The sequence below is a fragment of the Morus notabilis genome, unplaced genomic scaffold (genome assembly GCF_000414095.1).
Source record: "Morus notabilis unplaced genomic scaffold, ASM41409v2 Scaffold152, whole genome shotgun sequence".
Classification (NCBI taxonomy): domain Eukaryota; kingdom Viridiplantae; phylum Streptophyta; class Magnoliopsida; order Rosales; family Moraceae; genus Morus; species Morus notabilis.
The window spans coordinates 223,787-295,875 of NW_010367598.1; the positions used below are offsets into that span (position 1 = coordinate 223,787).

General features: G+C 32.9%; 1 protein-coding gene and 2 long non-coding RNA genes across 4 annotated transcripts in view; all 3 read right to left on the reverse strand.

Annotated features, from left to right (window-relative positions):
* LOC21394040 (KIN17-like protein) overlaps positions 1–598 on the reverse strand; it is a 1,605-nt gene extending 1,007 nt beyond the window's left edge. For both annotated transcript variants that reach the window (XM_024175266.1, XM_024175267.1), the window contains exon 1: positions 1–598. This exon is cut by the window's left edge. In XM_024175266.1, coding sequence (XP_024031034.1) covers positions 1–431 — 431 coding nt within the window. In that variant the 5' untranslated portion in view covers positions 432–598.
* Positions 599–19,432: 18,834 nt separating this feature from the next.
* Positions 19,433–21,464, reverse strand: LOC112094439. Its single transcript, XR_002903529.1, has 5 exons — positions 21,330–21,464; positions 21,164–21,246; positions 20,460–20,553; positions 20,279–20,335; positions 19,433–19,485 (listed from the first exon to the last, which is right to left on the reverse strand). It is a non-coding gene; the product is annotated as an uncharacterized LOC112094439 (long non-coding RNA).
* A 10,245-nt stretch (positions 21,465–31,709) lies between these two features.
* Positions 31,710–32,283, reverse strand: LOC112094437. The gene is made up of 3 exons (XR_002903526.1): positions 32,069–32,283; positions 31,896–31,974; positions 31,710–31,776 (listed from the first exon to the last, which is right to left on the reverse strand). It is a non-coding gene; the product is annotated as an uncharacterized LOC112094437 (long non-coding RNA).
* Positions 32,284–72,089: the final 39,806 nt, after the last annotated feature.

A 72,089-nucleotide genomic window follows, 5' to 3' on the forward strand; every position in this document is an offset into this window, starting at 1 on the left:
CGGTCGATGTAGGTGATAAACCAACCCTTGGGGGTCTCCTCGACCTTGCACTTGCCGGTGCGGCCGAGGTACTTGACGAACTCGGTGAGGGTGGCCCACTGGGTGGAGTTCATGTGGACGTGGTGGCGGTCGTTGATGAACTCGTTGTAGACGACGGTGGCGGCGACGCGGCTAAACCGGTGGCTACGCTTCATGAGTTCTAGAAAGTTCTGCTCGAACTCCTCCGAGTAGCCGTCGATGATCCGGTTCGGGTTCTGGCCGAAGACCTCCATCTGGCGCTGGTGGCTCTCGCTCATGCAGTGGCACTTGAAGCCATTCTCGTCGCGGCACTGCTTCTGGCACATCTGGCAGTACCACCGGAGCTTCTGGAGACCCTTGGCCTTGATCCGGTTCGCGATTGCTTTCGGGGTTAGGAAGTCGTTCTTCCCCATTGGAGGATTCGGCTATGGAGTTGTGGAAGATGGGGAATTTGATCGCAGAGAGGGGGGGAAATCAAAAACCCTAATTCGAAATTGCTCTAAAAGAAAGGGGAAAACGCGGAAGAAGAAGAATTTTGGACAGAATTGTCGTTTGTAGCCGAATTCCTGAAACGGCAAAGAATGAGGAATTTGAGCACGTTTCGGGTTGCGTCTAGGAATTCAGGAAATAGAGTCGTCGATAAGTAGAGATTTTGTCGTTTACACCACCAAACTTGTCGTTGACATGAGTAATTATATTGGTTTGCCGTTTAAAAAAGAAAAATCTAAAAAGCATCCCCTTAATTTTAGCTGAATACCATATTTTCCCCGTAGTCTTTTATAATACAAAATCTATTTCTTATGTATTTAACCTGTCCCAAATTTTTCCCCTGAAGAAAAAATTATCCCCAAATTTTTCAAAAGCGTTAAAAAACTAACGCTTAACCCAGCTAAAGTTTTGAAAAGTAAAAAATGTCCTCGATAATTGATATTTATATACTATTTTAACTAATATTGAAAAATTCAACTTTCTTATTTGAAGTTAGATTGATTGGCTAGACGACCTCTCTAAGACACTAAGGTCTGCACTTTTCACAATTTGAATCACAATTCATATTTTTTGTTACAGTATTTTTAATAGTCAAAAGGGTAGGGTTCGGTGACAATAACGACGAGCTTTGAGAGAATGGATAGTAACAAGTTGAGATATGACATGAAAAAGAAATTGTGTGTGTAAACAATAGTGGCCCTTAACTTGACGCGATGAAGGATCATTTTGACAAGTCCAAATCCTATCGGTTATGTGTGTATGGCGATGACGCAAAATGTAGCGTGTGGATGAAAAATATAGAGATAAACGTGGTATTTAATTAAGACCTAATGTGTAATTTTGGATGTTTTCTAGGGAAAAAAATACTTAAGTGTGTGACTGTGTTTATAAGAAACAGTTTCATTCCTCTACACTTTCTTTTTTGAGATAGGGGTTTGTGGTCGATGTGATATTTGCACATAGGTCTGTAACATAACCCATAATGACATTCCTATCCTTTGCTAACCACCCATAACCACCTACACAAAAAGAGTAAAATAATAATATTATCTCAATAACCATAAAATAGACAGATTAATAATATTGATAAATAAAAGACAAATTCTAAACATAGAGTATAAAAGTCATCATTTTGTATAAATACTTCTTTTATCTTTTAGGAGGTTTGAGCCGTTTGAGATCTAAAAACAAAAAAAAACCATATGAAACGAAATAATTAATAAGCAATTTGGGCGGTTTGAGCTGAAGACTAAAAAATTTTTCAATAATTTACAAAAATTATAAAAACGTTAATTCATAAAAATAAAAAAGTTTATAATATAATTCAAAGTATCATAAATGTCTAATAGTTCACTGTTCAAAGTTTTAATATAAACTAATAAAAATGTGGTAGGGTGTATTTTATAATTGTAGAACCTCTGTTATGATTAATAAAAATTAAAATAAAAAATTATACATGTGCATTTTTGGGCGGATTACTAGGCAGTTTTAGCAGTTTAAGGAGTCCAAACCATTAATTCAAACCGTCCAAAAAAATTAGACTAAAAACCTACAAAACCATCCAATAATCTAAATATAATTAATATTTAATTCGGTTTGATTTGAATTAAGTGGTTTGGGTGGTTTAGCATATTTATGAATACAGACGCTCATTCTTCTTAGCATATTAGGGAATTTGTTATTCCTTTTTGGTTATTTCCGTTATGCTGTAATAAGACAAAGGTTGGAATATTCTGGAGGAAGTTTCTTATGTAACAAACTCTGAGAGCTCCTAGAGCTCCTAGAGATCCTGTATATGTATACCTCTCTGTACCATCAGAATTTAATGAGAACGATTTTCTTCATTTCCTCTGTTTACCATTTGTAATATGGTATTAGAGCTTTTCCCTTTTGCTGCTCTATCTTCCTCTGATATTTTCTAGCAATGGCTCGTGGTGGTCAGAACAATAATAATAATAATAATCGTTTCCAACCTCTCACTCCTCCTTCTTCCTCCACTACTACTTTTCCATCAAATGATTCTTCTTTTCACATGGACAATATTCATAGTCCCTTCTTTCTACACAGCGGAGACCACCCTAGTTTGACTCTCGTTTCTCACGTTCTTACTGGCCCATATTACAATACCTGGAGCCGTTCCATGCTCATGGCTTTTAATGCCAAAAATAAACTTGGCTTTGTCAACGGCAGTCTCCCGCAACCACCGACGACTGATCTTACTACAAATATTTGGTCTCGCTGCAATAGCATGGTCACTTCTTGGATTCCCAATGTCGTGTCGAAAGAAATTGTAGACAGTCTTCTATACCTTGACAGCGCTCAAGGTGTTTGGTCTGATCTTCATGATCGGTTCCACCATAGTAATGCTCCATGGATTTTTCAGATTAAGCAACAGTTAAATGGCCTTACTCAAGGATCCCTCGATGTCAATACCTATTATACTTGGCTGAAGATCTTTTGGGATGAACTCAAAAATTTTCAGCCGATTCCAATCTGTCAGTGTGGTGGTATGAAAGCTTGGATGGATTATCAGCAACAAGAGTACGTGATGCAATTTCTGATGGGTTTGAACGAGTCCTATGCTGGGATGCATGGTCAGATCTTAATGATTGATCCTCTGCCTTCTGTTTCAAAGGTGTTCAACCTCGTTGTGCAAGAAGAACGGCAACGAACCTTCGGATTTGGATCCCCTTCTCCTAGTGATTCTCTAGCATTTAGCACTCCCTCCTCATCGCTTATTCTTCTAACACCAGCCACTGCTCGTTCTCTCTGGGAAAGCCGAAGCGAGATCACCCTATCTGCTCGCATTGTGGGATTACAGGGCATACGGTGGACCGCTGCTATAAGCTACACAGTTACCCCCCAGGTTACAAGCCCAAACCCAAGGTTTCACAACCTCAACAGGCCCATAATCCATCAGCCCAACATTCTCTTCAATCCACACCACAGGCACACGTCGATTCCTCCAAACGATAACAGTTCTCTCCCACAACTGCAACGACCATGGCATCACCATCTGGATCTCTCTCCACCACCCAAGTCTAACAACTTATCGCCTTCCTCAGCTCACAACTCCACACTCAAGCTCACGACACACCTAAAATTTTAACAACTCTGGGACCCTCACATCTATGGTAACCCTCCTTTTGCCCTTTCTCTTTTTCACCCATTTATTCCTCGAGATGTCTGGATAATAGACACCGGTGCTACCCACCATGTTTGTTGCAATCTCTCTATTTTCTCTCATTCAACAATCACCAAGTATACCACTATAACCCTGCCCAATGAAAATACTGTTGCTATAAATCGAGTTGGTGCTGTGAAATTGTCTGATTCTCTGGTTTTGCATAATGTCTTATTTGTCCCCATGTTCTTTCAATCTGCTCAGTGTCAGCGCTCTTACTTCAAGCCATCATTGTTGTGTTAATTTTATTTCCACTTCGTGTCTCATTCAGGACCTGACTCAGGGCTCGACGATTGGGAAGGGTAGGCGTCAAGGCAATCTTTATTTTCTTGATCTAGGGGTTCCTATTTGTAATTATGCTTGTTCATGTTATGTTTTGTCCAAAGACGATGTATGGCATTACCGGCTTGGCCACCCATCTCTTGTAAAACTTCAAATTTTACATAATGAATTACAAATCCCTAGTTCATTATCACATTTATCTTCACATTGTCAAATCTGTCACATGGCAAAGCAAAAACGTCTTCCCTTTGTTTCCTCTAATAACTTGTCTGCTAAACCATTTGACCTAATCCATATAGATATTTGGGGAGCTTTTCACGTTTCAACTATTGCTGGACACAAATTTTTCCTTACTATTGTAGATGATTGCACTCGTGCTACCTAGATTTATCTTTTGCATGCCAAATCCGATGTTCTTACCATTTTTCTGGATTTTTACAACTTTATTTTCACTCAATATAACACCACCATTAAGTTCGTACGATCCGACAATGCCCCGGAGCTAGCATTCACTAATTTCTTTCGTTCTAAGGGAATTCTTTCTTATCACTCCTGTGTGGATACGCCTGAACAAAACTCTGTCGTTGAACGAAAGCATCAACACATTCTCAATGTGGCTTGCGCCCTTCTTTTTTAATCTTGTGTTCCTCTTTGTTATTGAAATGACTATGTCTTGACTGCAATATACTTAATTAATCGAACTTTGTCTCCTCTTCTCTCCAATAAGACACCATTTGAACTTTTGAATAATAAGAAACCAACATATAATCACCTTCTCACTTTTGGTTGTCTATGCTATGGTTCAACCTCTCCCCATCATCGTTCCAAATTTTCCCCTCGTGCTCGAGCTTCTGTGTTCCCTGGCTACCCCTTCGGTTATAAAGGGTACAAATTCCTTGACTTAGAAGGCAACAAAGTCTACATCTCTCGTCACGTGATGTTTCATGAGTCCATTTTTCCCTTTGCAAACTGTCGGCCAGACTCTTCTCTTCATGATCTTCTTATTAACCGTGTTCTCCCTACACCCATTTCAGCCCCCTCTGATATGCCCTCTTCTCTTGCTTCATCGACTCCTCATACACCTCTTATTTCTCCTTTTCTAGTTTCCCCTTCTCGGCCCCAACCGATCACTAAACCTCCTTCATACATGTCCGATTATCATTGCTACCTAGCAGCACATCCTTCTTCAAGTTATGACATTGTTCCTTCTCCTTTGACCCCTTACCCGATTTCAGATTTTCTTAGTTACCACAAGTTGTCACCACCTTTTAGGGAATTTGTTTAGGTTATTTCCTCCTACACTGAACCTCGAACCTTCTCCCAAGCTGTTACTTCTCTGATATGGCATGATGCGATGAATGTTGAGTTCCAGACTTTGGTAAGTAACAAAACTTGGCCTATTGTTTCTCTTCCTTCTGGAAAACACCCAGTGGACTGTAAATGGGTGTACAAGACCAAGTTTTGACCAGATGGCACGGTTGAATGATATAAAGCTCGTCTTGTGGCCAAAGGCTACATGCAACAAGAAGGTATAGACCTCCTTGATACTTTTTCCCCTATGGCCAAGCTTGTTACTGTTAAGTTGTTGCTTTCTCTTGCTGCTATTTTCGGTTGGTCACTCAACCAGCTTGATGTCACTAATGCATTCTGCCATGGCGATCTCACTAAAGAAGTCTACATGACTCTTCCTCCTGGCTACTCTTATGGAAATGGGGAGTCCTTGCCTTCTAATGTTGTTTGCAGGCTTCACAAATCTATTTATGGTCTCAAATAAGCGTCTCGGCAATGGTTTCACAAGTTTTCCAAAGTGTTAATTTCATAAGGATTTACACAATTGAGTTTTGATCACTCTCTATTCACACAATCTAGTGGTACTTCCTTTTTGGCACTCTTGGTATACGTCAATGATATAATTATTGCCAGCAATGATCAAATAGCTGTGGACTCTTTGAAAGTGGCTTTGAATAAACAATTCAAGATGAAAGACTTAGGTTCTTTCAAGTACTTCTTGGGTTTAGAAGTTGCTAGATCAACTTATGGGATCTCCATTTTTCAGAGAAAATATGCTTTGGAGTTGCTGGCTGATACTGGGTATTTGGGATGCAAGCCAGCCTCTGTCCCTATATAACCCAATTTGAAGCTTTCTTAGTCTGATGGTGACTTGCTCGATGACCCTACAAGCTACCATAGATTGGTTAATAAGCTCATCTATCTAACCATTACTCGACCTGACCTCAGTTACTCTGTGAACCGTTTGAGTCAATATTTGGCAGCACCTCGTACTACTCATCTTCAGGTAGCCATGTGTATTTTATAGTATGTCAAGAAAACACCAGGTCAAGGCCTTTTCTTCTCTTTAACATCAGCACTTCAACTCAAAGCCTTCTCAGATGCAGATTGGGGTACATGTCCAGATACCTGACGTTCTCTCACTACGTTTTGCATTTTCCTTGGTTCCTTACTTATTTCTTGGAAATCCAAGAAACAATCTGTTGTCTCACGTTCTTCAGGGGAAGCAGAATACCGGTCTATGGCCTACACTACTTGTGAAATTATTTGGCTGCTTGGTTTGCATAGGAACTTGCACGTCACTCATCAAGGTCCAGCTCTTCTTTACTGTGATAATCAAGCTGCTCTCCACATTGTTGCCAATCCGGTCTATCACGAGCGCACCAAGCATATTGAGCTCGACTGTCATTTTATGCGAGAAAGAATTCAAGCTGGAGCTTTAAAGACTATGCACGTTTCAACTCAAAATCAACTTGTTGATCTCCTTACTAAAGCACTTCATCCAACCCGTTTTCGGCTTCTTTTAGGCAAGATGAGAATCCATAATCTGTATTCTCTATCTTGAGGGAGAGTCTTAGCATATTAAAGAATTTGTTATTTTTTGTTATTCCTTTTTGGTTATTTCTATTATGTTGTAATAAGACAAAAATTAGAATATTCTGGAGAAAATTTATTATGTAACAAACTCTAAGAGCTCCTAAAGCTCCTATATATGTAAACCTCTCTGTACCATCAGAATTTAATGAGAACGATTTTCTTCATTTCGTCTGTTTACCATTTGTAATAATTCTGATGCTACCTTTATTTTTTAAGAAGTGTCACCTTAATTCTCTCAAACAAAAACATATTATAACAAGTCAAATTTTCAATACTTAATTACAAGATTGCCACCCTCTCTCTTCAAGACTTCAACCCGCGTTCATAATTTTCTTTCTTTAATTTTAACTTATAAAGTTATTGTCTAACTATATTTTTACAGACGATTAAGTTTATGAATATTGGATTTTTTTTAAAAAAATCCCTGATGACCCAATCCCTTATTCGTAATGGAATGAATCGTGAATTTTTATGGTTCTCGTTTTCCAGTTTTTTAGTAAAGTCTGCTTTAGCAATTTGATTTTTTATAAAATGGAGTTTTGCATTTCAACTTTTCTTATCTGGAGTTATTTCAAAAATGATATGTGAAAATATTTTAATTGGATTTTCAATTGGTGAGTTTTTTAGTTTAAAAATAATAGTTTGATTTTCGTAAAAAAAAAAAAAAAAAAAGTTGTTGAATATACAAACAAAAGTTTTTATTTGTAAATCTTAAATCTTAAACATCATCACCAAGAGAGAATCAGTTTCGTTAAGCGTTTCACTTTTTTTTTTTTCTTTTGCATTTTTCATCATGTTTCGGGTATTGCTTTATATATGCTTTGTGTATCTTTTTTTGACACATATGCTTATTATTTTTGGGTGATTCTACAATGGGGTGGTCTTTATTTGATTTTAATTTACGTAGGTTTGTTTAATCTGAGCCGTTCAATATAAAATAAATGGTAGGATTTGATTAGTTCATAAATTGTTTACTTTACAATTTACATTTGATTATATACTATTTATATTATACAAGACTTGATAAGTTTTTTTTTTTTTTTTTTTAAACTTATTTTATCAAACTTTTAGAGTTGCTTACAAAAGAAAAAGAAATGAGTTTTCTCATAAGACTTTCTTCTCACTTTCCTAACCGCATGAGTCTTACTTTTTTTTTTCTTGTCTTATATTAGCATCAGGCAACTCAATAGTACTTTCATCGAACGACCCATCGGTTGTTCTTAAGAATATCTCAGTCGTTCATAAAGGTTTTACTGATTAAATTAACTAAATTCAATTATATTCGACTTTTAGATGTGATGTTGTAATCTCGTTGCGATGAGTATGATTTACGTTATAGAGTAATATTGTAAAGAGTATCATAAAACCTAACGTGAGTCAATATACTCAGTGGTACTCAATCAATTAAAAACTTTTACAATCTCAACTCGTGCCTCTAAGGATTTTGAAAAAAAAAACAAAAAAAACAAAAAAACAAAAACAAAACAAAAAAACCCTCGTGATGCTTCAAAGTCATCTAATTTGTTGCATTTGGCTTTAGTGCATTAAATTAATGTGAAAAGTCAATATTTTCATAAAACAACCAGTCAGTTGTTTCTATAAATATCTCGGTCGTTTCTTTTATTTATCAGTTGCTCATGTCATTCTTACTAAATAAATTAACCAAACTCAATCCTACTCCAGCCTTATGATATTAAGTAATTGTCTCGTGATGTGTACAATGGATGTTATATAGTAAATTTGTAATAAGTACCATAACAACCTACCATGAGGCAATAAGTTGAGTGGTACTTAATTAACTAAGAATTTTTGCAATCACAACTCTTGCCATTAAGGATTTCGAAAAAAAAAAAAAAAAAAAAAAAAAAAAAAAAAAAAAAAAAAAAACCTCAAAATCCAAGATCATATATTGTACTCCAAAATTATCTAATTTGTAGCATTTCGCTTTAGTGATACTAATCTAATGTGAATGTTAATATTTTTAAGGAATGGCCCATCGGTTATTTCCACAAATATCTCGGTCGTTCCTTCTATTTTTCAGTTGTTCGTGGCATTCTTACTGATTAAATTTACTAAACCCAATCATATTTCAACCTTTAGATGTGATATTGAGTAGTCATGAGGGATGGATATGATGGACATTATAGAGTAGTGTTGTAAGAATTTTGAAAAGAAAAAAAAAAAACTCGTGACCCTAAGGTCAAAGATCATATATTACGCTCCCAAGTCATCTAATTTGTTGCATTTGGTTTTAGTGATATTAAATTAATGCGAAAGATCAATATACCAATATTAAATTAATGCGAAAGGTCAATATTTTTAAGAAACAATCACTCGGCTACTCCTATAAATATTTCGATCGTTTCTCTTATTTATCGATTGTTTATGTCATTCTTACTAAATAAATTAACCAAACTCAATCTTATTCCAACCTTTAGATGTGACATTAATTGTGTAATCATGTCATGATCTGTACAATAAATGTTACATAACAGGTTTGTAATAAGTATCATAACAACCTACCGTGAGGCATTAACTTGAGTTGTACTTAATTAATTTGAAATTTTTGCAATCATAACCCTTGCATTAATGGATTTTGAAAAAATAAATAAATAAAAGAACTCGTGACTTCAAAATAGAAGGTCATATACTGCGCTCCAAAATCATCTAATTTGTTGCATTTGGCTTTTGTCATATTAAATTAATGCGAAACGTTAATATTTTCAAGGAACAACCCATCGGTTGTTCCTACATATATCTTGGTCATTACTTCTATTTCTGGGGACTCATACCATTCTTGAGGCTTAAATTAACTAAACTCAATCACATTCAGCCTTTAGATGTGATATTACGTAATCGTGTCAGGATGAGTAGGATGGACATTAGTGTTAAAAGGTAATAATAAGAAACTTGTGACCCTAAAACCAAAGATCATATATTGGCTTATGTTTTATTTTAAACAGGATTAATTTTAAAAATTTCTCCCGAATTATGATCCTTGTAATACTTTAGCTTCCGAATTTTAAATAATTACATTTATTCTCTCCGAACTTTATTCCGTTAACAAGTTTTATCATTCTGTTACAATGAGTGATGAAATTGTCACGTATCACTTATTTAATGAGAATTGAAAGCATAATTACGCTTATACCCTCCTAATAAGATAATTCCTCGTTTTTATTGAAAAAATTCACCATTTTCATTCCCATTTTGCCTTTTTTTTTTCTCACCTAGTTCATCCATAGCAAGTTCTACCATATCTACCTCCTCCTCCTCCTCCTCCACCTCCACCTCCTCCTCTTCTAGGCTAGAACGATTTCAACGCATACTTGAACGAGAATCTCAAAAATGGCGTCGTCTTCTTCGTCGTCGTTGTCGTTGCCGTTGATTTCCCCACTATGAGGCCTCCTCAGGCCACCCAGATCAACGGCGTTATTGCATGAATCCTTATTTTTAGATACAAACTATCCATTTCTTCTTGTAATACTCCTGTTTTTGAAATTTCTCTGTTTTGTTTGGAATTTCTTTGTTCCTTACTATTTACGAAGTGAAGATGGAAGATTGTAATTGTATCAGTGTTAGACAAGCCTAACACAACCAAAAGGCAAAAATGAGAGAGAGAGAGAGAGAGAAAGGGAGAGAGAGCTAATTATTATGCAGAGCAAGAAAAAAAAAGCTTGATTTTTCCTCAAAATTTTCTTTTTGGGGGATAGTTTTAACCTTTAAACAACCAAAAAAATCGACAAAATGGGCTTTTTTTAATGCATTTGAATTTTTTTAATTACTTTTTTAATAATCTAGGGTTGTTACAGGTTAATTTACAATAACACCCTCCTCAAATAGGTCATGTACTAGATATTTGGTGATTTTCGTCACTCATTGTAACAGAAGAATAAAACTCGTTAACGGAACAAAGTTTGGGGGGAACGGACGTTACTTTTTAAAATTTAGAATGTAAAGTGTTAAAAGAATCATAATTCGGGGAGAATTTTTAAAATTAATCCTTTTAAAAATCATACTAATGTAAATTTTTTGGTATGTTTTGACGCCGGTAGGTAGGGGAAAGTACTTTGACTAAGAGTATATGAAAATATAGACAAGTTAGAGATTTATACCCTCTTTTCACTTCACTATTATTTCTCATAAGTAAATAAAGAAAGTTATTGTATATTTAGTTTTAAAAGATGTATTTACATAAATGTTTGCATAGATTTAGAATCCGATGGGTAGGGGTGTACAATAATTACGATTATAAGCAAATAGCAAACCGGATATTTAAACCCTATTGTAACTTCTCCTGTAATTTTAGATCAAAATAAGCAAAAAAGGTTAATTCACTTTAAAAATAATTCTAATTTAAATTTTTGAATTTGTTTTGACCTTGGGGGTTGGAAGGACTACTTTCATTAAGAGTATATGAAAAATATCAACAAACTTGAGATTCATACTCTCTTTTTCACTTCACTAGAGTTTCTAATAACTAAATAAAGAAATTTAGTGTATACTTAGTTTAAAAAATGAATTTATATAAATGTTTAAATAGATTTGGAATCCGATGTGGGGTGTACAATAATTATGATTATATGAAAATAACAACAAACTGGATGTTTATACCATATTTTAACTTTTTATGTGTTTCTTGGAGCCAAATAAGCCAAAAAAAAAAAAAAAAAAAGGATTGTTTGACTAAAAAAATACCAATATAAAATTTTAAGTATCTATATGTTTCCACGGTGGGGGATGAGGAGGAGTTTTCTGATTAAGAGTATATTAAAATATTATCAAATTCGATACTCTTTTTTTTTAGTTTTTGAAACGTTTTCGAGTGTAAAAGTGTGCTAGTGTTGATTGTATATAACAAAAATTTTCATAAAATTTTAGAATACTTTATAAATTATTTAATTTATACAATAGTAAATTAATACCTAACGAATGATTAGGCGGATAATTTGAATTAACAGTAAAAATGTGGGTGGCATACTCCGGCATTCACTTGATTAATTGCAGCCACTTATTAGGATACGTGGAATGATATTATAACCTTTTTCCTCACTAATTACCATTCTAACACCTCATGCTTACCTTTGTTTATATTCCCACAACACCACCTACTAAAATTTACCATGACATGTCATGAAGCACACCTCATGCTATGTGGAATAATCGTTTGTAGTGCAGGGGTGGAGGTGTCAAACGTGCTGTGTTGGGCGGGCACGACATGTCTAACACCAGGCCCATGACGAAATAGTAAATTACAAACTTAAGTACTTGCAGAAAATTCTGTTATTTCTAAGTTAGAAAAATATTCTTGCATTAAATCATCCGTGTATTTTTGCTTTCATCTTCTGGCATCTTCCCAGTCTTTAACGCACATTAGCCCCTCCAAGATATCTGGATGCATTATGCTTCTCTTCTCATCAAGAATTCGGTTGCTTGCGCTAAATGCTTGCTCCGATGCTACCGTTGACACTGGAGTTGTCAGAATATCACGAGCTATTACGGACAGTGTTGAAAAATGATCAGTCTTGCTCTTCCACCACTGTAAGATGTCTAGTTTGTCGTCATCGATTACAAAATTTACTTCAAAACATTTTACTAGTTCGGTAGACGCTTGTGTTGATGACGATCATGCCGTTTTCTCTTTCCTCTTCAAGAAACTCCATGACGATCCTTTAGGCCCCGAACTGCTAGTTGACGTTGAAGTTCTCTGTTCTTTTTTACATGTGTCGTATTTTGCTTCATACAAACTAAATACATTTTCTAACATTCTCTTAACGTTAGTAATAGTTAGTTGCATATCTATTCCTAAATTTTCTGCTGTAGCAATCATCAATGAGTCAGTCTCATCTACTCCGCACCTAGGATCGAAAATGGTTGCCAATGCATATAACATAGGACAACCTGACCAATAACTTTTAAATTTATTTTTCATTAACTTAACTATATCTCTAAAAAGTTATGTATCCCTATAAATAGAAAATATTTCAGAAATATTAAATAGTTGATGTAAAGATAAATGTGTAGTAGGATAATAAACTCCAGAAAGTAATTCAGTAGCATTGTAAAAAACTTCTAGAAATTTAAAAAAATACTCACCAATCTGTCAATATGTACCGAAAATTAAAAGTTGATCGTTCTTACTGTTTACATACATCGTGATAAGCTGTGAATACAGGAGTGTTGCCTTCAACATTAAATAGGTGAAATTCCACCTATGAGTCACATCAGTTGAAAACTTTCTTGGGCGCATCTGACTGTTCCTGCAATATTGTTTGAATTTTTAGAGTCGAGCTCCAGAACTAGATATGAATGATAAATATTCTCTAATTTGTTAGATTAGATTAAATATGTTCAATTCCTGCCTGAACTACTAAATTAATAATGTGACATGCACACCATTGATGAAAAATTTCTCCCCCAAACGTTGGTTTCAAACTACGTTTAAACATGTTAATTGCAGCCGTGTTAGCTGACGTATTATCAAAAGTAATAGTTAAAACCTTATTTTCTATCCCATAAAACCCAAAAATTTTCATTATTGTACAAAAAATAGATGATGCGTTATGAGGATATGGACATAAACGAAAACCAATTATTCTTTTTTGTAAAACTCATTCGTCATCAACATAATGCGCCGTGATACATAAATATTCAGTTTTATTGCACCCCTCTCATAGATCAGAAGTGCAAGAGACAATAGCATTCAAAGTCCTAAAATTATCAACAAGAGATTGTCTCATTGCATAAAACACTTTCATGCAATCAGAACGAGTTGTGTTTCTACTTACCCGTTTAAATTGTGGACAGAAGACCATCTGGATGACTTCTTTGAACGACGCATCATCTGCAAAAGAAAAAGGCAATTCGGCACTAGCTAGAAAGTTAGCTAGTGCCTCATGAGCACGTTGTGCATCGTATGTAAAATTTTGTAACCCCTGTGATGTGAGTGATAGTGTTTGTTGGTGGGAGTTCACACTTCCACCTTGGTGCAAGAGTAGACATACTTTCCAATGTCTATATAGATGACCAGTACCCCCACCCTTTTTATTAGAAAAGTATTTTTTTACAATATTTACATACCACACTAATTTCCATTTCACCTGTTTTTAGATTTGGTCAGGGCTCCTCGGTGAAATGATGCCATGCCGGAGAAGTTCGCGGTCTTTTTCCTCTACTGCGTTCTCCAACTTCCTCGTTGTGCACTGAAGCATTATCTACCGGAGCATTTTTTGGTTCAGTGGGGGTGGGGTTGGGAGGCATCATTTCATCCACGAAAAATGCCTCATCTCCAAGCTCAGGAAGAGCAGTGAAATCAGGGAAGTTTGATGCGGCCATTTTCTAAAAACTGATTGAACTTGAACTTTTTAAATGAAAGAGCAAGAAAATGAGTGATCGCGAGAAAAAGCCTTAGAATCAAAATAAAAAAGACAAGATGAGAGATAGAATGAGAGTGAATTATTGTGTGGGATTTAGGGTGGAATTAAGGGGTATTTATAGGGAATTTTTGGGCCCATTTCAGATTTTTACCGTTGGGCCCGAACGGTCGGCCCATGACGGGCCTAACGGGAGGCCCGTTAGGAGATGACCGTTGGGCCGGTGAAGGGCCCAACAGTAGCATTTAGAACGGGCCGTTTCGTGGGCCTGGGCCGGGCCGAACAAGGGCTGAATCCGGGCTTGGACCGAATTAGGCTTGGGCCGGGCTGCGGGTCTTCATGGGCTAGGGTCAGGCTTGGGCCGCGGGCTGAGAAGCCGAGGCTCAGCCCTAGCCCATTACACGTGCCAGGCCGACACGACCCGTAACAGTAGCGTACCGGGCCGTGCTGAATCCGGCACTATTTTAAACTGGGCCGGGCTGTCCCTGGATGGCCCGGCCCATTTGACATCTCTATGCAGGGGGGTCCTCCTTGGTCTTGCGGCTGCCAAGGCTTTATAAAGCCTTCCTCATTCACACGTCAGCAAAGCAAATAAAAAGCCTTTAGGATTCTGATTGTGCATGCAGAGAAGCAATATGATGGCTTTGAGCGCGTGTTGGAGCGCATGAGAGAAGCCTAAAGCATGGAATTAATCTGATCCGGAATTCCTTTTAATTTTTGAATTACTTTTAATCCCAATTAGTCTCCTTAATTGCCTTTTCACCTAATTAAAACACAACTGAGGATTAATAAAATAATTAGACGAAAAACTAAATAAAATCAACTAAAATAAAATAAAATAAAACAACAAAAAACTAAACTAAAAATAAATAAAACAAATGAATTCCTTAAGAATAAAATAAATTTAAATGTAAATAAAAAGAAAAATAACTCTATTTTATAGAGTTATCACACATTGTTTGGGGAGTTTGGTTATAAACAAGCTATGGCAGATCACTTTTTTTTTTACCAAGAGAAATGGTGATGATGTTACTTTGCTTATTGTTTATGTTGATCACATGATTGTTACAGCCAATAGTCCTGAAAAAATAAAAAAGCTCGAGTTATCTAACCATAGAATTTGAAATGAATGACGGTACTCTAAAATATTTTTGGGCATTGAGTTTTCTCGGCCCAAACAATGACTTTTTCTTTCACAACGAAAGTACACATTAGATCTCTTCGCTAAAATTGGTAACTTTGCCTGTGAACCTGTGAGTACTCCTATTGAAGTAAATCACGACCTATCAATCTATCTTGATAAGATTCCCACGAATAAGAAAAGGTATTAAAGACTAGAATATTGTGCTCTTCATCATGTAACCACAGAACTTACTTGGCTAACAATCCTCTTATAAGAGCTTGGATTTGGTCCTAAGTCTATGGTACTCTTTTGTGATAACACGACGGCTAGTGAGATGACAAACGATACAGTACAACAAGATTAGAACTAAGCATATTGAGCTCACATGAACTACATCAAGGACAACTAGATTCTGGCCAAATAAAGAGTCCCTACATCAAGTGTAGATCAGTTGGCAGACATAATGACCCATGATGTTGCTAGTGGTCCATTTTATGGTTCATTATCCAAGTTAGGCATGTGTGATATTTATACACCAACTTGAGGGAGAGAATACGCGTATAAAGTCAGCAAATATTCTGTATGATAATGTTTCCTTTATTAGTTAGGATTAGTTGTCTGATTTATTCTGTTTGATTGTAATTGATTGTACGTATTATATGGTTGATCATCCTAAAATAGGCACAAATATCTTATATTTATACCCTTAAGATATATGAAATAATGTATTCAGCCAAATTATCAATTTTACCACCTCTTGCCATCTTGTGATAATGAATATGATGTTTGTCTCTCTATAACACCTCATTTTAAAAAGTATAAATATAAACAAAAACTAAATAAATAAAGATTTAAAAATCAACAAGTAAACAATAGATAAACATTAAAACAGATAGGTCAAATGTACACATACTAAACAAAAATAACTATTGTGTGAGTAACGAACACTGAAAAATATAAGACTACAACCTCAATGCTAGTCAAATTTCAATTAACAAATAGGTTAAGTAAAATGGTCAAATGCAAATGGTAATATAAATAAAAATGTTGTTCACTAATTTACAGGCTAAATAAAATTAGTACATGCTGAACAAAAAAAAAAAAAAAAGACACCGCGTAAGTAGAAAAAAAAAACAGAGGAATATAACCTCCTTGCTAATCATATTTTAATTGACAAATAAATTTTGTACAACTAAAGTGATTTTCAATGATTTACTTGTATAGAGTACAAAAGTTAAATAAAAGAAAAAGAATCATACGGGAATGCATCTACAATAAGAAGAAAAAAAGGAATAATACAAAGTCATCAAATTCAATTCATCAATTTCAGTCAACAAGATCAACAGTTTACATGCAGTAAAGTGAAAAGCACAAGAATCTCCACTCAAAAAACTGTACGACAAAGAACATTTTCTAATCAGTAGACAAAATTTAATGACTAATTCAGTGACCATGAATACTAATAAAGGGATACTAAATTATATGAAACCAGTAAGCAAACTATAATCCAATGGGTATTTGAACCCTAAAATACCAGTTCTTAAAAGGCATTTGAAGAAAATAAATATTTTTAATTGACGATAACATTTAGAATAAATGTTTAAAATAAAGAAGAAATTAGAGATCATTTTTTAGCATTAGCTCCTCTTGCCATCGTCGGAAAATAGAACATAAACAAAAAAATAATAATAAAAAACTTAGTAAGATTTAAATATCAAGAAGTAAACAAGTATATATCCTAAACCAAAGTAATTGTTGAGTTTATTGATAAGATGCATATCGTGACTGCTACTTTGACTGAGGATGCACTTTGACAGGGCACATCCTCAGAACCACAACCTAGTGAAAAAAGCCACAAATACTTGGTAAAAGACGAAATTCCTCAAAAATTCCACTAACATTTATCGGAAATGATACAAAAAGAAAAGAGGATATGAATCCTCAATTTAAGCAACTCTAAGGTGAAGAATTCCCAAACTATCTCAATCCTACAAAAGCAAGCCTATGCTCATTGATGAAAACATATTTACGTTAGCGTATTTATTTTCCCCTAACAATAAAAAAGAACTGTATTGAATTTTAAAAATTACTCTCTCAATCACTTCATTAGTTTTCAACAGCCAAAAGAGAGAAAAAATATCTTTCTTTTTTTTTTTCAGAATAATACAACAAAAACACTTTAGTCCAAAAGTATCGATGGAATAAGTGCTTAACGTGACGTTCTCTCATGATAAATACCGTTATTATTTTCGTCCGTCCAGTAAAAAAGTAACTTTTGAGAAGTAGCTAAAATTATGGTTATTTTTAACAACAGCTCTTAGAGATATATGAATATTTCACTTAAACATATTTACTTTTTGACATATAGCTAACCCAATATTTTTGAAAAATCACTTTTGACTAAGCTTCCGATTTCCAAATGGTACATAAAGTGTTTTAAGAGAATGACGTGAAAGTGTTTTAAAAGGGATAAGGTAGGAAAAAAAAACAAGTAAGTTTTGAGATAAACAAAAGGGAAAAAGAAAAAAACAAATCAGAGAATAATCAATTTCTTTTATTTTAGATCTATATTTTCTTCTCTTTCTCATAACTTCTTTTTATTCAAAACTAAGTACTTTTTTAAACCATTTTATCCTTCTAAAAATAGTTACTTTATTAACAAAAGAGTCAAAGGTTATATACTTCAAAATGTCAAGAAAGCTAGACCTTTAAAAATTAATGTGAAGAGTCAAAGTGAAACTAGTGAAAACTCAAGAAAGCTAGACCTTTAAAAATTAATGTGAAGAGGCAAAGTGAAACTAGTGAACATTCTTGGGTGGAGAAGTGAGTTTATGCATGTAATATAGTATACTTTTAAAAATTGACGGTGTTTGTCAAGCGAGATATGTCGTCACAACTTAAAAAAAAAACATTAACTATTGAAAATGACAAGCTTTTACTAGGGTAATAACTCAAAAATGATAATTTATTCTCCAAGCGACAATGAATCCTATAAACAAAAGAACCGACATTAAATTTAAGACTATCATATATAAGACATCAAAATAAAAGGAAAATATCATAAATGATAACATATCCCAACACAAATTTTTCCAAACAACAATGCATCTCAAAAACAAAACAAAAAACAAAAACAACAGTGACGAAAACAAAAATATGTAGCTTAGTTGCCTTTTTTTTTTTTTTGACGAAAACGAAAATATGTAGCTTCGTTTGCAATTTTTTTGTTTTAATGAGTTCTTTGAAGTCTACGCCTTTTTCTCAAACTCTCGGTTTTTTTTATTGTCATATTATTACATGTCGCAATATTTCCCTCTCGTATTCCCTCTTCATTTAAGAAAGAACATGAACGAAAAAGAAAGCCTAGTTACTAACCAATTAAAATGAAGATGTCATAAAATGTGAATACATAAACTAAATAAGAATAATAGTCGACTAGGAACCTCTTACTAGTTACACTTCAATTTACAAATAAATTCAGTACAATATCCCAATATAAATAGTGATCCAAATGAAAATGGTAATCATTAATTTATTTGCAAACGGTGCAAAGTTAAATAACAAACAATGATAAAATGCAAAAGTTAAAATAACAAAGAATGATAAAAACATGCATCTAAATAAGATGTAACCAAAACATAAAGTAAATAGAGCAAACAATATCACCAAATTTGTTTTCCAAATTTTATCCATCAATTGGATCAATATTTTCATGCAATACAGTGAAAAGCGTAACTATCTCAACTCGAAAAACTATACAGTAAACATGTTCTAATCAATAGACAAAATTTGCAAACTGATCTAGGTGAATATGAAAAGTACGCATAAAGAACATGTTCCAGTCAATAGACAATTCGCAAACTGATCCAATTACTATGAAAAGTAATAATAAGCGATACTAAAATATGTGAAGCCTATGAGCAAACAATTAATCCAATGAGTATTTGACCCTGAAATACTAATCCCCAGAGGCATTTCAAGTAAATAAATAGTCCTTCAGTGACAATAATGAATTCATTCATATTACCAACAAAAGTCTAAAACAAAGAAAAAGAAATTAGCAGCCATTTTTTTTAGTATTACCTTCTCTTACCATTGTTTGATAATATTTGTTTGCCTCTTCGTAACTCCTCATTTTGGAAAGTATAAACACAAACAAAAAATAAAAAGAACTTAGTAAGATCTTAAATATCAAGAAATAAACAATAAATAGAAATTGAAAAGGGCAAATGAAATCAATTACATACACTAAACAAAAATAACAATCGAGTAATTGACTAGCATAGAAAAATAGGACTACAACCTAGTCAAACTTTAATAGACAAATAGGTTTAGTAAAGTGGACAAATACAAATGGCAATATGAATAAGACTACTATTTCTTAATTTACACAAAAATCAAACCAATGCATACATTGAACAAAAAAAAAAAAAACAGAGAGAGAGAGAGAGAAAGTAGTATTGTAAGTAAAAAAATAAAGAAAAATAGAAGAATATAACCTCCACACTTATCAGATTTTAATTCACAAATAAGTTAATTTACTCGTGTAGCATGTAAAAGTTAAATAGAAAAAAATAATTCACAAGATAATGCAACTGCAATAAGAAGTAACAAAAGAAAAAAAAAGAGCAAATAAAGTCATCAAACGCATTTACCAAAATTTATCCATCAAACTGTATAGTGAGGGAACATGTTCCAATTAGTTGACAAAATTTGATAACTAATTCAATAACGATGAATACTAATAACAAGGGATACTCAATGGAGCCAATAAAGAAACAGTGAATCTAATGAGTATTTGAACCCTAAAATACAAATCCTCAAAAGCACTTAAGAAAACAAATAGTTTTTAATTCACACTGACATTAAGAATGAATGTCTAAAACAAAGAAGAAATTAGAGGTTATTTTTCTTTTGTATTACCTCATCTTACTATCGTCTGAAAATGAAAATGATGTTTGCCTTTTGGTAACACCTCATCTTAAAAAGTATAAACATAAACAAAAAATAAATAAATCAATCAATAAATAACTTTGTAAGATTTAAATATCAAGAATTAAACAATAAATATAATTTACAAAAGACAAATAAAACCAATACATACACTTAACAAGAATAACATATGAGTTTATTGGAGAAAGGGGTTTGTCTTGCTTAGATATGCAAAATGTGTAGGCTCATTTCTCCATTCTCTTGTTCTACTCCAAACAAAGATAAACTGGCATCATGCAATTGAAGAACAATAGGAAAAAAGAAAATAATATACTAAATTTTCCTTGTTGCAAAAAATAAAAAATAAAAAATAAAAAAACAAAAGAAAAGAATAAAAAATAAAAAAACAAAAAACCTTTCCAAAATAGAATTAAAACTTTATATCTAGGTGAACAATTAGTCGTGTTTGCCAATAAGTTAGAACAAAATTCCAATTTAAACTCAACGCTACATCTTTTTTTCCAATTGCAAATCTACTACCCTGGAAAACAACCTAGTCAATTTTTGTTTTTGTGGAAAACAACCTAGTCAATTTTTGTTTTTGTTTTTGCTTTTTTTTTTTTTTTTGATGAGAAATCCTCATAATAAAATCGAAAATAAGTAGGTCTAAGAACACAACACAACAACATCAAAGATTCTAAAGACATCTATCTTCCTATAACATCCTGCCAATTCATGTATATAAACCTAATCAAAATTTTTTTAACAACCTAGTCAAATTAAAGAAGCCCAAAATGCATATAAGCATTCTTCTCTAATGTGAAATGAACATTACATTTGGAAGTTAGAAAATTGGAAAGAGAAGAAAACACCAACCTTTCGAATGGTTTTGTAAACGACAATACTACTTTGATCTTTCATACTTAGCAGTAGGAATGAATGGTTTCTATGACAACACCCTCCATTGAAGTTTCACTACCGTGTCATAATTCAACAAAAATCAAGCAAGAAAACATGTAACTGAAAAATTTGAAGCACTTACAGAAGGCTCAAGTTGTCTCCATTCTTCTAAAGAGTTCATAAATAGGTATGCAGCTGATCCTATTGTTGCGAACTCCGCCATGCAAGATTCTGTAACGATCCACATTACTGAATTGTAAGAAGCAAACCACGTTAGAAGCTGCCACCTAGAGAAAGTTCACACGCGCGCGAGCTTTAGATTCTGTACTCCATCGTGCAAGACTCTCTGACAATCCACATACCTGACTTGTAAGAAGCAAATCATATTAGTAGCTACCACCTAGAGAAAGTTCACACACACGCACAAAAACACAAACCCTTTAGCTTGTTTTGTTTAGTTCCCATGATTTGCCAACTTCTTGAGAAAAAACTAGTAATTCATCTAGAAATAGCCAGATAAAACATAAAGGCTGCATAACTCAGAAAACTAACTGGACGTGCAAGGTCACTTTATGAGTTATGCACACCATCATAGAGAATTATACATTAACAATAATTACTATAAACCAGTTGGATCAGAAGCTGATTAACAAAGGCAAATGATAATCAAAATAAAAGAGCATTTGCTTATGATATCTTGAATGCTCAAGGAAATAAAAAAGAAATGCAATTTGAAGCTTAGCAATTAGATCTCAGCAATGTAAAAAGGCTCATTCAGTGACGGCCACCACTAGACTAACATTTGTGTCTTTCTAATATTCTAACAGTTCTTCATACAATTCAGTCCCAAGTATACAACTAGAAGCTGAATAGAAAATAACATTCAATAAAACTAAGATGGACTTTTAGGGGGAAAGTTAAAAAAAATGACCATATCCTTCTACAAAAAAAAAAAACAAAAAAAAAACAAAAAAACAAAAACATAGAATCAGTTTCGTTAGTGCGCATTACTAGTAGAAGAAACATAATACAATTATTGAATCCATAAATGAACTTGAACTTTACCCATTTGTTCAATGAAAACATGATCATTGAACTTAACTATATGGCTGGAGAACAGAGAAAAAAGATACTAACCTGTCAAATGAATTTGCTAAAAGGCATATTTGTCTTGAGCTTTGTACTAAGCAGTGCGAGTGGAACTCTACCGAACCTATCAAACAAGACAAGAAAGAGAAAGCGTGATGACAACATTTATTTTTGACTGTTTACACGATAATGATGCCAATACACCATAAGTTTCTAGCCAAAAAAAAAAAAAAAAAAAAAAAAAAGTACGCCATCAGTGAAAGATTCTTTTTATAACTCTACCAAACCTATCAAACAAGACAAGAAAGAGAAAGCGTGATGACAACATTTATTTTTGACTGTTTACACGATAATGATGAACAGAAAATAACATTCAATAAAACTAAGATGGACTTTTAGGGGGAAAGTTAAAAAAAATGACCATATCCTTCTACAAAAAAAAAAACAAAAAAAAAACAAAAAAACAAAAACATAGAATCAGTTTCGTTAGTGCGCATTACTAGTAGAAGAAACATAATACAATTATTGAATCCATAAATGAACTTGAACTTTACCCATTTGTTCAATGAAAACATGATCATTGAACTTAACTATATGGCTGGAGAACAGAGAAAAAAGATACTAACCTGTCAAATGAATTTGCTAAAAGGCATATTTGTCTTGAGCTTTGTACTAAGCAGTGCGAGTGGAACTCTACCGAACCTATCAAACAAGACAAGAAAGAGAAAGCGTGATGACAACATTTATTTTTGACTGTTTACACGATAATGATGCCAATACACCATAAGTTTCTAGCCAAAAAAAAAAAAAAAAAGAAAGAAAAGTACGCCATCAGTGAAAGATTCTTTTTATATTTCATCAAACAATTTCTCCCTCTTTTTTCTTTTTCTTTGCTTTCTTTTTTCCCCCTCACACTTGCTTTTTTTCGTTCTTTTCAGTCTCTTCAATTTCCACTCTTTCTCTCTCTTATCTTGTTCTCACAGCAAAAAGCTGAATAAGATCTCAGCAACTTTCGAAGTTACAGCTAGACCAACATTTGTTCTTAACCTTTTAACTCTTCCCTCTCTTCCTCCCCCCTTCTCTCGCTCTATCTTTTCTATTTTTTTTATTTTTCTTTTCTATATCTCCCTTCGTCTCTCTCTTTTTACTCCATTTCCGTATCTCCCTTTGTCTCTCTTTTTAATCCATTTCCTTCACCCCCTCCCTCTTCCCTCTCTGTCTCTCTCTTTTCTTATCCCTATTCTTACCATTATTATTTGTTTCCTTTTTTCCTTTTTTTCTTTTCTCTTTTCCTTTCTGCTTTCATTTTATTTTTCTTTTTGTCGTCTCTTATATTTCTAGATACTTTTCATTATTTTTTTCCCTTGATCTCATCTAACTTATTTTTCCCTATCTTTTTCTTACTTTTCCATTTTTTTTCCTCTCTCTCTCTTCAATGGCTTAGTGATAACGGCAGTAAATTTTCCTACAATGAATATGAAGATGAAAACGTTAAGCCCGTAAGGAAAACACAAAACGAAAAGAAAAACTCAAGGCATCATTTAAAAATTAATAGAATAAAGCAAAACAAAAGGGACAAACCTTAAGGGTGCGTTTGGTTGGTGTGGGGGAATGATACAAAAAGCTCATTCATTATTTTGGTTGTGATTTTAAAATACTATGAAATGGAACATGCATATTTTCATGTTAAATAAATTACCCTTATGTTATATGTATAAGTAATGTAATGTATCAAAGAGTAAATATTATGATATTATAATATGTCCAATAAATACTAACCCATATTATTACCCTTACGAGATGCTTTAATAGAATTGCATTAACGTTATCTTTCTCCCTTCAAATACCATCATGGAATGAGAGTAATATGATCATGATTGGTCTACCCTTTGGCGTCATAAGATTGCACCCTCATCCATATCAACTTTGTGCTCGCTAACTTGTCGAAAATCACAAAATGCACTTTGATAAATGTTTAATTCAGAGAAGAACAAAACAACACAAACTAATCACAGAAAGAATACTTATACATAGATGATAACCAGTCGTCACATAAGATATCATTACTTACAAGTTTAGCAATCGGATGAAATTCATAATGCACACTATAAGACGCAACAACAAAGAAACCTACCTACTATGGCTGGACTTGTCCATCATCGACGACAAGGGCATGCAATTCTTACCACATAAAGGGAGCATACTAAATCTGAGGCAAGGAAGAGAATACACCTACCAAAAGAGAAATATTGATGCTAACATAAAGAAGCAAATTTATGTTGAAAAGATATGCAGCGTGTAAGACTACAATGAAATGGAAGCACGTGACACAAGGGATACAGTCCTCATATCATTTTTAAACTAATTCATACGTCAATAAAACAAAAATAAAAAAACTGTTATTTCCCATCTTTGAGTCATCCGCAAGAAATACTCAATTGTTAGGTAATCTTAAACCCTCAATTGTCGTTTAAGAAACAGACTCTAGGGATAAATGTGTACAACTAAAATATAGCTCAAAGAAGCTCATGAATTGATTTGGATGAAAACCTTTACCAATTGGAAACTTTCCTTCCGCTACCATCAATGAATCTCATATTCAATTTGGTAGCTGTTTACACCTATTATAATAGTATCCTGCAAAAACAATTTCCACAAACATGATGGTTCAATATTAACACCAAACCATGGGAGATTTATGATGTCAAGCTCATTTATTAGGCCAGTATTTACACATAAAAAATTAAAACTCGTGCGATTTGAAGTATCACATTGGAAATTCATTGGCCCACCTTGAGTTTTACGCCACTACTAATCAAACAAATATGCATGAATGGTAAAAGCAGTTAGATACTTGATAAACTGATCACTAACATAGTATATTAGACATAGATATTAAGTAATATTTACTGCTTATTCATAGGTAGGCACGGGACTAAAATATCATCATTTGTGTTGGCATGCTTTCATAATACTAGGAACAGCAGGATAAGCACCAACTAAAATTACTCACTGACCCAGTAAATCAAGCACCATTTAACAAGACACAAGTGTTACAGCAAGAGTAGAAATGGATATAAATAAAAAGAAACTTAAATAAGCAAATTCTGCAACCAATCTCCAAGAAAGATTAAGAACATTGAACAACTAAAAAACAGAAAGAATGAAGAATAAACATACCTCATCAAGCATTGGAAGAATACGCATTAAATACCAAGTTGAAGGAAAAGGAAAAGAAAAAGACCAAACACGAAGCAACACAATTTCAATTAGATATATATATTTATATGAGAGATTAAAACCAAAATCAAAATCTCATTCAACCTTAAAAGAATACAAAGAAATATATCAACCAAAGAAATGGGGATATAAAAAAATAAAAAATAAATAAAAAAAACCTAGATTAAGGAGGACCAAAGAGAGACTGAAATTAATTCCGCTCCATTTAATATTTATTCTAGCCAAAACTTCTCAGAAATTGTCTAAAAAATGTGCAAGCAAATTATACAAAGTAAATGCATATATTATAGTTGAAATTGTAGCGAATAAAATGTTCATTCAAAAGAGAACGTATACATAAAGTCAGAAGATTCCAAAGTGACAAGCTTGAAAGGCACATGTTTAGCCGTCCTGTTGGTCAATTGTATTGAACATAAGCTCTGTGATAAGCCTCCTGTGTGGTTCACATATGCTCGAAGGAGAAGGGGCAGGGGGGAAAAGCTGAGTTTGCAAGATGGTCGAGTAATAGGCCAGCAAAGTAGTTAGGGGACGGGAAGTTAGTTAGGCTGGAGTCTGTTAAGGGTAGGCTAGTAGAGTATATAAATAAGATAGAGGTAGGCTAGTAGAGTATTATTGCAGTTTGTTATTCTTCGTAGGAAGTTTGTTAGGAGAGCACGGGATCTCTCGAAAATCCCCATACCATTCTTTACTCTTTTCTGTCGCCATTGTTGATTCTTGATTCCAGTAATACAAATTCTCTTCCAATTTGCCATCTTTCTGTGACAATCGATTCTGGAGCTTATCAATTGGTATCAGAGCACTTTCCTGGAATGACGAGACGCACCGATGATCGCGAGAAGGAGAAGACGGAGGGAACGAGAGAGGAGTTCGCGAGGGAATTGGAGGAGGTGCGAGAGGAATTGAAGAAGATTCCTCCGCTGGAGCAAGGTATGGACTTGTTGCTGGCAAGAATGGAGGAATTGATGAATCTACAGCGCCAAGAACGGCGGAATTCCAGACGGCCGGAGTGGAAGCGCCGGCGAGGCAGACGACGCCGGGGGAAGAGACGAGCGAGAGAGCTAGGCATCCGCGTGAATCTGGAACGCGCGTGGACTGTTGGACCAGGCGAGTGGAGATGCCGACGTTTGACGGCGAAAACCCCGATGGCTGGGTCTTTAGGGCTGAGAGGTACTTCACGATGAACGGCTTGTCGGTGAATGAAAAGTTGGGTGTTGCAGTTGTCAGTCTCGATGGAGAATCCTTGGCGTGGTTTCAATGGGAGGATGGCCGGCGGATGATTCGGAATTGGGCGGAATTGAAGGTAATGATTCTTGAGCGTTTCCGACCAACGCAAAGAAGGCAGCTTGTGCGAGAAGTTGTTGTCGCTACGACAAGAGTCTTCGGTAAGGGAATACCGGAGGCAATTCGAGGTCTTGGCAGCGCCGTTGAGGGATGTCTCTGAGCAGGTTCTGGAGAGCTCTTTTGTTAATAGGTTAAAGCCTGAGGTATGGGCAGAGATAAGGTTGATGAAACCTATTGGGCTGGGGCGAATTATGGAAGTAGCCCAGAGGGTGGAAGAGCGTAATCTCATGGGACGCGGCCCAAAAGCCCATGGTACGCGGCCCAAAAGCCCAAGGCCCTCCATATTCAATTTTGGGAAAAGGCAATGGGTTTAATGAAACTAAAGGAGGGCAAACGACTACTAATTCTGGAAGTGGTCTGCGTTTTAATGAAGCACCGACTGAAAAAGGGAAAATTCTGGATGAAAGGAAGGCGATTAACCAGGTCACGAGAGCAGCACCATTTAGGCGAATGACTGACGCCGAGCTACAAACTAAGAGGGAGAAGGGGTTGTGTTACCGGTGCGATGGGAAATATTACGTTGACCATTGTTGTCCGAATCGGGAGTTGCAGGTCTTGATTGTCTGCGAAGAAGAGGAACAAGGTGAAGCAGAGGTAGAGAAGATTGAGGCTGCCGAAGAAGAAGAAATGGTGGAATTATCCCTCAATTCAGTGGTTGGGTTAATTAGCACTGAGTTGAGTTCTTTGAAAGTTGCTGCTACCTTTGACGTTCCAAAGTTCACGTGCATTGAAATGGGAAGAAGATGGCATCATTCAAGTGCAATTACATAATCAACACCTTGAGGACAAGGTGCGTTTTTGGGGCGGGCCTCATGTGCGGTTCACATATGCTCGAAGGAGAAGGGGCAGGGGGGAAAAGCTAAGTCTGCAAGATGGTCAAGTAATAGGCCAGTAAAGTAGTTAAGGGACGGGAAGTTAGTTAGGCTGGAGTCTGTTAAGGGGGAATATAGGTAGGAGTATAAATAAGATAGAGGTAGGCTAGTACAGTATTATTGCAGTTTGTTATTCTTCGTAGGAAGTTTGTTAGGAGAGCACGGGATCTCTCGAAAATCTCCATACCATTCTTTACTCTTTTTTGTCGCCATTGTTGATTCTTGATTCCAGTAATACAAATTCTCTTCCAATTTACCATCTTTCTGTGACAATCGATTCTGGAGCTTATCACTCTGTTTCAATTCAACTTTTTCACCACACATAACGAAATCAAATTTCATAGAATCATAATTAATAAGAACTGTAACATTTCAAACTGCCATATTTTCTTTCAAAGGAAAAAACAAAATTATAATTGTACTTTTTCTTTCTAAATTAACCTCAAGTTTTTCTCATTCACAATCATTTTTCTTTTAACCTCTTCAATCTAGTTGCCAACCAAAAACTTGTAAAATCATAACCGAATAACAACATTAAAGATTTCTCCTTTTTCTTTTTTTATGAAACAACATTAAAGATTAAAACTTTGATAATTTCCTTCAATTTTGTGAATGAAGAATCAGAGCACAAAATTTGGAAACCATCATAACTCAAAAAATCAATCTCTTGAACCTTAATTAGCCAACAGTCACAATTTCCCTATTTCACATTGCTTACTGTCTGCAACCAAGATAATGCTATCAAACAAACTTGCATGTGAATCTAAGCTCCAAAGGTTGAACATTGACAAGTTCTTCATTATTGATCACTATGAACCAATCAAAAATTACCAATCAAGATTCATAGAACAAAAAGAGACACAGAGATTCTAGGAGTTTTAGAGCGAAGGAAAGGGAAGAATCGATACATGGCTGGGGCTTAATATTAGGGAAAAAATACCCCGCGGGTTCAAATAAAATAGGAAAAAAAAGAAGGCGAGACATAAAAGAAGAAGGGTACAAACAGAAGCCATCGTCTCTTGTACCCGTTCTATCGCTGGCAAAACGTTTGGGAATAGAAGAGTGAGATCAAAACAGAAGAATAATGAACAATTGTGAAGAATACAGATAGTGGAGGATCGAGAAGAGAGAGCGAGAAAGGAGCAAGAGAGGGTAGGGAAATAGAGATAAAATGGGGGAAACGAGAAAGAAGAACCTAGATCTGAAACACAGGAGAAGAAAATGGTGAAAGGAAAATGGAATTGAGAGCGAAAAGCAAACTGAGCTTGATGGGAATTAAGTAGAAATCGACAAAATAACTCAAAGAAAAGCTTAAATAGTTAATTGTGAGAGGACCGTGAGATAGGCCACAGTAAACAAACTCATATTTCTAACATAGTAATAGATTCTTCATTCTCTCACCATATTTGTTATATTTTTCACTACCTTTTTTCCCTCTTCTTTCTACCTTTTCCTTTTATCCGGCTCTTTTTTTCCTCTGCTCTTTTTTCTTTTTTCTTGGCTTGGAAATTAATGATACAAGATGAAAATGAAAATGTTAAATCAACAAGGAAACCACAAGGTAGCATTTTCAAAAACTGAAACAAAACAAAAGATAAAAAACCTTGAGAACTCCACATTCATTTAAAGAGATCACACAATAAGTAAATAAATATATTGAAACAAACATTATTTTAAGATCATAGAAGTTATATCGTAAAGAAGCAATAAAGTGGACAAGTGAGAATCTTATATGAAGATCATAGAATTCATATCGTAAAGAATTAGTTCAAGAATCATAGCAAAAGCAAATATCGGAAACAAAATAATAAAATCACAAAGACGACACAGAGTCAACTAAAGTTAGGAGTCAAGAGGAGACATCTTTCTAAATGACGAATAATTTAAAGGGATAAGAATCTCCAAAGTAGTTAATGCAATAATTGAATCGAAAGAACACCATAAAAAAATATATTAATGATAACAACAAAATGAATTATAGCCAATTCACACAAATGTAATCCTCAGAGGTATAACCATCAATATAAGTCTTAGAAAAAATCAAAATTTGAACAAATATAATTGTCAATTAGATCAAAATTTGAACCAAGTATAACTATTATGGAAAAAATGAGATTTCATGCAAAAGAATTAGTCTCTGAAGCATAATAATAATAATCAAGAAGTAGAAAATAAAAATTAGATGTTTAAAATGACCAATAGATAGCAGATATAAGTGAAAATATAACAAGATCAATAAGATCATCAAAAGTTTAAGTCAGGAATTAGGAAGAGGCATTTAACTAAAGTACAAGTATATTACAGGGATCATCTCTGTAACTAATATAAAAAATTTAATTGAAATTATACTTACAGTGGAAAAAGAACACCATCATATTCAACACTGGAGAGACTTACATGATCACACATATTAAGAATCACAGAACATAAATACGAATGGAACAATTACTGAGAGAAATTTGTAATCATATGACTGTTATTTATAAGAGCAACTATGGCATGAGTTGTGATCTATTAGACATTATATCAAACAGGTAACAGGCAATGAAAAAATGCTTGCCAACATTTGATCATAAGAATGGATCAAACACCCTTTTTTTCTTTTAAGAATGGATATAACACGCTAGCAACAACAATATCCTGTCTTTATATCTCACAGCAACCAAACACTACGAAAGTTACCCATTACACGAGATTCACACGCATGCAAATGTAGATATATGTTTCAAATAATTAAAATGGGAATTCAAATCTGGCAGAAGTTAACCTTATACTTCTTTTATATTCTGCAGAAATTAGCAAGTTTTTCAAACATAATAAATCAACTAGTAAGAAATACCATGAAAACGCGCAGATCGAGGAAAGAAATCGAAGAGTGATTTAAATCTAGTATTTAATTTGTCTTCCCATATAATTTACCAAATATTATTGCTTTAGACATGGAAAGACAACATATCATTACTACAAAAATTACAAGCACTTACAGCTAGTTGCTGACATTTCCTACAATAAAAAATGAAAATGAAAATGAAAACGTCAAACTCAAGTTTTAAATAGAAAAAACAAACACACATCAATACAACGAAATAAAATAAATCTGAGAAAAAGAAGGAAATAAATAGAATTATAAAACTCATATCGATTCATATAACAGTTGCACTCAATTGGTTGATAGAATATTTGCCATGAAATGAATCTTATCAACCACTTTCCCTCTCTCAGTTGAACTTGAGATTAATAAGTCCAAAAGAAAAAAAAAAAAAAGTGGATAAAGAAGCTAAGATCGAAGATGTTAAATAAATCTATTTCAACAATATTTGACGTCAAAGAAACTATTTAATCAATCCACAATCCCCAGAAAAGAGATGGTTCCCAAAAAAAATTAGATTGCAAAAGCGTTATGAGATTCATTCCCAATTGTGATATGTGAAAAGAGCTTTCTTATGATAAAAAAATATCCTGAGATGACATAAACTCTTTCCAACAAATAATCTTGAACTAGTAACCCAAAATGTCACACTACACCTTGAATCTCACTATCTTAATTGCAATCAAGCTTTTTTCTAATGAGGAAAATAGAGGGTATTTTAGATATTTTGAAACACAATAGAGGGTATTTTAGATATTTTGAAAAACTCACTTAATTGGAAGAGTTGCTGCCCGCACAATCCAAAAGCAGAAACAGATAGATTTTGATTTCGCTTCTTGGGCACTACAAATTCTTTCATAATTGCATTTTAACTTTTTTACCAAACACAAAAAGAAACCCAACTTATTAAAAAAGTGCTTTTGACTGGTTCAAAACCAACATCTGAAAACTATCATGTCACACTACACCTTGAATCTCACTATCTTAATTGCAATCAAGCTTTTTTCTAATGAGGAAAATAGAGGCACGTTGAGATTTATACAAACAAATTAAGAAACAGGCACATCATATAGCAAACACTAATGTCAGAATTACAAGTAAACTCCAAACCTTTGTTCTTGTTGTTGCCTTCCAAGTTTCTCTTTCTCTACTCAGTTTTTCAAGATCCCACTTCTCACCTTGAAATAGATTAGGACCATGATTTAAGTGCAATATGCTATAAATGAAAGTAAAATGTGAAAAGGACAAACACAAACGCACACACACACAAAACATGCAGCACGCTATAGAAACCAACCATTTTCAAGAACCCTTTCTCGAGCTTGAAGTGTTGATAACGCAGCTCCCCAAACAAACTACACAAGAATCTGTCTAACCTGAAACCAAAGAAGAGAACTAAACATAGGTGCCTCTCAAATAAAATTTAGGCATAAAACCAAAATGAACAATAACCAAAAGATAGTTGCTTACCTAAGGAGCCATGTTTGGTGCATTCTTGATACCAAGTTCCTCTAAACAAGTTGCAAAATATTCTAAGATTGCAAATGATGAAAGTTTTCTTTTAAAATCAAAATGAACAATGGCAGAAAAGCATACACAGTGATTTGAAGAAGCTGCACTCAATGTTTCTGGATCTTCAAAGCATGGGGCCGTATCCACTTACAACTACCATATTGTCCAATACACTGAATTGCCACTGATGCAAAACTTTTCTGAAAAAATTAAAATAAAACAATCCACTGAGAATTAACTCAGCAATATTTGTGGTTAACTATAAGATGGTAAGCTTTCCATTGGCCATTTATTATATGAAAATCGAGAGGAAAATGTGCTTACCAGTTCAGATGTTTGGAATGCTATATAAAATCAACGTGCTTACCGCATACATATATATCCATGTAATGGCATGTCATACGCCAACTTTCACAAAAGTTCCAGCCACCTAAGTATAGCATAAAAATTGGTTCTTCTGAAATGTAAAAACTTACAAAGCAGAAACAGTAAGTAATAAATTCAGGAACAGCCAACAAGAAAAAGAATTTAAAATAACACAGCTCCTTATATCTACTCTCCCAGACAAAGATGAACACATCTTAAAGCGTTTTACAGAGAGAATTGGGTAATCAAGCAAATCACAAATGCCCACAAAGAACAGCCAAATAAAGATCTTTGGAATTTAGTTTGCAAAGAAATGGGAGTTTAAACACACACACACACACATATATTGTAAAGTAAAAAAAAATAATAATAATAATAAGGAAACTTAGAACAAATACTAGTTTAAAAGTAACTTGTTGAAAACTTGAGAAAGCATAAAGTCACAATCCTAATACACCAAGCATCTCAACATCTTAAAAAATGACAAAATTTCTTTCCAAAGATCACACCGTCTCCTAAAACCCTATCGTTCTCATATAATTTACCACTAGTTTAAAACCACATCCTAACGCACATGGGGAGCAATTATTTAGATTTTATTTGTATGTAGGGTGAAACACAGGGAAAAAATGGAGTTCAAGAGTGAAAAAGAGACATTAAGTTAGTAGAGAGAATTAATATTTGAAAAGGGAAGAGAAAATGCCTCGGGGAACAAAGTTTTTTTTTTCCCTATCCCACCAAATGTGGGGGGGGGGGGGGGGGGGGGGCACCCCCCCCTTTTTTTTTTTTTTTTTTTTTTTGTATTTTCTCATTTGACGGTTTTTTATTTTACTCTTCTCCTTTCTATTTGGAAAAAGACTAACGATATTAACAGCAATTATAAATTAAAATTACGCTAATACGTTCACCAAAAGACTCATAGTAAATAATAAACCTATTAAAAGTAGGAAATGCAACTACAAATGCAACTATATTAGAACATGTGTCCATAACAATACAATAAAGTGCACCCTGAAAAGTTTCACTTTAATAGGCATTTAAAAAAATTACACTGAAAAAAGAATATACGTTTTTGTACATTTCTACATTAATCCTCATGACTCGTGATTTGGCCTTGTGTCTTACGTTTTTGTACATTTATCCTATATTTCTGAAAAGTGCACCCTCATGCCTTCCATTAGTTAATTTTACTATTACATGAAAACGAGTTATGTCATTTGAAAATTTACACTGAAAAAAGAATATACAAAACACAACATATAGTCAATGCCATGGCTATGTCAACAGGCAAGTCTCGTTGGGGATGCTTTACGTGCAAAGATAATTGGCATCGCTAACGTGTAAAGATAATTGAGCCAACGCTTGTTTCTTTAATTCTTAAGAGAATCACAACAAAGTTTGTTATACACATACACAAAACAGAAGTGAGTTATTCAGGATTTAATGTGACAAAGAAAAATTTGTATATAGATTATGTACCTCCTTAGTACTGCTAGCAACTGAATAAAAACCAATGTATGAAGAGAAGACAATTGTAGATCCATCATTCATCTCGTTTATTCCACAGGGAATATACCTAAAAACAAGACAAGATAAATAAAATGAGACAAGATCCCACTCTGAATTTTATATCCAGTCCATCCAAGTCTAAACCCCCAAATATCCACTGGCTATTATGATAAAAAGCAGGGTTACCAATGTTAACTGTTGTAACAACCATTTGAGACAGGAATTATTCTAATGAAAGTAAGAAAGTTAATGAGAAAATGTTAAACAAATGACAATAAGGATATATAGGCTAGAAATACCTACATTTAAGGAAAAAAAAATACCTCCTTGATCTCAATGCACAAGAGGACAGTGACTATTACACAAATGCTGCACATGAATCAACCACAATACCAAGTCCAGGAATCGTATGACAAGCCAAGAAAGTAGGTATATTGGCCTCACCTCCAATAACAATCTTTTAAATACAAGGAAAGACTAAATTCTACTATAAAAGTAAATCATTTGTTCATATTTCCCCAAAACCTTGATTCTTTTTCTCTTTTTTTTTTTTTTTTTTTTTTTTTCAAAATTTCTACCGTGGAAAACAACCTAGTCAATTTTTTATTTCCCCAAAACCTTTTTTTTTTTTTTTTTTTTTTTTTTTTTTTTTTTTTTTTTTGCAAATCTACTACCGTGGAAAACAACCTAGTCAAATTAAAAAAGGCTAAGATGCATATAACTCTATCGATGTAAATAGTCATAACCAAACCAAAACAAAAGCTTGTGAAGAGAAAGCTAAACCCTAACCCCAGAGCATCAATTAATAACTCTATCGATGTAAATAGTCATAACCAAATCGGAGCAGCAAGCCAAACCTAAAACAAACAAAATCCCAAATAAGAAAGAATAAGGGAGAAGTTAAAACCTGAAGGAGAGAACCGTCCCGACTGAGCAACGAACCTTCGCCTAATAAAGCAATCGGAGGAGAAAATCAAGCGTGAAAATGGGAGGATTAGAGGACATGAAGCAAAGAAACAAAAGGAAGAGAGAGAGAGAGAGAGCGGGAAAAAAAATCTAGGGTGCATTTTGGTCGAAAACAGTAGCCCTTTTTCAATTTTCTATATTAACTAATTGAGTACACGTACTTCGCCCGTGTGTGTTTGTGCTTTAAAATTCATTGGAACTACGAATTTCAATTATTTAAAGCGATGGCTTTTCATTGTTGTTCATCAAATTTTGGGACTTCTTCAAAGTAGCCATGTTTGTTAACGATATGAAGAGGTTTTGCATTGACTTATTAGTTTGCCATTTTTTTTAAATATTCTCAAACTCAAGGTGCTTAAACTGCAAGTTTAAAAAATAATAATAATAATAATAACTAATCTAATGTCTATGAGTTTTGTTAATTGAAACAAGAGGATTTATTTGACCGTCCAAAAAGTGGCAGTTTCATCCAACAATGCAATAATCGCCACAAGTTTAATAAGATTAGGTTATCCATTACATGATAAAAGGATGAGAATTGCAAGAAAAGTTTCAATATCTATTAGGTATCAGATGAAGTATCATAAAGAAAGTCTCTGGAACACCAAAAAACAGAAAAATCAAAACCTTGAATAAATCAACTTCTAACATAGAAATCAAAACCCTGCATTTGTCTTAGAACATTACACGATAAAAATGCTCATTGATTTGGAACTTAAACTATTGTCGTACAAGAGTGAAAAAGAAAAGGAAAGAAATTTTACCAGAGATGTGAACAATGAATAAGGCGATACAAGTATGGCATCTTCCTTTTTTCTGCATATAATTCTCTCTGAAGTTCCTTTCATGCATAATCCTCCACCTTACCCATATTGATATCCTCTAAATCTTTTTTTTACCCTAAAAAAGAAAAAAGAAAAAAACAATAATAAAAAATAAAAGATGCACAGAAACGCACGTCGTAAGAACCCTGAGACGAAGCTGGCAATGAGTGTAATGCTCTGACCAGTTTTCTCATCAAATGTTCCATACACAACTGTTCAAAGGTCAACAACTTATTAGGTAAAAAACAAAACCAATTTCTTTGGAACATGGTTAAGTGTAGAAGAACAAAGTTGAAGTGCAATCACAATAGTTTCCACCATAATCCTTTGCTCCAACAATCTTTCATATGCAGCAATCTGCAAAAGGTCAACACACGCCCACTTCACCTAACCACTAACAGCAATCTATCAATTTTTTGGCGCAAGCCTTTGTATACACTAACTCAATAACGAGCCCATTGAAAATAAAAAGGCAAAAAAAAAAAAAGGAGTCATCTAGAATAATCAAATCCTTTGCCACTGTAAGTTACCAAAGAACATTAACTTTTCTAAATAATTAGTTCATCTGTGTGAGAATTGCCAGTTACGAACAACAAAAATTGAGTCAGCGTAACAAGTGCCAGCGTAGTTTAAGCTTGTTCATAGTATTCAACTCATTCACTTCCAAAAAGCAAAAAGTTAAAAGTAATCAATACTTCTACACCAAGATAGACTAGCCTAAAGACATAAATTCCAGTACCCAGTTATTTGAAACTTCACTAAACTTGTCTTCCTAAGCAAACAAGTATGAGCTTGTTAATTTTAAACACACAAAGCTATGAGTCCATTACTTTCTCTAGCAAGTAAAGGTAGATTTGATATAGTAGAGTCCAAGTAACCCCTTTTTTTTGCAGTATAGATTCAAACTGCAGTGATTAGATCAACTTTTGGTTTTTACTTTTTGTTTTTCTAACAGTGATGACCGTGTCTAATTACTCATGACTACATACGGGAATTAAACCAAACGAAATTAAGTTTCCCCTGAAACAGAACTCACCCGAACCACAATCTGAATAAAGAATATCAAAGAGCAATTATTAGCTCTTAATCAAGACGGTTAGGGTGGCATAATCGAAAATACTCCCACTGTAACCAAACTGCGCAAGTATTCACAAATCTAACATACATCTATACAGCATTTGCTAGAGCCACAGAAGATTTACTTAATAAAAGAGGGGGAAAACACCGATAGCAAACCCATTAAAAAAAAACAACGAGTGGGCAATAAAGGAAAACCCATTCCACAACCCCATAAATTTGTATTAACACCTGGGCTTTAATTATTGGGTTCAGAGGATTCAGAACATTGTCTACAAGGAAATCCAAAGAGAAAAAAATAGGAATAGCCAAATTAAAGCAAGAATTTCAACCTGGAACGAGCAAAAATCGCAAAAATAAAGAACAAAGGGAGGTGAGAGATCCAAACCAGAGAGAGGAGAAAGCCTCCACTCTTATCTGCTTGCGACCGCTGACGACTAACCAAGAAACCGATGCCGGAGAAAGCAATCGGAGGAGGAAAACCGAGGGAGAAAACGGGAGGGTGAGCGGCAGCAAAGCCAAGAACCAAAAGAACCACATACAACCATACCTAGACACCAGATTCGCAGGTTCCATGCTCGGCTTTCTCTTGAAAGGGTTTGACGATGGCGGTAGTGGCGGGAGCGGGCTCTTCAACTTGGCGGCGGAGATCGCCGGCGAATGCTTCGAAATTGGGGGCAATGATTTCGGATCCGACGGCGGAGCGTTCTCCATGGAGCCCAACTTATAGCCAGGGCTTGGCTACGCTAAGGTTGGGCGAGGCTGGAGACTGAGAGGGTTTTGAATAAATCGAGGAAAGAGAGAATAAACGGAAGAGAGAGAGATTGAGAGGGTTTTGAATTGGAAATGGAGGAGAAGACAAAGGAGCAAGAGAGAAGGGAAATTGTAGCCGTTGGAGGAGGGAGACAGAGACAATGGAGCCTTGATGGTTTCTTTGTCGGTGTTATTTTTTTTATGGTAAAGTCGGTGTTATTATTTTGAGAAATAGTAAAAAATAGACCAATATGAATAAATTTGTCAAGTTATGAATAATTATGAATAATAACTTGTTAAGTTATGGTTCATAACTAGATAAATTATGGACAAAAATAGTAATTTAGCCTATTTATTAACTTATATAAACTATTAACCTATTAATTTTAATTAATCTCAAATCTTGATCTATTTTATTCTTTCTCCCTATTATTTTTGGTGCTAAACGCTTGGCTTTTTATTTTTTATTTTTTTTACTTTTTGCTATTTGTTTTAACGTTTTTCTACTTTTTTTTTCTCTCTTTACTTCTTTTTTATCTTTTTTTTTCTCTCTTTTTCTACTATATATTTTCTCTGCAACTTTTATAATAGGATGAACATTTTTTACCTACTCATTAGTATTATTGTTTTAACTACTAGATTAACTTTTTAACCATTTGATTTACATATATGCACGTTAAAAATTAAAAATACGTTACACATAACTGTTTTCAATCATAGATCATAATTCAAATTATTAGAATATGAAAAATTAATCTAGTCAAAATAACAGTACTTATTAGTAGGATAAAAACCAGTTCATGCGATAAGGGGATGTTTGTTTCCTGTATTCGTCAATGATTCTGAATCATGATTCATAATTCTCTACAGTATTTTTCTCTCACAAAAAAATACACGTAAAACGAGAATAGTTATAAATCATGATTTTGAATCCACGAACCAAACAATTCTTAAATTTTTCATCTTCTCTTACAATTAAAACCACTTGAATAAATAAATAAATAATCACTTATATCTTTATTTCTTTTTAACTCCACTTAAATGTCAATGGCCAAAATAAAGCAAATGCATATCTTCATAAGTTATTTGTACAAATAACCATTTTATCTTTAAATCTCTAAGTAAAGTTATGTGCTTGCCTTTTTTTTTTTTTTTCCTTTTCTTTTTAAGTTTCAACTTCTTTATTTTTTATTTTATTATATTTGACTACTGCTCATTACATGATAGTCTAAGATAGTGTATTTTAGGTGCTTTAGTTTTTTTCATTTCCCTTTCAAGTTTCAACTTTTTTATTTTGTTTTATTTTGTTATATGTTTCATGTATTTAATCATGTGAGCTTTTCATTTAGATTTTTATTTAAATTCTTTTGTAAAAGTTTTTGTAATTTTTTTCTACCTATGTTCGTATTCTACATTATAAAAATATCAATTCTAAACTAGTCAAGAGAAAACAAAAGTTTTTGAAATTCTTTTTAGGGAGAAAGGGGGAAATAGTATTTTTAGAAGATCAATAAAAAATTAACAACACAAATTTTTAAGAAGATTAGTAAAATAGTATAATTCTAATAAATATAGATTACCACACATTATTATATACCAAAAACGCCCTCAGTTATAATCCTATTCAAAACCTAATTACTATTCTCACTCATCCACTCTCTCTCTCCCTCTAAAATGATTTACTTTCTCTCTGATCCTCTCTCATCATAGCCAATATCTCTCATCTGCTCTCTCTCATCACCGCCTATACCATCTCGCATCCTCTGGCGTTATCCCTCCAGCTTTGATGACATCAGCGAGAAATGAGGAAAATTGTAGGAAATAGACATACATTTAAAACTTATAGAAGTAAATAACCAATTTAGCAATAAATTAAAATTGATAGGAAATTTCATGATTTTAAATTTTCATTTTTCAATTTCACCTCTTTCTTGCTATTTTTTCCTTTTCTTTTTTCCCCTTTCTTTTTCGATCTTCTATTATCTTTTCTCTATTTACTCTCTCGCCAACTCTTTTGTGTATATCAAGGATTTACCATTAAAAATTGTATAGTTCTTAAAAAAGTGATGCTAATTTGATGTTGAATTTGACGTGTATATCTAAGTTCACCATTAGAGTTTGTACATGCTAATTTTTACCATTAGAATCTCTACATGCAATCTTGGTAAATCTTAGATATACATGAATTTACCATTAGAATTTATACTATTCTCTTTTAAGTGATTCTAATTTATTAGTCCTGTATATACTTGAATTTACCTTGTAATGACCAATTTAATCAACACTAACAAATTTATGTGGTGTCGATCCTCAATCAACTTAGTAGAAACGTAAGTGGCAAGAAATGACAAATGTAGAAAGGAGGAAGGAACCAAAGCAAAAGTGAATTTGAGTGGGATAAATATAAGCAGTAACATCACTTATTTAACTTAGATATTGTCATGTCCCGAAAACGGGAGACACAATTAAAATTAACCTAGATTTAAAACTCTTAAAATCGTAAAAAAAATAAGACCCACTCGAAAATAACAATAAAATGACTGCCTCGCGAGGACTTAAAGAAACTCCAAATAGTTTCTCTCTCAGCTCTTCCCCCGGGGCTTTTCCCTTTTTTTTGGGTGCTTTACTCCGTGGAATAATCGTTTGTAATGCAGGGGGTCCTCCTTGGTCTTGCGGCTACCGAGGCTTTATAAAGCATTCCTCATTCACACGTCAGTAAAGCAAACAAAAAGCCTTTAGTGCTCTGATTATGCATGCCACATGGCAAAGTGTAAAGCCTGGAATGGAGAAGCAATCTATGCTTTGAGCGCGTGTTGGAGCGCACGATTAATCTGATCTGAAATTCCTTTAAATTTTTGAATTACTTTTAATCCCAATTAGTCTCCTTAATTGCCTTTACACCTAATTAAAACACAACTGAGGATTAATAAAATAATTAGAGGAAAAACTAAATAAAATCAACTAAAATAAATTAAAATAAAACAACAAAAAACTAAACTAAAAATAAATAAAATAAATAAATTCTTTAAGAACAAAATAAATTTAAATGCAAATAAGAATGAAAATAACTCTATTTTATAGAGTTATCACACATTGTTTGGCAGGTTGACCAACTCAATGGAGTTTATAAACAAGCTATGGTAGATCACATTTTTTTTTTTACCAAGAGAAATGGTGATGATATTACTTTACTTATTGTTTATGTTGATCACATGATTGTTACATGCAGTTGTCCTGAAAAAATAGAAAAGCTCAAGAGTTATCTAGCCATAGAATTTGAAATGAAGGACTTAGGTACTCTATAAATATTTTTGGGCATTGAGGTTTCTCGGTCCAAACAAGGACTTTTCCTTTCACAACGAAAGTACACATTAGATCTCTTTGCTAAAACTGGTAACTCAACTTGTGAACCTGTGAATACTCATATTAAAGTAAATCACGACTTGTCAATCTATCCTGATAAGATTTCCACGAATATGGAAAGATATTAAAGATTAATGGGGAAGTTGATCTATCTAACCCGCACTAGACTTGATTTATGCATGAATAATTTGAGTAATCAGCACATAAATGCAATAAATCGTATCCTAGCCTATCTCAAGTCTTTTTTAGGCAAATGAATTATGTTCTCCAGGCATGGACATCTAGAAACACAAACTCTGACTTTGCTGGATCCAAATTAGATAGGAAATCCATATCGGGGCATGTGTCAATTGTCGGAGGAAATTTGGTGACCTGAAAGAGCAAAAAATAAGATGTAGTCTCATTGAGTAGCACGTAAGTAGAATATTGTGCTCTTCATCATGTAACCACTGAACTTACTTGGCTAACAATCCTCTTAAATGAGCTTGGATTTGGCCCTAAGAAGCCTATGGTACGCTTTTGTGTTAACACGATGGCTATTGAGATGACAAACGATACAGTACAACAAGATTAGAACTAAGCATATTGAGCTCACATAAACTACATCAAGGACAACTAGATTCTTCTGGCCAAATAAAGAGTCCCTACATCAAGAGTGTAGATTAGTTGGCAGACATAATGACCCATGCTATTGCTAGTGGTCCATTTTATGGTTCATTATCCAAGTTAGGCATGTGTGATATTTATACACCAACTTGAGGGAGAGAGTACGCGTATAAAGTCAGCAAATATTATGTATGATAATATTTCCTTTATTAGCTAGGATTAGTTGTCTGATTTATTCTGTTTGATTATAATTGATTGTACATATTATATAGTTGATCATCCTAAAATAGGCACATGTATCTTATATTTATACCCTTAAGATATATGAAATTATTTATTCAGCCAAATTATCAAATTTACCTCCTCTTGCCATCTTGTGATAATGAATATGACGTTTGTCTCTCTGTAACACCTCATTTTAACAAGTATAAATATAAACAAAAACTAAATAAATAAAGATTTAAAAATCAAGAAGTAAACAATAGATAAACATTAAAGCAGACAGGTCCAATGTACACACACTAAATAAAAATAACAATTGTGTGAGTAACTAACACAGAAAAATATAAGACTATAACCGCAATGATAGTCAAATTTCGATTAACAAAGAGGTTAAGTAAAATGGTCAAATGCAAATGCTAATATAAATAAAAATGGTGTTCACTAATTTGCAGGCTGAATAAAATTAGTACATACACTGAACAAAAAAAAAAGGACCGCGTAAGTAAGTAGCCAAAAAAGAAAACAGAGGAATATAACCTCCTTTCTAATCATATTTTAATTGACAAATAAATTTTGTACAACTAAAGTGATTTTCATTGATTTACTTGTATAGAGTACAAAAGTTAAATAAAAGAAAGAGAATCATACGGGAATGCATCTACAAGAAGAAGAAAAAAAAAAGAATAAAACAAAGTCATCAAATTCAATTTATCAATTTCAGTCAACTAGATCAACAATTTACATGCAGTAAAGTGAAAAGCACAAGAATACTAATAAAAGGATACTAAATTATATGAAACCAGTAAGCAAACTATAATCCAATGGGTATTTGAACCCTAAAATACCAGTTCTTAAAAGGCATTTGAAGAAAATAAATATTTTTAATTGACAATAACATTTAGAATAAATGTTTAAAATAAAGAAGAAATTAGATATCATTTTTTAGCATTAGCTCCTCTTGCCATCGTCTGAAAATAGAACATAAACAAAAAAATAATAATAAAAAACTTAGTAAGATTTAAATATCAAGAAGTAAACAAGTACATATCCTAAACCAAAGTAATTGTTGAGTTTATTGATAAGATGCATCGTGACTGCTACTTTGACTGAGGATGCACCACTTTGACAGGGCACATCCTCAGAACCACAACCTAGTGAAAAAAGCCACAAATACTTGGTAAAAGACGAAATTCCTCAAAAATTCCAATTAACTAATCCACTAACATTTATCGGAAATGATACAAAAAGAAAAGAGGATATGAATCCTCAATGTAAGCAACTCTAAGGTGAAGAATTCCCAAACTATCTCAATCCTTCAAAAGCAAGCCTATGATCATTGATGAAAACATATTTACGTTAGCGTATTTATCTTCTCCTAACAATAAAAAAGAACTGTATTGAATTTTAAAAATTACTCTCTCAATTTTCAACAGCCAAAAGAGAGAAAAAATCTATTTTTTGTATCGATGGAATAAGTGCTTAACGTGACGTTTTCTCATGAAAAAATAGCGTGATTATCTTCGTCCGTCCAGTAAAAAAGTAATTTTTGAGAAGTAGTTAAAATTATGGTTATTTTTAACAACAACTTTTGGAGATATATGAATATTTCACTTAACCCCATATTTACTTTTTGACATATAGCTAACCCAATATTTTTGAAAAATCACTTTTGACTAAGCTTCTGATTTCCAAATGGAATATGACATGAGTATGATACATAAGTGTTTTAAGAGAATGACGTGAAAGTGTTTTAAAAGGGATAAGGTAGGAAAACAAAACATTTAAGTTTTGAGATAAACAAAAGGGAAAAAGAAAAAACAAGTCAGAGAATAATCAATTTCTTTTATTTTAGATCTATTTTTTCTTCTCTTTCTCAGAACTTATTTTTATTCAAAACTACGTACTTTTTTAAACCATTTTATCCTTCTAAAAATAGTTACTTTATTAACAAAAGAGTCAAAGGTTATATACTTCAAAATGTCAAGAAAGCTAGACCTTTAAAAATTAATGTGAAGAGTCAAAGTGAAACTAGTGAAAATTCAAGAAAGCTAGACCTTTAAAAATTAATGTGAAGAGGCAAAGTGAAACTAGTGAACATTCTTGGGTGGACAAGTGAGCTTATTGTCACAATCTGCAAAATTTTGCCCCATTTAAGCGTTAGAGGTTTGCAAGAAGACTTTAGGATTCTCTTGAATGTTCTACAATTGTCTACCATATGGAATATTCTAGACAATCCTAGAGAAGTATAGAGTTTGAGAGAACCTTGAAGTTCTCTAGAATCTTGTGGATGATTCTTAATAGAGTAGTCCTTTGTGAAATACTCAAGAAACTTGTAGATGTGTCCACATTGTATAATTCTTTAGAAAGTTCTAGACTAGGTTGTGCTCTATAGAATTCTAGAATGTTCATAGAAGTGTCACCTTTGCCTATAAATAAGGGGAACCTCCTCATTTGTGGACCAAGTTCCAAATAGCCTTGTAAAGTTCTCTTCTAGTAATACAACTTTACTTGCCTACTCTTTGCCTTGCCTTCGTGAGTTCGAGTGAATTAGGCTTTCTTAACATTTAAGTTAGTGCTAAGGCCGCACGTTTGCTTACTTGAAAAGTAAGAGCGTGACATTATGCATGTAATATAGTATACTTTTAAAAATTGACGGTGTTTGCCAAGCGAGATATGTCGTCACAGCTTAAAAAACAACATTAACTATTGAAAATGACAAGCTTTTACTAGGGTAATAACTCAAAAATGATAATTTATTCTCCAAGCGACAATGAATCCTATAAACAAAAGAACCGATAAAACAACACTAAATTTAAGACATCAAAATAAAAGGAAAAGATCATAAATGATAACATATCCCAACAAAAATTTTTCCAAACGACAATGCATCTCAAAAACAAAACAAAAAAAAAAAAAGAAAAAAACAAAAACGACTGTGACGAAAACAAAAATATGTAGCTTAGTTGGCTTTTTTTTTTTTGACGAAAAGAAAATATGTAGCTTCGTTGGCAATTTTTTTTAATGAGTTATTTGAAGTCTTTCTCAAACTCTCGGCTTTTTTTTTTATTGTCATTATTACATGTCGCAATATTTCCCTCTCGTATTCCCTCTTCATTTAAGAAAGAACCTAAACGAAAAAGAAAGCCTAGTTACTAACCATTTGAAATGAAGAAGTCATAAACTGTGAATACATAAAATAAATAAGAATAATAGTCGACTAGGAACCTCTACTAGTTACACTTCAATTTACAAATAAATTCAGTACAATATCCCAATATAAATAGTGATCCAAATGAAAATGGTAATCTTAATCATTAATTTATTTGCAAACGGTGCAAAGTTAAATAACAAACAATGATAAAATGCAAAAGTTAAATAACAAAGAATGATAAAAACATGCATCTAAATAAGATGCAACCAAAACATAAACTAAATAGAGCAAACAATATCACCAAATTTGTTTTCCAAATTTTATCCATCAATTGTATCATTTTTTCATGCAATACAGTGAAAAGCGTAACTATCTCAACTCGAAAAACTATACAGTAAACATGTTCTAATCAATAGACAAAATTTGCAAATAAGTTAATTTACAAACTGATTTAGGTGAATATGAAAAGTACGCAAAAAGAACATGTTCCAATCAATAGACAATTCACAAACTGATCCAATTACTATGAAAAGTAATAATAAGCGTTACAAAAATATGTGAACCCTATGAGCAAACAATTAATCCAATGAGTATTTGACATTGAACAAAAAAGAAAAGAGAGAGAGAGAGAGAGAGAGTAGTATTGTAAGTAAAAAACAAAGAAAAAAAGAAGAATATAACCTCCACCCTTATCAGATTTTAATTGACAAATAAGTTAATTTATTCGTGTAGCATGTAAAAGTTAAATAGAAAAAAATAATTCACAAGATAATGCAACTGCAATAAGAAGTAACAAAAGAAAAAAAGGAGCAAATAAAGTCATCAGACGCATTGACCAAAATTTATCCATCAACTGTATAGTGAGGGAACATGTTCCAATTAGTTGACAAAATTTGATAACTAATTTAATAACTATGAATACTAATAACAAGGTATACTGAATGGAGCCAATAAAGAAACAGTGAATCTAATGTGTATTTGAACCCTAAAATACAAATCCTCAAAAGCACTTAAGAAAACAAATAGTTTTTAATTCACACTAACATTAAGAATAAATGTCTAAAACAAAGAAGAAATTAGAGGTTTTTTTTTTTTTTTTGTATTACCTCATCTTACTATCGTCTGAAAATGAAAATGATGTTTGCCTTTTGGTAACACCTCCTCTTAAAAAGTATAAACGTAAACAAAAAAAAAAAAAATCAATCAATAAATAACTTTGGAAGATTTTAATATCAAGAATTAAACAATAAATATAATTTATAAAAGACAAATAAAACCAGTACATACACTTAACAAGAATAACAGATGAATTTATTGGAGAAAGGGGTTTGTCTTGCTTAGATATGTAAAATGTGTAGGCTCATTTCTCCATTCTCTTGTTCTACTCCAAACAAAGATAAATTGGCATCATGCAATTGAAGAACAATAGGAAAAAAGAAAATAATATACTAAATTTTCCTTGTTGCAAAAAAAAAAAATAAAAATAAAAAAACAAAAAACCTTTCCAAAATATAATTAAAACTTTATATCTAGGTGAACAATTAGTCGTGTTTGCCAATAAGTTAGAACAAAATTCCAATTTAAACTCATTGCTACATCTTTTTTTCCAATTGCAAATCTACTACCCTGGAAAACAACCTAGTCAAATTTTGTTTTTGTTTTTGTTTTTTTTCTTTTTTTTATGAGAAATCCTCGTAGCAAAATAAAAAATAAATAGGTCTAAGAATACAACACAACAACATCAAAGAGGCTAAAGACATCTATCTTCCTATAACATCCTGCCAATTCATGTGTATAAACCTAATCAAAATTTTTTTAACAACCTAGTCAAATTAAAGAAGTCCAAAATGCATATAAGCATTCTTCTCTAATGTAAACTGAACATTACATTTGGAAGTTACAAAATTGGAAAGAGAAGAAAACACCAACCTTTCGAATGGTTTTGTAAAAGACAATACTACTTTGATCTTTCATACTTAGCAGTAGGAATGAATGGTTTCTATGACAATACCCTCCGTTGAAGTTTTACTACTGTGTCATAAATCAACAAAAATCAAGCAAGAAAACATGTAACTGAAAATTTTGAAGCACTTACAGAAGGCTCAAGTTGTCTCAATTCTTCTAAAGAGTTCATAAATAGGTATGCAGCTGATCCCATTGTTGCGTACACCGCCATGCAAGATTCTGTAACGATCCACATACCTGAATTTGTCACGACCTCAAAGATAGGACCGTGATTATTGGAGTTTAATTAAAGAAAATTAATTTAATTAAATTAGACTGTTAAACAAAAATCACAAAAATAAATACATAAATATCAATATATTTTGCTCCGGAAACTTTCTTTTACAAATAATATAAAAACAGTCTACAAATTTAAACTTTACAAATCTCAGGGACAATGCCAACCAATACAGATCATGTACAAATATACAATACAACTTTAGAATTTAAAAACTGTAAATTCAGAATAAATTAACCACTTCGAATCTCGCGCCTTCAATCTATTGGCATCCACTTGTCATGCTGTAAATCTAAACTGCAAACTCTGGGGGGAGGGGTTAAAACATTAAAAATAGAGAAAAAGTGAGCGAAATGCCCAATATGATGTATTTTAAGAAAATTTTATAAACAAGTAAATAAATAAATGAGTAAGTAAATAAATATATTCAGTTCCAACACAACAGCCGGAACCTAAATCCTTTTTTCTAAAAGGAAGTATAAACTTTAAATTCTGTATTACAGGCATCAACAAGTAATTTATACTATGATAAATTACTTACACAACCACAAGCACAAGCCTTAATACCACCGTAGTGGCCCAGCCCGGGTTTCGGATTCTGCCTCCAAAGATACGATCTCCATTACCTGTCTAGGCCATCAGCGGGCTTACCAATTCGCAAGATATCTTATCTTAAGAAATCATTCATTAAAACTTTAAATAGTTCATTATGATTCCAATAGCTAAAATCAAGCTATTGTGTTAAAATACTTTTCTATATATATCATGTCCTCTCTTTAAAACATTTCGTAAGGCTAAAACTCTTAGAAACAGGTTGTCAAAGAAAAGGACAAGAAATCCTACCTCTTGGCAATTTAGTCTACGGATAACTTCACGCTGTCCAAATGTTTATTCTTGAAGCTCCACGGCTCGCTCTGAACCTCAACGAATCCAATCGATTTGCCTCGATTTACGTGCATGATACCGGTAGAATTTTCAACGAAGTTGAATTGGCACAAATGGAGGTCACTATTACGTTCAGAACGTCGAAATGAGTCAGGATATGCTCTCAGATCTTCGATCGGACGTTGGGAACCTCAAGAACTGAGACTCGCCGGAATGCGGCCACCGGCGGTGGCAGAGGTTGCCGGAGGATATTTCTGTGGCGTACTTGGGTCCTACCCCACCTAAATCAACCCTTTTGAGTTCAATGGTGTAGTCAATTTTGCAAAATTTTGACTCTAACTACACAGATCGAGACAACCAACTTCAAAGATTTATGGCGACTTGGTTCTCGATTCTCCCACTATGGAATCTCAAAATAGATTGTGGGCTTTCATTACCCATGATCTTCTGAGCATTTAGACACCAAAATCATGACGATCCAAGAGTTGGATCATTGGAACCACCCTCCACCCAAACAACGGTGGCGGTGAGCTCCGATCTCTGACAAACGGTGACGGATTTAGGCAGCTGAAGGTTGCTTCTTGCTCTACGTCGTCCTTTGAGTCCAATGGGACTGGCAATGTCAAAAATGGCGATCAGAATAGTGCACAATAGAAAGGTAGCACAGCATCCAAAATGGGCAGCTCCGGTGAAAATCGACGGATGAGACAGCATGGGTTTTGTTCGTCTCGTTGAGCTGAGTCCATAGGGACTGGAATCACTCCGATCGGAGGTCGAACAACAAAGTACGACGGTGAAAAGTTTTGGTAGTTTTCAGATATTTCACCGGCGATTGTGGCTGTTTCCGATAGAGATGGAGATCGTGCGGCATGTCAACGAGTCTAGCTCATCGAGAGCTTTCCGATGGTGTGGGCAGTGTCGCAAAACGACACTGGTATCTCATCGGTGGTAGGTGCCGGCGTGGAGAGAAAGGGAAGAGAGACGTGCAAGAGGAGAGAAAATGAGAGAAAGAAAGAAAAAGGAAAGGAAAACAGAATAATGGGCTTAGACTTTCTGGGTAAATCTTATGATTAGACTTCAAAGACCAATTTGAATAGAGTATGGAATGGCCTATTATTCATGTTCTGAAAAATTAACTGCCGCACTTAAAACTGTTCGAGGGACATCAGTGTCAGTTTCAAAAGAATCATTTTTAAAGGGAAAGGTCCTTTATGTGATAATTATAATTAAAATTATTTCACTAATTCCAGATTAATTAACACCGGATTTGATTAATTAATCTCAATTAATTTAACCAGATGTTATAATCCTACCCCCCTTAAAGAAATTTTGACCTCGAAATTGGAACAAAACTGGGTAGCGATTAAACTTGTGAAAACAACAACAATGAAATGCAAGAAAATGAACAATGTTACTGATTTCATCACTTTGTGACTCCTTGTGATTTTTTGTATGATCACGACTATTTGTATATCAATGAGGTGAATTATCATTGTTATACACATGTCTAAACTTTCACCTTCTAACGAGAATAGTTATACAAGGTGATAGAATTGATGAACAAGAATCATCACGAACGTGGTTCTTGTACAGTACTCAAAAGGTTCTAGATTCTGAACATTTAACCGAGCACCTTAAGCTAAGTGCTTAGGGAAGTCCTTCACTTAATCAGACTCGGATTATCTAAAAGAATTATCCAATTTACTCCGTTCTTTACTTTCACATCTGGGCTGATCTCACGTCTGTCACGGAAATACATGCAAACAGTATGACGTGTCTCTAAAGGGTAGAAAACTGGTTCCTAATGAAACTAGACATCTAGAGCTTTCCAACAAGCTATTACATGCCATATTTCAAATATTCTAAGTCTTTTAAACACCTCTTACAAGAAACTGAAATTATAAAATTTTAGCTTTTCCTTTTGAAAAGTTTCTAAGGGAAACTTCAACTACGCACATCTCGGCCTACAAAACTCCAAACAGAGTGATTCTAAGTGCTACACCTCACTAATGATACAGACTAAATAGTAGGCTAAGTGTCTTAAGTGCAATGATCCTCGTTCTAATGACACTTTTTGCGTTATGCCAAGAATGCAATTTTGACATTTCTGATAAAAATGATCATAAAACATTCAACATAGATCTAAAGGGTATAATTCTAGTTTTTAAATAAAGTAGACACCTAGAGCTTCGAAATGAGCTATCATATGCCGAAATCTGAGCTCTATAAGTACCTCAAAAACAGTTTCTAAGAAATCAAAACTCTATTCTTTCCTGGTTTTTGATAACTTTTTGAGAAGTTTCTACATGAAACTTTTAATGCACACAATTTGAGTTACAAAACTCCAAATGACATGATTCTAACTCTCACACATCACTAATAACATATTCTAAATGGTAGTAACGATGGTTTAGGTGCAGCAATGCCATAAAATTTGACCAAACTTGAAACCGTAGTTGCTGCACTTACAGTGAGTTTAGAACCATTTAGTATGTCTTATAACCTTCGCGTGGCCACATAAAGCATCCGAAATGGATAACCGTAGCTCAAGTTATGCATTTTTGAAGTTAAACTTGATTTCTAGAATTCTGCAGAAAAATAGCCACGTTTTGATTTGGTATAACGTGTTTTTGGAGACATTAACAGACCCAATACTAAGTTTATGATAGTTCTTTGGAAAGATCCAGATGTCTACTTCGATTTGGCACTAATTTTGTAATTTTCAGGGCTGTGTGAAATATTTTATGATTATTTCCGTAACAGTTACCAAAGTTGACATTTCTAAGAATCGATAAAACAAAGAACTAAGACCCCTACTTTTTGAAATGGCATTGCTGCACCTAAACGATCATTACTACCATTTAGAATATGTTATTAATGACGTGTGAGAGTTGGAATTGTATCATTTGGAATTTTGTAACTCGAATTATGCGTATTGAAAGTTTCATGTAGAAACTTTCAGAAAGCTGTCAAAACCAGGAAAGAATAGAATTTTGATTTCTTGAAGTTGTTTTTGAGGAAATTAGAGAGCTCAGATTTTAGTATATGATAGCTTGTTTCGAAGCTCTAGGTGTCTAATTTATTCAGAAACTAGAATTAGACACTTTAGATCTATGTGGAATTTTTTATGATCACTTCTGTCAGAAAGGTCAAAACTACGTTCTTGGCATAACGCAAAAAGTGTGAATTTGAACCCAACTTCTAGAACCACGATCGCTGCACTTAAGACACTTATGCTACCATTTAGTGTGCACTATTAGTGAGGTGTAACACCTAGAATCACTCTGTTTGGAGTTTTGTAGGCCGAGATGCGCGTAGTTGAAGTTCCGCTTAGAAACTTTTCAAAATGCCTTGAAAAGCTAAAATTTCAGAATTTCAGTTTCTTGTAAGAGGTGTTTGAAAGGCTTAGAACATTTAACATAAAGCATGTAATAGCTCGTGGAAAAGCCCTGGATGTCTATTTTCATTAAGAACCAGTTTTTCACCCTTTGCAGACACGTAATATAGTTTGCACGTGTTTCTATGACGGGCATCACATCAGCCCAGATGCGAAATTAAAGAATTCTTTTAGATAATCAGTCTGATTAATTGACGGACTTCCCTAAGCACTTAGCTTAAGGTGCTTGGCTAGATGTTGAGAATCTAGAACCTTTTGAGTACTGTATAAGAATCATGTTCGTGATGATTCTTGTTCAATAATTCTATAACCTTGTATAACCCTTATCGTTAGAAGTTGAAAGTTTAGTCATGTGTATAGAGATGAGAATTCACCCTGTTGATATATGAAAAGTCGTGATCATACAAGAAATCATGAGAAGTAGCAAAGTAATGAAATCGGTAACATCGTTTGTTTTCTTGCATTTTATTGTTGTTGCTTTCTCAAGTTTAACCGCTACCCAATTCTGAGGACATAATTTCTTTAAGGGGGGTAGGATTGTAACATCCAGTTAAATTAATTGAGATTAATTAATCAAATCCGGTGCTTAGTGTTAATTAATCTGGGATTAGTGAAAGAATTTCAATTATAATTATCACGTAAAGGACCTTTCCCTTTAAAAATGATTTTTTTGAAACTGACACTGATGTCCCTCAAACAGTTTTAAGTGTCGGTAATTATTTTTTCAGAACATGAATAATGGGCAATTCCATACTATATTCAAATTGGGCTTTGAAGTCTAATCATAATATTTGCCCAAAAAACCTAAGCCCATTTTTCCTTTTTCCTTTCCTCCTTCTTTCTTTCTCTCATTTTCTCTCCTATCGCACGTCTCTCTCCACGCCGGCCACCTACCACCGATGAGATTCCGGTGTCGTTTCGTGACACCGCCCACACCATCGAAGAGCTCTCGATGAGCTGGACTCGTTGACATGCCGCACGACCTCCATCTCTACCGGAAACAGCTGTAATTGCTGGCGAAATGCCTGAAAATTACCGAAACTTCTCGCCGTCGTGACTTTGTCATCCGACCTCCGATCGAAGTGATTTCGGTCCCTATGGACTCAGCTCGATGAGAGGAACAAAACCCATGTCGGCTCACCCATCAATTTTTACCGGAGCCCCATCGCCGGAGCTGCCCATTTCGACCGTCATGCCTCCTTCCCGTTGTGTAGTATTCCAGCCACCTTTTTTGACACCACCGAAGCCATTGGACTCAGAGGACAACGTAGAGCAAGAAGCAACCCTCAGCCACCCAAATCCGCCGCCATTTGCCTGAGATTGGAGCTTGCCGCCGCCGCCATTTGGGTATAGGGAGGTTCTGATGATCCAACTGTTGGATCATCATGATTTTGGTGTCTAAATGCTCAGAAGATCATGGGTAATGAAAGCCCTCAACCAATTTTTAGATTCCATAGTCGGAGAATCGAGAACCAAGTCGCCAGAAATCTTTTAAGTTGGTTGTCCCGATCTGTGTAGTTAGAGTCAGAATTTTGTGAAATTGACTACACTATTGAACTCATAAAGGTGGATTTACGTGGGGTAGGACCCAAGTCCGCCATGAAAATATGTTCCGGCAACCTCTACCGCCGTTGTTGCCGCCGCCGGTGGTTGGATCCCAGTGAATCTCAGTTCTTGAGGTTCCCGACGTTCGATCGAATATCTGAGACCATACCCTAACTCGTTTCGACGTGCTGAATGCAATGGTGACCTCCGTTTGCGCGAATTCAACTCCATTGAAAAGTCTACAAATATTGTGCATGCAGATCGACGCAAATCGAATGGAGAATAAAGAACATATGTCAAAACAACCCAGATGTGAGAATAAAGAACTGAGCAAATTGAATGATTCTTTTAAATAATCTGAGTCTAATTAAGTGTAGGACTTCCCTAAGCACAAGACACCAATTCTTTTGACCAGAAAGAGAAAGCATGATGACAACATTTATTTTTAACTGCTTACACGATAATGGTGCCAATACACACCATCAGTTTTTAGCCCAAAAAAAAAAAAAAAAGTACGCCATCAGTGAAAGATTCTTTTTCTATTTCATCAACCAATTTCTCCCACTTTTTTCTTTTTCTTTGCTTTCTTTTTCCCCCCTCACACTTACTTGTTTTCGTTCTTTTCAGTCTCTTCAATTTTCACTCTTTTTCTCTCTTTTCTAGTTCTCACAACAAAAAACTGAAATAAGATCTCAGCAAGTTTGGATGCTACAGCTAGACCAACATTTGTTCATAACCATTTAACTCTTCCCTCTCTTCCTCCCCCCTTCTCTCGCTTTATCTTTTCTATTTTTTTATTTTTCTTTTATGTATCTCCCTTTGTCTCTCTTTTTATTCCATTTCCGTATCTCCCTTTGTCTCTCTTTTTATTCCATTTCCTTCACCCTTTCCCCCTTGTCTCTCTCTCTCTCTCTCTCTCTCTCTCTCTCTCTCTCCCCATTCTTACCATTTATTATTTGTTTCCTTTTTTCTTTTTTCTTTTCTCTTTTCCTTTCTTCTTTCATTTTATTTTTCTTTTTGTTGTCTCTTATATTTCTAGATAATTTTCATTATTTTTTTCCCTTGATCTCATCTAACTTATTTTTCCCTATCTTTTTCTTACTTTTCCTTTTTTTTCCTCTATCTCTCTTCAATGGCTTAGTGATAACGGCAGTAAATTTTCCTACAATGAATATGAAGATGAAAACGTTAAACCCGGAAGGAAAACACAAAACGAAAAGAAGAAACTCAAGGCATCATTTAAAAATTAATAGAATAAAGCAAAACAAAAAGGACAAACTTTAAGGGTCCGTTTGGTTAGTGTGGGGAAATGATATAAAAAGCTCATTCATTATTTTGGTTGTGATGTTAAAATGCTATGAATTGGAACGTGCATATTTTCATGTTAAATAAATTACCCTTATGTTATATTTATAAGTAATGTAATGTATTAAAGAGTATAAATATTATGATATTATAATAAATTCAATAAATACTAACCCATATTATTACCCTTAAGAAATGCTATAATAGAATTACATTAACATAGTATATTAGACATAGATATTAACTAATATTTACTGCTTATTCATAGGTAGGCACGAGACTAAAATATCATCATTTGTGTTGGCATGCTTTCATAAGATACTAGGAACAGCAGGATAAGCAGCAACTAAAATTACTCACTAACAAAGTAAATCAAGCACTATTTAACAAGACACAAGTGTTACAGCAAGAGTAGAAACGGAGATAAATAAAAAGAAACTTAAATAAGCAAATTCTGCAACCAATCTCCAAGAAAGATTAAGAACATTAAACAACTAAAAAACAGAAAGAATGAAGAATAAACATACCTCATCAAGCATTGGAAGAATACGCATTAAATACCAAGTTGAAAGAAAAGGAAAAGAAAAAGACCAAACACGAAGCAACACAATTTCAATTAGATATATATATTTATATGAGAGATTAAAACCAAAATCAAAATCTCATTCAACCTTAAAAGAATACAAAGAAATATATCAACCAAAGAAATGGGGATATAAAAAAAACCAAGATTAAGGAGTACCAAAGAGAGACAAAAATTAATTCCGCTCCATTTAATATTTATTCTAGCCAAAACTTCTCAGAAATTTTCTAAAAAATGTGCAAGCAATTTATACAAAGTAAATGCATATATTATAGTTGAAATTGTAGCGAATAAAATGTTCATTTAAAAGGGAACGTATACATAAAGTCGGAAGATTCCAAAGTGACGAGCTTGAAAGGCACATGTTTAGCCGTTCTATTGGTCAATTGTATAGAACATAAGCTCTGCTTCAATTCAACTTTTTCACCACATATAACGAAATCAAATTTCTTAGAATCATAATTAATAAGAACTGTAACATTTCAAACTGCCATATTTTCTTTCAAAGGAAAAAACAAAATTGTAATTGGACTTTTTCTTTCTAAAATAACCTCAAGTTTTTCTCATTCACATTCAGTTTTCTTTTAACCTCTTCAATCTAGTTGCCAACCAAAAACTTATAAAATCATAACCGAATAACAACATTAAAGATTTCTTCTTTTTCTTTTTTTTTATGAAACAACATTAAAGATTAAAACTTTCATAATTTCCTTCAATTTTGTGAATGACGAATCAGAGCACAAAATTTGGAAACCATCATAACTCAAAAAATCAATCTCTTGAACCTAAATTAATTAGCCAACAGTCACAATTTGCTCCATCAACTTTCCCTGTTTCACATTGCTTACTGTCTGCAACCAAGATAATACTATGAAACAAACTTGCATGTGAATCTAAGCTCCAAAGGTTGAACATTGACAAGTTCTTCGTTATTGATGACTATGAACCAATCAAAAATTACCACTCAAGATTCATAGAACAAAAAGGGACACAGAGATTCTAGGAGTTTTAGAGCGAAGGAAATGAAAGAATCGATACATGGCTAGGGCTTAATATTAGGGGAAAAGTAACCTGCGGGTTCAAATAAAATAGGAAAAAAAGAAGGCGAGACATAAAAGAAGAAGGGTATAAACTGGAGCCATTGTCTCTTGTATCCGTTCTATCACTGGCAAAACTTTTGGGAATAGAAGAGTGAGATCAAAACAGAAGAATAATGAACAATTGTGAAGAATACAGATAGTGAATGGAAACAAAGATAAAAAGGGGAAAAGAGGGGAAGAAGAAGCTAGATCTGAAACACAAGAGAAGAAAATGGTGAAAGGAAAATGGACTTGAGAGCGAAAAGCAAACTGAGCTTGATGGAAATTAAGGAAGTAGAAATTGACAAAATAACTCAAAGAAAAGCTTAAATAGTTAATTGTGAGAGGACCGTGAGATAGGCCACAGTAAACAAACTCATATTTCTAACAAAGTAGATTCTTCATTCTCTCACCATATTTGTTATATTTTTCACTACCTTTTTTCCCTCTTCTTTCTTCCTTTTCCTTTTATCCGGCTCTTTTTTTCCTCTGCTCTTTTTTCTTTTTTCTTGGCTTGGAAATTAATGATACAAGATGAAAATGAAAATGTTAAATCAACAAGGAAACCACAAGGTAGCATTTTTAAAAACTGAAACAAAACAAAAGATAAAAAACCTTGAGAACTTCACATTCATTTAAAGAGATCACACAATAAGTAAATAAATATATTGAAACAAACATTATTTTAAGATCATAGAAGTCATATCGTAGAGAAGCAATAAAGTGGACAAGTGAGAATCTTATATGAAGATCATAGAATTCATATCGTAAAGATGTAGTTCAAGAATCATAGCAAAAGCAAATATCAGAAACAAAATAATGACATCACAAAGACGACACAGAGTCAACTAAAGTTAGGAGTCAAGAGGAGACATCTTTCTAAATGATGAATAATTTAAAGGGATAAGAATCTCCAAACTAGTTAATGCAATAATTGAATCGAAAGAACACCATAAAAAACATATTAATGATTACAAATTAATGAATTATAGCCAATTCACACAAATGTAATCCTCATAGGTATAACCATCAACAAAAGTCTTAGAAAAAATCAAAATTTGAACAAATATAATTGTCAATTAGATCAAAATTTGAACCAAGTATAACTTTTATAGAAGATATGAGATTTCTTGCAGAAGAATTAGTCTCTGAAGCATAATAAAAATAATAATCAAGAAGTAGAAAATAAAAATTAGATGTCTAAAAATGACCAATAGATAGCAGATATAAGTGAAAATATAACAAGATCGATAAGATCATCAAAGGTTTAAGTCAGGAATTAGGAAGAGGCATTTAACTAAAGTACAAGTGTATTACAGGGATCATCTCTGAGTAACTAATATAAAAAATTTAATTGAAATTATACTTATAGTGGAAAAATAACACCATCATATTCAACACTAGAGAGACTTACATGATCACACATATTAAGAGTCACAGAAGATAAATACGAATGGAACAATTACTTAGAGAAATTTGTAATCATATGACTGTTATTTGTAAGAGCAACTATAGTATGAGTTGTGATCTATCATTATATCAAACAGGTAACAGGCAACGAAAAAATGCTTGCCAACATTTGATCATAAGAATGGATCAAACACCCTTTTTTTCTTTAAGAATGGATATAACACGCTAGCAACAACAATATCCTGTCTTTATATCTCACAACAACCAAACACTACGAAAGTTACCCATTACACGAGATTCACACGCATGCAAATGTAGATATATGTTTCAAATAATTAAAATGGGAATTCGAATCTGGTAGAAGTTAACCTTATACTTCTTTTATATTCTACAGAAATTAGCAAGTTTTTCAATCATAATAGATCAATTGGTAAGAAGTTACCATCAAAACGCGCAGATCGATGAAAGAAATCGAAGAGTGATTTAAATATAGTATTTAATTTCTCTTCCCATATAATTTACCAAATATTAACTCGTATTGCTTTAGACATGGAAGACTTACTACAAAAATTGAAATGAAGGACTTAGGTACTCTGGAGTTATTTGGCCATAGAATTTGAAATGAAGGAGTTAGGTACTCTAAAATATTTTTTGGCATTGAGGTTTCTCGGCCCAAACAAGGACTTTTCTTTTCACAATAAAAGTACACATTAGATCTCTTCGTTAAAACTGGTAACTCTGTTTGTGAACCTATGAGTACTCCTATTGAAGTAAATCACCACCTGTCAATCTATCTTGATAAGATTCCCACGAATAAGGAAAGATATTAAATACTAGAATATTGTCCTCTTCATCATGTAACCTGAGAACTTACTTGGCTAACAATCCTCTTCAATGAGCTTGGATTTGGTCCTAAGAAGTCTATGGTATTCTTTTGTGATAACACGACTGCTATTGAGATAACAAACGATACAGTGCAACAAGATTAGAACTAAGCATATTGAGCTCACATGAACTACATCAAGGACAACTAGATTCTTCTGGCCAAATAAAGAGTCCCTACATCAAGAGTGTAAATTAGTTAGCAGACACAATGACCCATGCTGTTGCTAGTGGTCCATTTTATGGCTCATTATCCAAGTCAGGCATATGTGATATCTATGCACCAACTTGAGGAGGAGAGTAAGCGTATAAAGTCAACAAATATTCTGTATGATAATGTTTCCTTCATTAATTAGGATTAGTTGTCTGATTTATTCTAATTGATTGTTATTGATTGTACAGATTCTATGGTTGATCATCCTAAAATAGGCACATGTATCTTATATTTATACCCTTGAGATATATGAAATTATTTATTCAGCCAAATTATCAATTTTACCACCTCTTGCCATCTTGTGATAATGAATATGATGTTTGTCTCTCTGTAACACATCATTTTAAAAAGTATAAATATAAAAAAAAATTAAATAAATAACGATTTAAAAATCAAGAAGCAAACAATAGATAAACATTAAAACAGACACGTTAAATATACACACACTAAACAAAAATAACTATTGTGTGAGTAACGAACACATAAAAATATAAGACTACAAACTCAATGCTAGTCACATTTCGATTGACAAATAGGTTAAGTAAAATGGTCAAACGTAAATGGTAATATAAATAAAAATGGTGTTCACTAATTTACAAGCCAAATAAAATTAGTACGTACACTGAACAAAAAAAAGACCGCGTAAGTAGAAAAAAAAACAGAGGAATATAACCTCCTCTTTTTTTCAGAATAATACAACAAAAACACTTTAGTCTAAAAGTATCGATGGAATAAGTTCTTAACGTGACGTTCTCTCATGATAAATAACGTGATTATCTTCGTCCGTCCAATAAAAAAGTAATTTTTAAGAAGTAGCTAAAATTATGGTTATTTTTTATCAACAGCTCTTGGAGATATACGAATATTTCACTACTAATTTTAGAATGCAAAACATAATTAAAAATGTAAATTTTTGACCCATCCCGGCCCCTACGCGGGTCGAGGGCTTTTTGACAGTGTTTTAATTTTTTTTGTTATTTTTGGTTGTCATTTTTTACAAGGATGCCCAGAAAAATGTAAGAATTATGTCAGTAAAATTTCATGGTTGTTTGACGTCGTTTTTATTTTATTTTATTTCTCAAAGACCAAAAATATATAAAATCATAAAAAATAGAATATTCATCGAAAAGTGGTGCCGCTTATTGCATTAATTCTGAAAAATGATATATTAATTTTAGAATGCAAAACATAAATAAAATGTAAATTTTTTACCCATCCCGGCCCCTGGGCGCCCCACTACACGGGCCAGGGGCTTTTTGACAAGATTTTATTTTTTTACGAGTTTTTGGGGTGAGCTTTTGCAGGCATGCCCAAAAAAATGTAAGGATCGTGTCTAAAAAATTTCATAACTTTTTGACATCATTTTTATTTTATTTTATTTTTCAATAACGAAAAATAAAGATAATCATAAAAAATAGAATATTCAACAACAAATGGTGCTACTTGGTGCATTAATTCCTAAAAATTATATATTAATTTTAGAATGCAAAACATAAATAAAAATATAAATTTTTTACCCATCCCGGACCCTGGGTGCCCCACTACGCGGGCCGAGAGTTCATAAATGTTTGATGCCATTTTTATTTTATTTTATTTTTCAAATATGAAAAATGAGGAAAATCATAAAAAATAAAATATTCTTCAAAAATAAAATATTCATCAAAAAATAGTGCCGCTTGTTGCATTAATTCTTAAAAATCGTATGTTAATTTAAGAATGTAAAACATAAATAAAAATATATATTTTTGACCCATCCCGACCCCTGGGCGCCCGACTACGCGGGCCGGAGGCTTTTTCATAGCATTTTACATTTTTTGTCATTTTTTGCAGGCATGCCTAGAAGAATATAAGGATCGTGTATGCAAAATTTTAGACTTTTTTGGCATCATTTTTATTTTATTTTATTTTTCAAAGATGAAAAATAAAGAAAGTCATAAAAATAGAATATTCATCAAAAAATGGCGCCACTTGCATTAATTCCAAAAAATTGTATATTAATTTTAGAATGCAAAACATAAATAAACATATAAATTTTTTATCCATCCCAACCACTGGGCGCCCCACTACGCTGGTTGGGGATTTTTTGACAGCGTTTTACTCTTTTTTGTCATTTTTGGTTGTTATTTTTTGCAGACATGCGCAAAAACATGTAAGGACCCTGTCTCCAAAATGTCATAATTATTTCACGTCGTTTTATTTTACTTTATTTTTCAAATATGAAAAATGAGGAAAATCATAAAAAATAGAATATTCATTAAAAAATGGTGCCGCTTGTTGCACTAATTCCTAAAAATTGTATGTTAATTTTAGAATACAAAACATAAATAAAAATGTAAATTTTTGAACCAACCCGACCCCTCGGTGCTCCACTACGCGGGCGGGGGGCTTTTTGACAGCACTTTACTTTTTTTATCATTTTTTGGGCTATTTTTTGCAAGCGTGCCCAAAAAATTTAAGGATCATGTCTGTAAAATATCAGAACGTATTGACATCATTTTTATTTTATTTTTCAAAAATGAGAAATAAAAAAATCATAAAAAATAGAGTATACCTCAAAAACTGGTGCCGCTTGTTGCATTAATTTCTAAAAATCGTATATTATGTTTAGAATGCAAATCATAAATAAAAATGTAAATTTTTAACCCATCCCAGCCCCTGGGCGCACTACGCGGTTCAGCGGCTTTTTGACAGCGTTTTACATTTCTTTTCATTTTTTGTGGCCATTTTTCATAGGCACACCCAGAAATATGCGAGGATCATGTCTGCAAAATTTTAAAATTGTTTGACGTCGTTTTTATTTTACTTCATTTTTCAAAAAATAGAAATAAAGAAAATCATAAAAATAGAATATTTATCAAAAAATGGTGCCGCTTGTTGCATTAATTCCTAAAAATCATATATTAATTTTAGAATGGAAAACATAAATGAAAATGTAAATTTTTGACCCATCCTGGCCCCACAGGCATGCCCAGAAAAAAGTAAGGATCATGTGTGTAAAATTTAAGAACTTTTTGACATCTATTTTATTTTATTTTATTTTTTAAAGACTAAAAATAATGAAAATCATAAAAAAAAATAGAATATTCATTAACTATGGTGCTGCTTAGTGCATTAATTCCTTAAAATCAGATATTAATTTTAGAATGCAAAACATAAATAAAAATGTAAATTTTTAACATATTCTGGCCCATGTGCGCCCCATTACGCGGGCTGAGGGCTTTTTAACAGCGTTTTACTTTTTCTGTCATTTTTGTGTCCATTTTTTGCAGGCAAGCACAGAAAAATGTAAGGATGGTGTCTGCAAATTTTCATAATTTTTTGACGTAGTTTTTATTTTATTTTATTTTTCAAATTTGAAAAATTAGGAAAATCATAAAAAATAGAATATTTATCAAAAAATGGTGCCGCTTGTTGCATTAATTCCTAATAATTGTATAACAATTTTAGAATGTAAAAAATAAGGAAAAATGTAAATTTTTTACACATCCCGGACCCTGGGCGCCCCACTACGTGGGCCGGGGTTTTTTAATAGCGCTTTACTCTCTTTTTTCATTTTTGGTTCCATTTTTTTCAGGCATGCCCACAAAACTGTAAGGATCTTGTCTGTAAAATTTCATAATTGTTTGATGTCATTTTTATTTTATTTTATTTTTTTAAATATAAAAAATGAGGAAAATCATTAAAAAAAATATAATATTCATCAAAAAATGGTTCTGCTTGTTGCAGTAATTCCTAAAAATCGTATGCTAATTTTAGAATTCAAATTATATATAAATCTAAATATTTGACCTATCCTGACCCCTGGGCGCCCCACTACGCGGGTCATGGTCGCTTTTACAGTGTTTTACTTTTTTTTTTGTCATTTTTAGGGCTATTTTTTCCAGGCATGCCCAAAAAAATGTAAGGATCGTGTCTGCAAAGTTTTAGAACATGTTGTGATCATTTTTATTTTATTTTATTTTTTAAAAACGAAAAATAAAGAAAATCATAAACAATAGGGTACCTCAAAAACTGATGCCGCTTATTGCATTAATTTCTAAAAATCGTATATTAATTTTAGAATGTAAAGCATAAATAAAAATGTAAATTTTTAACCTATCCCAGCCCCTGGGCGCCGCACTACGCGGTTCGACGGCTTTTTAACAGCGTTTTACTTTTCTTTTCATTTTTGTGGCCATTTTTCACAAGCATGCCCAGAAATATGCAAGGATCGTGTGTGCAAAAGTTCAAAATTGTTTGACGTCGTTTTTCTTTTACTTCATTTTTTGAAAAAATAGATTTGAGGAAAATCATAAAAATAGAATATTTATCAAAAAATGGTGCCGCTTGTTGTATTAATTGCTAAAAATCATATATTAATTTTAGAATGGAAAACATAAATAAAAATGTATATTTTTTACCCATCCTGGGGCCTGGGCGCCCGACTACGCGGGCCAGGGGCTTTTTGACAGCGTTTTATATTTTTTTGTCACTTTTTGGGGTGATTTTTTGCAGGCATGACCGGAAAAAAGTAAGGATCGTGTCTGTAAAATTTAAGAACTTTTTGACATCAATTTTATTTTCTTTTATTTTTGAAAGACTAAAAATAAAGAAAATCGTAAAAAATAGAATAGTCATTAACTATGGTGCTGCTTAGTGCATTAATTTCTTAAAATCATATATTAATTTTAGAATGCAAAACATAAATAAAAATGTAAATTTTTTACCTATTCTGACCCCTGGGCGCCCCATTACGCGGGCTGAGGGCTTTTTGACAGCATTTTACTTTTTTCATCATTTTTGTGTCCATTTTTTGCAGGCAAGCATAGAAACATGTAAGGATGGTGTCTGTAAATTTTCATAATTTTTTGACGTAGTTTTTATTTTATTTTATTTTTCAAATTTAAAAAATAAGGAAAATCATAAAAAATAGAATATTTATCAAAAAATGGTGCTGCTTGTTGCATTAATTCATAATAATTATATAACAATTTTAGAATGTAAAAAATAATGGAAAATATAAATTTTTTACCCATCTCGGACCTTGGGCGCCCCACTACACGGGCCGGGGGTTTTGTAACAGCGCTTTACTCTTTTTGTCATTTTTTGTTCCATTTTTTCAGGCCTGCCCACAAAAATGTAAGGACCTTGGCAGTAAAATTTCATAATTGTTTGATGTCGCTTTTATTTTATTTTATTTTTTAAATATAAAAAATGAGGAAAATCATAAAAAAAATATAATATTCATCAAAAAATGGTTCTGCTTGTTGCAGTAATTTCTAAAAATTGTATGCTAATTTTAGAATTCAAATTATATATAAAAATCTAAATATTTAACCCATCCCGACCCCTAGGCGCCCCACTACGTGGGTCATGGGCGTTTTTACAGTGTTTAAACTTTTTTTGTCATTTTCTGGCGCAATTTTTTCCAGGCATGCCCAAAAAAATGTAAGGATCGTGTTTGTAAAAGTTCAGAACATGTTGACATCATTTTATTTTATTTTATTTTTTCAAAACCAAAAATAAAGAAAATCATAAAAAATAGAGTATACCTCAAAAACTGGTGTTGCTTGTTGCATTAATTTCTAAAAATTGTATATTAATTTTTGAATGCGAAGCATAAATAAAAATGTAAATTTTTAACCCATCCCAGCCCCTGGGCGCTGCACTACGCGGTTCGGCGATTTTTTGAAAGTGTTTTACTTTTCTTTTCATTTTTGTGGCCATTTTTCATAGGCACGCCCAAAAATATGCAAGGATCGTGTTTGCAAAATTCCAAAATTTTATTTTATTTTATTTTTTAAAGACTGAAAATAAAGAAAATCATAAAAAATAGAATAGTCATTAACTATGGTGCTACTTAGTGCATTAATTTCTTAAAATCAGATATTAATTTTAGAATGCAAAACATAAATAAAAATGTAAATTTTGTTACCTATTCTGGCCCCTGGGCGCCCCATTACGCAGGCTGAGGGCTTTTTGACAGTGTTTTACTTTTTTTTGCAATTTTTGTATCCATTTTTTGCAGGCAAGCACAGAAAAATGTAAGGATGGTGTCTGTAAATTTTCATAATTTTTTGACGTAGTTTTTATTTTATTTTATTTTTCAAATTTGAAAAATAAGGAAAATCATAAAAAATAGAATATTTATCAAAAAAAATGGTGCCGCTTGTTGCATTAATTCCTAATAATTGTATAACAATTTTAGAATGTAAAAAAATAAAGAAAAATGTAAATTTTTTTCCCATCCCAGACCCTGGTCGCCCCACTACGCGGGCCGGGGGTTTTTTAACAACTCTTTACTCTCTTTTTTCATTTTTGGTTCCATTTTTTTCAGGCATGCCCACAAAACTGTAAGGATCTTGTCTCTAAAATTTCATAATTGTTTGATGTCATTTTTATTTTATTTTATTTTTCAAATATAAAAAATGAGGAAAATCATAAAAAAATAGAATATTCATCAAAAAAATGGTTCTGCTTGTTGCAGTAATTCCTAAAAATCGTATGCTAATTTTAGAATTCAAATTATATATAAAAATCTAAATATTTGACTCATCCCGACCCCTGGGCGCCCCACTACGCGCGTCATGGTCATTTTTACAGTGTTTTACTTTTTTTTTGTCTTTTTTGGTGCTGTTTTTTCCTAGCGTGCCCAAAAAAATGTAAGGACCGTGTTTACAAAATTTCAGAATATGTTGAGATTATTTTTATTTTATTTTATTTTTCAAAAATGAAAAATAAAGAAAATCATAAAAAATAGAGTATACCTTAAAAAATGGTGCCGCATGTTGCATTCATTCCTAAAAATTGTATATTAATTTTAGAATGTAAAACATAAATAAAAATATAAAATTTTCACCTATCCCGGCCCATGGGTGCCCCATTACGTGGTCTGGAGGGTTTTTGACTGCGTTTTACTTTTCTTTTCATTTTTGTTGCCATTTTTTACAGGCATGCCTAGAAAAATGCAAGGATCATGTCTGAAAAATTTCATAATTGTTTGACGTCATTTTTATTTTATTTTATTCACCAAATTTGAAAGATGAGGAAAATCTTAAAATTTTGAATACTTATCAAAAAATGTTACTGTTTGTTGCATTAATTCCAAAAAATCATATATTAATTTTAGAATGCTAAAGATAAATAAAAATGTAAATGTTTGACCCATCCCGGCCACTGGGCGCCCCACTACGCGAGCCCGAGACTTTTTGACAACATTTAATTTTTTTTATCATTTTTTGGGGCTATTTGTTGCAGGCATGCCCATAAAAATGTAAGGATTGTGTTTGTAAAATTTCAGAACATTTTGACATCATTTTTATTTTATCTTTTTTTTCAAGGGTGAAAAATAAAGAAAATCATAAAAAATTGAATATACATAAAAAATGGTGCTGCTTGTGGCATTAATTCCTAAAAATGGGATATTAATTTTAGAATGTGAAAGATAAATAAAAATGTCAATTTTTTACCAATCTCGGCCCCTGGGCGTCCTACTACGCGGGCTAGGGGCTTTTGACAGCGTTTTACTTTTTTTGTAATTTGTTGTAGGCATGCCCAGAAAAATGTAAGGATCGTGTTTGTAAAATTTCAAAACATTTTGACATCATTTTTATTTTATTTTATTTTTCAAAGACGAAAAAAAATAAAATAATAAAAAATAGAATATTCATCAGAAAATGGTGCCGATTATTGCATTAATTTCAAAAAAATGGTATATTAATTTTAGAATGTAAAACATAAATAACATGTATATTTTTTCACATCCCAGCCCCTGGGCGCCCCACTACACGGGTCGGGAGCTTTTTGACAGCGTTTTACTTTTTTTGTCAGTTTCTGGGGCGATTTGTTGCAGCCATGCCCTGAAAAATGTAAGGATCGTGTATGCAAAATTTCTAAACTTTTTAACTTCATTTTAATTTTATTTTATTTTTCAATGATGACAAATAAGGAAAGTCATAAAAAAAAATATTCATCAACAAATGGTGTTGTTTAGTGCATTAATTCCTACAAAAACGTATATTAATTTTAGAATGCAAAACATAAATAAAAATATAATTTTTGACCCATCCTGGCCCCTAGGCGCCCCACTACGCGGGCTAGGGGCTTTTTGACATCATTTAATTTTTTTTGTCACTTTTTATGGCCATTTACTATAGGCAAGCGCAGAAAAATCTAAGGATTGTGTCTGCAAAATTTCATAATTTTTTAACGTCATTTTTTTATTTTATTTTTCAAATACGAAAAATAAGGAAAATCATAAAAAATAAAATATTCATAAAAAAATGGTGCTTTTTGTTGCATTAATTCCTAAAAACCGTATATGAATTTTAGAATGCGAAAATAAATAAAAATATAAATTTTTGACCCATCAGGGCCCCTGGGCGCCCTACTAGGGGGTCGGAGTCTTTTCGACAGCGTTTTACTTTTTTTTGTCATTTTTTGTTGCCAGTTTTTGCAAGCAAGCCCAGAAAAACATAAGGATCGTGTCTGTACAATATCATGAGTTTTTGACATCATTTTTTTTTATTTTTCAAAGATGAAAAATAAATAAAATCATCAAAAAATAGAATATACATCAAAAAATTGTGTCGCGTGATGCATTAATTCTTAAAAATCGTATGTTAATATTAGAATACAAAACATAAATTTAAATGTAAATATTTGACCTATCCCAACCCTTGGGCGCCCCACTACGCGGGTCGAAGACTTTTTCACATGATTTTACTTTTTTGTCATTTTTTTAGGCCATTTATTGCAGGCATGCCTAGAAAAATATAAGGATAGTGTATGCAAAATTTTAGAACTATTTGGCATCATTTTTATTTTATTTTATTTTTCAAAGATGAGAAACAAAGAAAATCATAAAAAATAGAATATTCATCAAAAATTTGTGTCGTTTGATGCATTAATTCCTAAAAATTGTATATTAATTTTAGAATGCAAAACATAAATAAAAATATAAATTTTTGACCCTCCCAGCCCCTGGGCGCCCCACTACGCTGACCAGGGAGTTTTTTTACAGCATTTTACTCTTGTTTGTCATTTTTGGTTGCCATTTTTTTTGCAGGCATGCCCAGTTCATAATTGTTTGATGTCGTTTTTATTTTATTTTATTTTTTAAATATGAAAAATGAGGAAAATCATAAAAAATGGAATATTCATCAAACAATGGTGCCGTTTGTTTCATTAATTCCAAAAAATGGTATGTTAATTATAGAATACAAAAGATAAATAAAAATCTAAATTTATTACCGATCCTGACCCGTAGGTGCCCCAATACGTGGGCCGGGAGATTTTTGACATCGTTTTACTTTTGTTGTTATTTTTTATGGCTATTATTTTAAGGGCATGCCCCAAAAAATGTAAGGATCGTGTCTTTAAAATATCAGAACATCTTGACATCATTTTTATTTTATTTTGTTTTTCAAACACGAAAAATAAAGAAAATCATAAAAAATAGAATATTCATCAACAAAATGGTGCCGCTTATTGCATTAATTCCTAAAAATCATATGTTAATTTTAGAATGCAAAACACAAATCAAAATCTAAATTTTTGACTCATCCCGACCCCTGGGCGCCATAGTACGTGGGCCGGGGGCTTTTTGACAGCGCTTTACTTTTTGTTGTCATTTTTTGGGCTATTTTTTGCAGGCGTACCCAAAAAAATGTAAAGATCGTGTCTACAAAATTTCAAAACATGTTGACATCATTTTTATTTTATTTTATTTTTCAAACATAAAACATAAAGAAAATCATAAAAAATGGAATATACATGAAACAATGGTGCTGCTTGTCGCATTACTCCCTAAAAATTGTACATAAATTTTAGAAATCAAAACATAAATAAAAATGTAAATGTTTTACCTATCCCGGCTCCAGGGCGCCCCACTACGCAGGTCCGGGGCTTTTTTAGAGCGTTTTGCTTTTTTCTTGTAATTGTTTGGGGCTATTTTTTGCAGGCATGCCTAGAAAAATGTAAGGATCGTGTCTACAAAATTTCAAAACATTTTGACATCATTTTTATTTTATTTTATTTTTCAAAAATGAAAATAAGAAAAATCATAAAAAATAGAATCTACATCAAAAAATGCTGCTGATGGTTGCATTAATTCCTAAAAATTGTATATTAATTTTAGAAAGGAAAGCATAAAAAATGTAAAGTTTTGACTCATCCCAGGCCCCTGGGCGCCCCACTACGTGGGCCGGAGGCTTTTTAACAGCATTTTACTTTTTTTGTAATCTTTTGGGACTATTTTTTACAGGCATGCCCAAAGAAATATAAGGATCGTGTATGCAAAATTTTAGAATATTTTAATATCACTTTTATATTATTTTCTTTTTCAAAGAAAAAAATAAAGAAAATCATAAAAAATAGAATATACATAAAAAAATGGCGCTGCTCTTTGCATTAATTCCTAAAAATTATATATTAATTTAAGAATGTAAAACATAAATGAAAATATAAATTTTTCGCCCATCCTGGCCCCTGGGCCCCTCACGACGTGGGCCAGGGGTTTTTTGATAGCATTTTACTTTTTTTATTATTTTTTGGGGCTATTTTTTTGCAGCCATAGTTAAAAAAATGTAAGGATCGTGTATGCAAAATTTCAGAACATTTTGACATTATTTTTATTTCATTTTATTTGTTAAAGAAGAAAAATAAATAAAATCATAAAAAAATAGAATATACATAAAAAAATGGCACTGCTTGTTGCATTAATTCCTAAAAATTATATATTAATTTTGAGAATGCAAAACATAAATAAAAATGTAAAGTTTTGACCCATCCCGGCCCTTGGGTGCCGCACTGCGCGGGTCAGGAGCTTTTTGACAGCATTTTACTTTTTTTTTTAATTTTTTGGGGCTATTTTTTGCAGGCATGGTAAAAAAAATATACGGATCATGTTTGCAAAATCTTAGAAGATTTTGACATTATTTTTATTTTATTTTATTTTTCAAAGATAAAAAATAAAGAAGATCATAAAAAATAGAATACACATAAAAAAAACATAAATAAAAATGCTAATTTTTCACCCATCCCGGCCCCTGGGCGCTCTACTACGTGGGTCAGGGCCTTTTTGACAGCGTTTTACTTTTTTTTTGTAATTCTTTAGGGCTATTTTTTACAGGCATGCCCAGAAAAATGTTAGGATCATATTTGCAAAATTTCAGAACATTTTGACATGATTTTTATTTTATTTTTCGAAGCTGAAAGATAAAGAAAATCATAAAAAATAAAATATACATCAAATAATGGTGCTACTTGTTGCATTAATTCTTAAAAATTGTATATTAATCTGAGAATATAAAAAATAAAGAAAAAAATTAATTTTTATCCTATCCTGGCCCCTGGGCACCGTACTACGCGGGCCGAGGGTTTTTTTACTGAGTTTTACTTTTTCTTGTGAGTTTTGGTTCCATTTTTTGTAGGCATGCCCAGAAAAATGTAAGGATCATGTCTGCAAAAGATAATAATTGTTTGACGTCCTTTTTATTTTATTTTATTTTTTAAAATTGAAAAATGAGAAAAATCATAAAAACTAGAATATTAATCAAAAAATGGTGCCGCTTTTTGCATTAATTCCTTAAAATTATAAGTTAATTTTATAATGCAAAACATAAATAAAAATCTAAATTTTTGACCCATCTCAACGCCTTGACGCCCCGCTACGCGGGGCGGGGGCTTTTGACAGTGTTTTACTTTTTTTGCCATTTTTTGGGAGCTATTTTTTGCAGGCATGCCCAAAAAAATATAACGATCATGTCTGCAAAATTTCAGAACATGTTGATATCATTTTTATTTTATTTTATTTTTCAAAAATGAAAAATAAAGAAAATAAGAAAAAATAGAGTATACCTCAAAAAATGGTGCTGCTTTTTCCATTAATTCCTAAAAAGCGTATATTAATATTAGAATGCAAAGCATAATTAAAAATGTAAATTTTGGACATATCCCGGCCCCTGGGCGCCCCACTACGCAGGCCGGGGGCTTTTTGACAGTGTTTTACTTTTCTTTTCATTTCTAGTGGTCATTTTTTATAGGCATGCCTAGCGACATGCAAGGATCTTGTGTGTAAAATTTCATAACTGTTTGACGTTATTCTTATTTTATTTTATTTTTTAAATAATAAAAATTAACAAAATCATAAATAATTGAATATTTATAAAAAAATGTTGTTGTTTATTGCATTAATTCCTAAAAATCATATATTAATTTTAGAATCCAAAACATAAATAAAAATGTAAATTTTTGACCCATCCCGACCCCTGGGCGCCTCACTACGCGGCTCGGTGGCTTTTTGAAAGCGTTTTACTTTTTTATAATTTTTTAGGGCTATTTCTTGCAGGCATGTCCAAAAAAATGTAAGGATCGTGTTTGCAAAATTTCTGAACATTTTGACATCATTTTTATTTTATCTTATTTTTCAAAGATGAAAAATAAAGAAAATCATAAAAAATTGAATATACATAAAAAAATTGTGCTGCTTTTTGTATTAATTCCTAAAAATTGTATATTAATTTTAGAATGTAAAACATAAATAAAAAAGAAAAATTTTGACCCATCCCGGCGCACTATACGGGCTGGGGGCTTTTTTTACAGCGTTTTACTTTTTTTTGTAACTTTTTGGGGCTATTTTTTGTTGGCATGCCCAGAAAAATGTAAAAATCGTGTTTGTAAAATTTTAGAACATTTTGACATCATTTTTATTTTATTTTATTTTTTAAAGAGGAAAAATAAAGAAAATGAACAAAAGTAGAATATACGTCGAAAAATGGTGCTGCTTGTTGCATTAATTCCTAAAAATTGTATATTCATTTTAGAATGCAAAACATAAATAAAAATCTAAAGTTTTGACTTAACTCGGCCCCTGGGCGCTGCAGTACGCGGGCCGGGAGCTTTTTGACAGCGTTTTACTTTTTTTTGTAATTTTTTGGGGCTGCTTTTTGCAGGCATGCCCAAAAAAATGTAAGGATCGTGTCTACAAAATATTAGAACATTTTGATATTATTTTTATTTTATTTTATTTTTCAAAGATGAAAAAAATAAAGAAAATCATAAAAAATAGAATATACATCAAAAAATGGTGCTGCTTGTTGCATTAATTCTTAAAAATTGTATATTAATTTTAGAATATTAAAAATAAAGAAGAATGTAAATTTTTCTCCAATCCCTGAACCTAGGCGCCGTACCACGCGGGCTGAGGGTTTTTTTTCAGCGTTTTTCTTTTTGTTGTGATTTTTAGTTCCATTTTTTATAGGCATGCCCAGAAAAATGTAATGATCGTGTCTGCAAAATTTCATAATTGTTTGACGTCATTTTTATTTTATTTTATTTTTCAAATATGAAAAATGAGGAAAATCATAAAAAATAGAACATTCATCAAAACATGGTGCCGCTTATTGCATTAATTCCTAAAAATTGTATGCGAATTTTAGAATGCAAAACTTAAATAAAAATCTATGTTTTTGACCTATCCCGACCCCTGGGCGCCCCACTACGCGGGGCGGGGGCTTTTTTAAAGCGTTTTACTTTTTTTGTCATTTTTTGGGGCTATTTTTTCCTGGCATGCCCAAAAAAATGCAAGGATCGTGTCTGCAAAATTTCAGGACATGTTGAC